General features: G+C 43.6%; 1 protein-coding gene across 1 annotated transcript; it reads left to right on the forward strand.

The window, feature by feature from the left end:
* Positions 1-4,493: 4,493 nt before the first annotated feature.
* Positions 4,494-40,815, forward strand: drc8 (dynein regulatory complex subunit 8). Its single transcript, XM_078229501.1, has 7 exons — positions 4,494-4,518; positions 11,535-11,619; positions 23,976-24,048; positions 28,133-28,212; positions 35,104-35,146; positions 35,344-35,410; positions 40,700-40,815. Exons 1-7 carry the CDS (start codon positions 4,494-4,496, stop codon positions 40,813-40,815), a joined length of 489 nt encoding a protein of 162 aa, XP_078085627.1.
* The last annotated feature ends 31,274 nt before the right edge of the window (positions 40,816-72,089 follow it).

Genomic DNA, 72,089 nt, shown 5'->3' on the forward strand with positions numbered 1-72,089 from the left:
GGTGGGATTGTGGTCGGTGCAGACTCGATGGGCCGAATGGCCTCTTTCTGTACTGTAGAGTTTCTATGTTCTACTTGTGACTAATAAATAAACATTTCCTTACAGATGCTGCCAGACCTGCTGAGATTATCCAGCATAATAGAGTAAGAGGTGTGAAATGTATCAGGCTTGTCTGATCAAATTGATGCCAGTTCCTTACATTTTGAGAGACCTGTGCTGGTACCGTAGCTTCCAATGAGCAAGTGTCATTGGGGTTCACTGTAACCTGGATGTATATTAAGTTTCCTACATTACAACTGAGACTGCACTTCCAAAAGTACTATATTGCTTGTAAAGGGGCTTTGAGATGCCCTGAGGTTGTGAAAGGTGCTATGTAAATTGTAAACTTTTTACATCGCACTGATCTGCAAAGGCTAGCTCCTTATCTTTGGGCTGCACAGGAAGCTGGTGTCTTTTCTTGCTCAATATAAGTGCAGCTTTAATCAGCAAGATTTGCAGAAGCTGTTTAGGAGCTGAATGCATGGATATTAATGAGCTGTTAATTGGGACGATTAGTACCATTCAGTTTCAGAACACTGATATGAGCATGTCAGCTTACTGATGAATTGTTGAACAGTTACAGCACAAAAAGGTGTTAAGTGCATGTTGCACATGACCCTTGATCTCCATTCCTTAGTGTACTGAAAATACTGGCACTTCAAATTTAAAAAGGGATCTGTTGACCTAGTGGAGCTGGAGTTTCTCACTGTGACCTGACTGTCTCACATGAATGGTTGGATTTCTTTTCAAGGAAGAAGCAGAGGGCATGTGGTATTAAGAGATTGTAAATCCATGGTGAAAAGATAATAGGATATCCAGGTGTTAAGGGACAGCTATTAATATAAACTGCCGACTAAGCAATTCATGAGAATTCAAAGACTGAGCACAGTTAAATTCCTCTGAACAATTAAAAAACCATATTGTTTAAGAAACAAAAGCTATAGGTTATGAGTGTTTTCTTCAGCATTTAATATATATAATTTTAAATTATTATTTTAAGTTTATTTATTACTGTCACAAAGTTAAAGTTCATTTATTAGTCACAAGTAGGCTTACATTAACAATGCAATGAAGTTATTGTGAAAATCCCCTCGTCGCCACACTCCGGCGCCTGTTCGGGTACACTGAGGAAGAATTTAGCATGGCCAATACACCTAACCAGCATGTCTTTCGGACTGTGGGAGGAAACCCATGCAGACACAGGGAGAACATGCAAACTCCACAAGTGGACTTACATTAACAATGTACATAGAACATAGTAACCCTACAATGCAGAAGGAGGCCGTTTGGCCCATCGAGTCTGCACCGACAACAGTCCCAACCCAGGCCCTATCCCCACAACTCTACACATTTACCACTCCAATCCCTCTAACCTACACATCCCAGGACACTATGGGCAATTTAGCATGGCCAATCCACCTAGCCTGCGCATCTTTGGACTGTGGAAGGAAACCGGAGCACCCAGAGGAAACCCACGCACGGGGAGAATGTGCAAACTCCACACAGACAGTGACCCAAGCCGGGAATTGAACCCGGGTCCCTGGAGCTGTGAGGCAGCAGTGCTAACCACTGTGCCACCCAAACTGCAATGAAGTTACTGTGAAAAACTCCTAGTCGCCACACTCCGGTGCCTGTTGGGGTACACTGAGGGAGAATTTAGCATAGCCAATGCACCTAACCAGCATGTCTTTTGGACTGTGGGAGGAAACCCACGCAGATATGGGGAGAACGTGCAAACTCCACATAGACAGTGACTCAAGCCAGGAATTGAACCTGAGCCCCTGGCACTGTAAGGCAGCAGTGCTAACCACTGTGCCGCTATCTGTGCCATTTGTATTTTCTAGATGTGGTGCCCTCAGATCCTGGACAGACTTTCCTAAAGTAAGTGTGAGGAGCTTAGGTATTTCATTGCCACAATGATTGACACCATCTGATCAGCCAGCCACCTCTGCCTCTCTCCCTCTGTTTCCCTAGTCCACCCTGTCAAAACGAGCTCTAAGAATTCTTCCTATGCTAGCCCTGAACTTGTATCTTTCTCTACTTGATCTCCCATCTTCCCTCATACATACAAATATATGAACATATGTATGTCTGAGATCACATACCAACCGATTCAAGAAGAGCTTTTTCCGTGCTGCCATCCGACTTTTGAATGGACTCACAACATATTAAGCTGATCTTTCTCTACACCCTAGCTGTGATCGTAACACTATATTCTGCACCTTCTCATTTCCTTCTCCCCTATGTACTCTATGAACGGTATGTTTTGTCTGTGTAGCGTGCAAAAAACAATACTTTTCACTGTATCCCAATACATGTGACAATAATAAATGAAATCAAATCAAAAGTATGAGGGAAGATTGGAAAGGAATTAGAGAAAGATACAGGTTCAGGGCTAAGGTAAGCCCGCTCCGAGCCCATCTTGTCCAGGGACCTGCCTCCTGTTCTCTCAACCCTATTCCCAGTAAACAATCTGTATTCCACTTTAAATGTGTCTATGGTGCAAAAGGATGTTTCCTCTAGTCTGGGAGATGAAAACTAGGGAACAGAGTTCAAGAATAAGATGTCTCACCTTTAGGATGGAGAAGAGGAGAAATGTTTTCTCTCAGAGGGTTGCTCAAATGTAGAATTCTCTCCCTGAGCAGGCAGTGGAAGCTGGGTTAATGAATTTATTCAAGACTGAGTTAGATTTTTGGTAGACAAGGGAGTCAAGGGTTATGGGGGGCAGACAAGAAAGTGGAGTTCAGACCAGAACCAGAACAGCCATGATTTTATCGAATGACAGAGCAAACTTTGAAGGGTCGAAAGGCCTACTCCTGCTTCTAAGTCCTATGTTTCTATGTAGCTATCAATCACCCAACTTCTCTTCCTGGCTCCCATGTCAGCTGATAATGTTAATGGCTTTCTCTCCTCAGGCACTGTCCGTTTCTTCTTCAAATTGGCCATCACCACCCGTTTGCTCAAAAAATCAGCCCTTGACCCCACTGTCCTTGCAAACTATTGCTGTATCTCCAACCACCCTTTCCTCTCCATTGTCCTTGAATGCATTGTCGCCTTCCAAATTCATGCCTGTTTTTCCTGAAAAATTCTAATTAAATCCCTCCAATCAGGTTTCCATCCTGCCACAGTGAACACAGCTCTTATCAAAGTTACAAATAACTTCCTATGTGACTGTGACAAAGGTAAACTAGTCACTTAACACGGTTGATTGCATGGCCCTCCTCCAGAGTCTCTCTACTGAAGGCCAGCTAGGTGGAACAGCCTAGGACCTGCCGTGAAAATCAGGAGGAGAAAAATTGCCACTGGTTTTATTTTGTCCAACAGGGCAAAAATCGCATTCCGGATTTTCAGGTCCTGCCCACGTAGCGATGGGTGGAACCGGAAAATTCCACCTAGAAGCTGAAAGGACAGAGGAGGATTGATAAACTGTTTGTGTCAGAGGCTACATCCAAAGCAAACACCCCTCCTCCCAACCCCACTGCCATGAAGTGTGAAACAGGAGAATGGGACATGCCCACCACGCCCACAGTGGCTTGTTGGTCTCGGGGTATGATTCTTGCTTTGGATGCTACAAACAGAGAGTTTGCAAGAGATCCCGGGTTCAAATGCCAGATGAGCCCTCATTTGGAGTAGGAATGGACCTACCTTATATTAAATTGATCTTTCTCCATACCCTAGCTATGAGTATAACACATTCTGCACACTCTCCTTTCGTTCTCTATGTACGATATGCTTTCTCTGTATAGTGCGCAAGAAACAATACTTTTCACTGTATAATACATGTGACAATAATAAATCAAATTAAATCACAGTGGTTAGCACTGCAGCCTCACAGCACCAGGGACCCTGGTTCGATTCGATTCTGGCCTCGGGTGACTGTGTGGAGTTTGCACGTTCTCCCTGTGTCTGCGTGGGTTTCCTCTGGATGCTCCGGTTTCCTCCCACAGTCTGAAGATGTGCGGGTTAGGTGGATAGGCCATGCTAATTTGCCCCTTTGTGTCCAAAGATGTGCAGGTTAGGTGGAATGGCCATGCCAAATTGCCTCTTTGTATCCAAAGATGTGACGGTTAGGTAGATTGGCCATGCTAAATTGTCCCTTAGTGTCCAAAGATGTGCAGGTTAGGTGGATTGGCCATGCTAAATTGTCCCTTAGTGTCCAAAGATGTACAGGTTAGGTGGATTGGCCATGCTAAATTGCCCCTTAGTGTCCAAAGATGTGTGGGTTAGGTGGATTGGCCATGCTAAATTGCCCCTTAGTGTCAGGGGGAGTGGCGGGGTAAATACATGGGATTACGGGGATAGGGACTGGGTGGGATTGTCGTCAGTGCCGGCTGGAGGGGCTGAATGTCCTCTTTCTGCACTGTGGGGATTCTCTGATCCTCTCCTGCCATTGACCTTCCCTGTGGCCAGGCCTGCTTGACAACAGCGCTCCTTAGCAACCGCCCCAAAACAACATGGCGGACGACAAGGAGACGGCAGGTAAGGGAGGCAGCTTGGAGAGAGGAGCGGGACAATCATGGTGCAGCCCAGCGGAGAGCGGGGGACAAGTCCAGTCCCGAAGCTTGATTCTCCCACCAAATTCAAGCCGGGGAGCCCCTGTAGTGCCGAGGATGTGCGCAAAGAGCGGCCATTAACTCCCCCGGGCTGCAGGAATCCGCCTCTCAGCCGCACCAGAGAGACACAGCCATCCATCCGATTAAAAACAAGGCAGATCTCGGATATATTAAAACTAACGGGGCTGAGTCCACTTTTGTTTAAAGAGCTGGATCCTCTGACATTTTTCAAACCAACATCAGCGAGACAAGAACCATTTGAACAAATGAGGGTGGCAGGGCAAATAAACGGTGTAAAAACTTGATCATCTTCCCTGACTGGAATCAGAAAGGGTTAAAGTGTCCTTTAAAGTTCCGCAAAAGGCGACGAATTAGTTCATTTAAAATCCAGCTCGACTAACCACAATCTTGTGCATACTCGATTTCTTATTTCATTACCGATTCACAGCATTTTTCACTTTTTTTTCCTTGGTGGAAACTGATGGTTTCAGCAGTAGCCTTAAACACCCCATTACTGCTATTTTGTGCTTAATTTTTGTCACCAATTTAAATGTTTTGTGTCAGTATTAAGAAAGGAGCAACCTTAAATATTGAATCAAAAACAGAAAATTTCGGAAAATCTCAGCAGGTCTGACAGCATCTGCGGAGAGAAAATAGACATGATGTGGAGATGCCGGCGTTGGACTGGGGTAAACACAGTAAGAAGTTTAACAACACCAGGTTAAAGTCCAACAGGTTTATTTGGTAGCAAAAGCCACACAAGCTTTCGAAGCTCTTCGAAAGCTCTTTCAGAGCTTCGAAAGCTTGTGTGGCTTTTGCTACCAAATAAACCTGTTGGACTTTAACCTGGTGTTGTTAAACTTCTTACAGAGAAAATAGAGCCAGCGTTTCAAGTCTGGATGACTCTTCCCCAGATCTAAGAGCAAAGAAAACCAGATAATCTTTTCTGATTTTCTTAGCTCCGAGTCCTGATGAAGGGTCTGTGGTGAACCATAGATGGTTACCACTATGGGTACTTGTACATATGTTATTCTTGTTGCTGTTGGGGTTAGGGTTGGGGTGTTCCACCTGTTAGCATTGTTCTGTGGTACACTCCGTTTGGCCCTGCCTTCTTACAGGGGTATAAAGGTCACTGCTACTTCCTAGTAGCCCTTAGTCTGGGATAGTATTGTTAAGCATTGTGCTCTATTCTTGTTGTGAATAAAAGCCTTTATTCCCGGGTACGACCTTGTCTCCCGTGTGAATCAATCGCGCATCAGGGTCATCCAGACTTGAAACGCTGGCTCTATTCTCTCTCCACAGATGTAAGACCTGCTGAGATTTTCCAACATTTTCCATTTATGTTTCAGATTCCAGCATCCGCAGTATTTTGCTTTTATATTAGATATTGATCTCGCTTTTATGTTTTACCATTTTATTCCCTCTTACATACAAACATATGAATCAGGAGTAGGCCACTCAGCCCCTTGAGTCTGCTCCAGCATTCAATAAAATCATGGCTGATCTGATTGTAACCGCCACTCCACATTTCCTGCCTACCTCCCAATAGCCTTTCACCCCCTCGTTAATCAAGAATCCATCTAACTATGCCTTCTCTGCTGCCATCAGACTTTTGAATGGTGCTATCACACATTAAGCTGATCTTTCTCTTCACCCTGTCGTTAACTGCAACACTATATTCTGTACTCTATCCTTTTCTTCTCCCCTACATACTCTATGAACGGTGTGTTTTGTCTGTAACAGCTCGCAAGAAACAATACTTTTCATTGTATCCCAATACATGTGACAATGATAAATCAAATCAAATCAAATTAATTCAATTCAATTAAAAACATTCAAAGACTCTGCTTCCAATGCCTTTTGAGGAAGAGAGTTCCAAAGACTCATGACCCACTAAGAGAAAAAAATCCTTATCTCTTTCTTAAATGAGCGGATCAACCCACAGCATGTGGATTGCAGCGTTTCAAGAAGGCAGCTCACCACCACCTTCTCGAGGGCAACTACGTATGGGCAACAAATGCTGGCCAGCCAGCAACGCCTTTGTCCCATGAATGAATAAAAAAAAAAATTAAACTATGACCCCTAGTTCTAGATTCTCCCACGAGAGGAAACATTGGCCCTGATTTTACCGGCACGGCCGTCTGAGGCTTGTAGGATCACGTCCGAAGTCAACGCGAAATGCCGTTTTGTGAGCCTTGCCCGCCCCGATTTCGGGGGGGCCGTGCCGGTAAAATCAGGGCCATCATCTCCACATCCACTCTGTCACCTCAGAATCTTAAAGGTTTCAACCAAGTCACCGTTGTCTTCTAAACTCCAGTGGATACAAGTCCAACCTGTTCAACCTTTCCTTGTAAGATAACCTGCCATTCTTGATATTGGTCTCGTAAACCTCTGAACTGCTTCTAACGCATTTACATTTTTCCTTAAATAAGGACACCAATACTGTACACAATACTCCAGATGTGGTCTCACCAGTGCCCTATACAACTGAACACAGCCTCCCTACTTTTGAAATCAATTCCTCTCACAATAAACAATTATATTCTATTAGCTTTCCTAATTATTTGCTGTACCTGCATACTACCCTTTTGTGATTTTTCCTGCCAAAATGGACAATTTTACATTTGCCTACATTATACTCCATTTGCCAGATTACTTCAATGAATTGGTTAAACATAATTGCCCTTTCACAAAAATGTCTTGACTCTGCCTGATTGCCTTAAACATTTCCAAGTGCCTTGCTATAACATCTTCAATAAGTGCTTCCAACATTTTCCGTATGATATGTCCTGTAGTTTCCTGTTTTCTGCCTTCCTTTTTTGAATAAAGGAGTTCCATTTACTATTTTCTAATCCAATGGAATCTTTCCTGAATCTGGGGGATTTTGGAAAATTAAAACCAACGCGTCAACTATCTCAATGCTCCAACAATTTGCTCAATACCACTTCTCAGGTGATTGTAATTTTTCCTCATACTCTTATTTTTCCTCATTAATCTTTATTGTCATTCTTTGCTGTTCTTTATATTCTATCGAATCTTCTGACCTGCCATTCCATCTTTGTACACTGTCTTTAACTTCCTTCAGTTAACCAGGGATGGTGGGTCCTCCCCTAGAATGTTTTCTTTTTCATTGGGATATGTCAAATCTGAAATATCCCTTTAGAAGCCAGCCGCTGCATCTCTATGAACCCATCTCTTAACATCATTTGTCAATTAACTTTAGCTAGCTCTGTTTCCATGCTCTCACAATTGCCCTTATTTCAGTTTAAAATACCAGTCTTTGATCCACTCCTTTCTCCCTCAAACTGAATGTAAAATCCAATCACATTCTGATCACTGTTCCCCAGGGATGCCTTCACTATGAGGTTATCAATTAATGCCATCTTGTTTCAAAGTACCAGACCCAGTATCACCTGCTCTCTGGTTGACTCCAGACTGTTCCAAGAACTATCCTGAAAACAGCCTATGAATGCCTCATCTCCCTACCTTTGCCCATATGATTTTTCCAGTCTATCTGTAAACTAAAATTCCCCATGATTCTTGTTGTACCTTTCTGCCAATCTCCCATTATCTCTTCCTTTATACTCTGTTCTACCATGTAGTAACAATTAGAGGGCCTATACACCATTCCCAGAATGACTTTTTACCTTTATCATTTCTCATCTCAATCCAAACATTCTGGTTTCCTGAACTTAGGTCATCCCTCTCTAATGCATTAACACCATCATTAATTAACAGAAAGAACCCCTCCAGCCTTTCTTAACTTCCTGTTCTCCCTACATCACTTGTAGTTGTTCTTGTTTCTCTTCCCATGCCGAGTGTGCAAGACATTCCCATAGCGAGGTTTTTTCTAGCCTGTCACCAGACGCTTATAGCTTAAAGGCTGTCACTCTGCATCAAACATGGCTGACCAGGAGTCTGTCCCACTCTTACCACCTGCCATTGCTGTGTTGGAAGGATTTTGCAGTTTGATTCTTTGGTTGTGTTATAAATGCACCTTCCTTGACCATTAAGTCCTGGGGTGGGACGCAAACCCAGAGCTCCTGGCTCAGCGGCAGGCACGCTATGCACAGTGCCAAAAGACCTAATCACTGGTAGTATGTAGATTATTTTCAATGATTTTCTTGAACAATAATCGAAAGCCATAAACTTAAGAGAAGGGCTGTGCTATTCCCAAAGCATTGAAAAGGTATTTACTTATGTGGGGATTTATAACCTCGCATCAAAACCATTGCGCCATTATTTTATTCAATGATGTTCAATGTAAAGTGTAGAATTACTTAAAATGCCAGAACAGTATTGGCACCTAATAATGTTAACAAAATCAAATAATATAAAACAAAATCAAAAAGGAATAGCATTCCCACCTCAACATTATTCTGACATTGGATGGACTGAGTAGTCAGAAGCTGTGTATTTTACACACTTCTAACTTGAACTAATTTTGCAGCTCATGTGTGATCATGAGAGATTGGTAAGTTCAGTTTTGTGACTGCCAAATATGTTGTTGTGGAGGTGGGCAGCGCTAGCTACGAAATAAATACTTATTAATACCTAAGTTAATGATTTACATATGCATTTTATCTTCATGACTCCTAGTTTTCCAATCCCATCTATCTCAAATAACCTATTCAACTGAATAGAATCATTATTTTAAAAATATGTCCTGAGCTCTCTGTGTCTTTAATTTGTCTATTGAGAAACATGTCAACTCCTCAGGATCATCCTAATTAATTTTGATCTCTAATTCAGGGTATAATCTTAGTCATCCTTCTTGATACCCTCAGCCATATTTGAGGACTAAAACTAGACATGAATCTCTAAATAGGCAAACATAGGCACTTTCCCCAGGGTAGTGTCTGAGACCCAACTATCTTTAACTGCTTCTTCAATTACTTTCTATCATAAGTTCAGAAGTCAGAATGTTCACTGATGATTGTTCACTTCCAATTATAACTCCTCGGCTAATGAAGCAATTTGTACCTGCATACAGCTAGAGCTGGACAACAGGTTTGGGTAGGAAAGTGGCAAATAATATTTGTGCCACAGAATTGCTCGGCATCTGCAACAATAAAGAATCTAACCACATTTCTTCAACATGCAAAGGCAGCACGGTGGCACAGTGGTTAGCACTGCTGCTTTATAGCTCTTGGGACCCGGATTCGATTCCCGACTTGGGTCACTGTCTGTGTGGAGTTTGCATGTTCTCCCCGTGTCTGCGTGGGTTTCCTCCGGGTGCCGGGGTTTCCTCCCACATTCTGAAAGACGCGCTGGTTAGGTGCATTGACCCGAACAGGCGCCGGACTGTGGCGACGAGGGGAATTTCACAGTAACTTCATTACAGTGTTAATGTAAACCTTACTTGTGATGAATAAATAAACTTTAAACTAAAAAGAGGCAGTGCCTTCGCTAAATCCCCCACCATCAGCATACTGAGAATCGCCACTGATCAGAAATTTAATTGGACTCGTTAAGTCACTGCTCTGCCTGAGAGTGTGGTGGAGGTAGATTCAGTAAGGCTTTCAAAAGAGAATTGGGTAAGTATCTGAAGAGAAAAACAATATTTGCAGGGCTATGGAGAAAAGGTGGGGAATAGTTTCATTCACAACATGATGTTGGATGAATCAAGCCAGACAAGTAGCACAAAAGCAATGTTGGTCAAGGCATTAAGGGTGGTGGCAAAGAGAAAGAACTGTTTTTCCCACATGCATGTGAAATCTACCAACACCTGTTCTTGTAGTCACGTTATTTATAACATAGTCATAGAATGGTTACAGCATAGAAGTAGTTCATTCAGCCTGTCATGTGCATACTACCTCTCTGTAAAAGCAACTCAACTTGTCCTATTCATAGAGTAATAGAATCATAGAATCCCTACAGTGCAGAAGAAGGCCATCTGGCCAATTGAGTCTGCACTGACCCTCGGGAAGAGCATCTTACCCAGGCTGACCTCTGTCCTATCCCCAAAGCCTGTGCACTTACCATGGATAATCCACCTAACCTGCACATCTTTGGACTGTGGGAGGAAACTGGAGCACCTGGAGGAAACCCACGCAGACACGGAAAGAATGAGCAAACTCCACACAGTCATCCAAGGCAGGAATCAAACCTGGGGTTAGTACTGCTATAGAGCACCAGCGATCTGGGTTTGATTTCTGCTGTGACTGTGTGGAGTTTGCTCATTCTTTCCGTGTCTGCGTGGGTTTCCTCCAGGTGCTCCAGTTTCCTCCCACAGTCCAAAGATGTGCAGGTTAGGTGGATTATCCATGGTAAGTGCACAGGCTACAGGGATAGGACAGAGGTCAGCCTGGGTAAGATGCTCTTTCAGAGGGTCAGTGCAGACTCAATGGGCCCGATGGCCTCCTTCTGCACTGTAGGGATTCTATGATTCTATCACTCTCTGAATAGGACTAGTTGAGTTGCTTTTACAGAGAGATAGTATGCACATGACAGGCTGAATGAACTACTTCTATGCTGTAACCATTCTATGACTATGTTATAAATAACGTGGCTACAAGAACAGGTGTTGGTAGATTTCACATGCATGTGGGAAAAACAGTTCTTTCTCTTTGCCACCACCCTTAATGCCTTGACCAACATTGCTTTTGTGCTACTTGTCTGGCTTGATTCATCCAACACCAAGTTGTGAATGAGCTTTCATTGGCTTAATAAAAACAAGACAAAAGCTATCTTGTGCCAAAATCTCTATTCTCACCCAATACCGTATCCAACTGCTCATTCAGGTTGAAACCAATGGTATGAAAACGAGGTGTCCTTTTGACCATGAGCTGAACTGATGGCCAGGAGCATCTATTTGCACCTTGGCAATATTACCCACTTTGAATGTTTGCTTATGTTAAATACAAGTTATTATTGTTATGACACTGCATTGTTGTAAATCAGCCAGAAATACTGAAATTGTCACATTTTTATTTACTACAGAGGCTTTAATAGCAGAGCTTCAGAAGAATATTAAAGATGCTTTTGCCGTTTTTGATCATGAGTCAAACAACACCGTGGATGTCAGGTCAGTGAGCCAATGACCTAGAACTACATTTATTCAACAACACTTGGTTTTGAGGACAAAGCAGTAACTTGCATAGCTATAGAACATAATCATGGTTTGGACCATAACTTTGTTGTGGAGTTTGAGTACTGTGTGTGGGTTTTTAATAATTTTCCTGTGCAGAATTGAGTCCATGAGCTAAGTGTTTGGTGGTGCAGTCCAGTTAGACATGTCCTCACCACATATCATAGAATCCACAGTGCAGAAGGAGGCCATTTGCCCTATCGAGTCTGCACCGACCATAATCCCACCCAGGCTCTATCCCCATAACCCCATGCATTTACCCTGCTAATCCCCCTGACACTAAGAGGCAATTTAGCATGGCCAATCCACCTAACCGGCACATTTTTGGACTGTGGGAGGAAACTGAAGTACCCGGAGGAAACCCACGCAGACATGGAGAGAATGTACAAACTCCACACAGACAGTGACCCAGGCTGGGAATTGAACCCGGGTCCCTGGCGCTTTGAGGCAGCAGTGCTAACCACTGTGCCACCGTGCTGCCCTTATGTATAACAACATATATGGTTTAAGTAGGTGTAGCTATTTAATTAAGAGTTTTTGGCTCAGGAGGCTGGCACAGTAACAGTATACAAAATATATTTGCATTTTTTCAAACACACAATGTCCTATTGTTTATTGCCTGATTGGAGTATTTGCTGTTGCTTGTATCTTTTCAAATAAGTTTTGGTTTAATGATGAGAGTACATTGGTAATCTGTGTATACTTCTTTTTATGAATTTGTTTTCATGGAAGGTGTTCTTTCAAATGACTAGGTAGTTTACAACATGCATGCACCAGCTGTGCAGCACAAGTGTCATTGTTTGTGCTATGGTTGCACGGATTATTTGGTAGCAACTACTGGGAGGAAGTTGCTATGGTTATAGATAATCCTGGCTGCCAGTTGTGCTGTCCTACTGACCCTCTCCCCTGTCCATCACCTCCCCTGACAATATTTGCTGTGTAAGAAGTGGGTGGGTGTTCCACCCATCACAAGGTAGGCTGGAAATCCCAGGTCCTTGCTGTTTTTTGGTGGCTTTCATTGCTCTCCCACTGGAGGTCTTGTTGAGAAAAGAGATGTTAAATGGGAAAGGGTCCCACTTGTGAAGGGAAACATACACAGAGTTAACTGGAGAACATAGTTGGGGAAGAATGAGAAAGACCGTGCTAAGTCGCGATTTGCATCTTTCCACCTGTGAGAGCTACAGCCTCAGAAATTGATGAGGTCAATGAGATCATCTGCTGCACTTCTCATGGTTGAAGAAGCTAATTCCTGAAAGGCCACGTCTGCCAACAGTACCCCACATGCAATTGCTGCTTACGAGGTGATCTCTGCTGTCTTGTTTGCAGGGCTGCTATCTGCTTTGGAGCTTTTGAAACCACATGTCATTGGGGCGGTGAAATACTGCCCACAGCCGGTGTTATCATTTGCACTGGTCGTCAGTTAGAATATCCCACTTGTTATGATTGATATTTAGGACTTTTGTGTCTCTTTGGACAGCAAGCTCGCATTGGAGCTTTGGGCACCTTGCTGATCTCTTGACAAGGGGGTACCTCCCCACGTAGCACACCTTTGGGGTTGCAGCCATCATTCATTCTGTGCAAATGCCCAAACCAGCAAAGCCTTCTTTGCTTGATTAGTGCTTGGCATACTTGCCCTTGAAAGGACTGCTTCATTGGTGACTTTGGATGGGATCTTCTGGCTGGGCTCACCGTAAGGCCGGAAAATTCCACCCGAGATCAACGGACCTTTGCGTGGTCCATTTCCTGCCTGCTATGATTCCCGTGGTAGGTCGGATGGGAAAATTCTGCCCATTGTCTTTCCACTTGATGCCAAAGATGCTTCATCGACACCAGAGGTGGAAGTTATTGAGCCCTTTTTCTAGGCAGGGAATGTTTGCTGCTATACTGCAATATGCTGAGGATACAGGCCTTATAGATAGCATCTTGATCAAGTTAGTTTGTTGTTTTTCCATGCCTGCTTTGATAGTTGACCAAAGTTGATGGCCTTTCAAATACATGTGCTGACCTCTTTGTTAAAGACAGGTTATCTGCTACCGTAGATCCACGGTAGCAGAATTTGCTGACTGCCTCCGGTACTCTGTTGTTGAGTCTGATCGTAGGTGGAAACAATACTCTATTCCATAACTACAATTTTCTTGACACTGATGATGAGGGAGAACAAGCCACAGGCATGGGATAGACACTCCATCAGCATTTGGAGCTGATCTGCTGGTGCGTGAATCGTGTGACATCGTCAGCATATGGAAGTTCTCTGACCAAGACTTGTTGCTGTTTTGTATTGGCTTTTAGTTTTTTTTAAGTTGAGGAGTTTCCCACCTTATTGTGTGTGCTGCTTCCTCGTGGGCAGGGAAAGCCAACGACAGTGAAAACTATACCAAACAGAGTAGGGGCTAAGACACAGACCTGCTTCAACCCATTCTCAAAACCGTCAGAAGTAGAGGCATTGAACTGAATGGTACGTTATTGTGGAAGGACAGTATGAGACTTTGAAGCTTGGGAGGGTATCTGATTTTCTCCAATATCGGTAGAACCCCATCCTGGCACGGAATTTTATGAGAATGATTCTAAGTATCCAGCTGGCGTGAAAATGGGAGAGTTCCTGATCCATTTTTTGGGCGGGTTTTCATACTCAATCTTATGTACATGGTCATTGAAAAAATGGTTTCTAGCTGCTGCAGGAAGTGGGCTGGGCTTAATTTGCCAGCCAGCCTGTAGAGGGAGCTACTGCGCATGTGCAGACCTCTGATGCTGCACATGCGCAATTGCAACAGCAGGGGCCTGACAAACAGAGAGAGCTGTCAGGTCCCTGCTGCTGCAGGCGGCCACAACAAACTCTACCTCCCCACACCATCGTAAGGGCCCAAGCCGATTGCATGCCCCACAACGTATGGACATCTAGCCCTCGCTGCCCTCCCGCCGCCCAGACCGATCACGCCCACCTCCCCTGAATCCGATTGCATCTTCAGAGCGCACAGTGCCCCCCACCCGATCCGATCGCATCTGCAGAGTATGCAGCGCAGCCCCCCCCCCCACACCCTGCCCAATCAGGCTGCCCCCTTCAGGACCCGCCCCTTCAAGTCCCACCCCTTCAAGTCCCGCCCCATAGGCCCCCCTAGGCCCCGCCTCCTGGCACTGCCTACTGGGCATTGTCTAGGTGTTAGGCTGGCAGTGTCAAGGTGCAGGGTGGCACTGCCAGCCTGGCACTGCCCAACGGGCACCCTCCTTGCCTTCAGCCTCCCTGGGGGGCCTCAAGGGCTTCTGTCCTACCAGTGAGGCCAACACGACTGTTACCTGTTCATGGGGAGCAGTTATTTTCCTCGCCAGAGAGAATCTCTCCTGGCGAGGCCATAAAGGCAAGTGAGCCCGGATGTCGAGTGCCAGGCTCACCAAACAGATGAAAATAAGCATTTAAATAAATTTGAATAAATTATTCAACCTCTCGCCAATTTCCAGCGAGAGGCTGACCTCACTGGAAATCCGGCTCTCGTAAGATCACAAGAGTCGAGGAATTGGGTGTGATCCTGGTTTCTCAGCTCTCGCACAACTTTGCTGACTTGCTCCGCCCATCAGTGGGCAGGGCGAGCTGGTAAAACCCGGCCATGGTGTCTAATGCATTCATTAGATCCAAGAAAGCAAGATAGAGCGGTGTTCGCTGCTCTCTGCACTTGAAACTGACATAGGGAGAAGATCATATCAATCATGGATCTGGCTGCTCTGAAGCCACATTTTATCTCAGGTATATCCTGTCAGCTTCTTGATGGTGCCTCTTCAGAATGAGTGGGAAGGGCCTTTCCAGCGACCTTGAGGAATGAGATGCACTGGTAGTTATTGCCTCAGTTCCCTTTCTTCTTCTATAATGTGATGATCCTGTGGGACAGAACCTACTCCCCAGCAGAAGAGGAGGAGGTTGTGGAGTGTGGTAACTAGTGGGGCTTTCTGTTTTGGTTTTAAAATGTAACAAAGTCTGATTGACATGTCAGGCTTTCTGTAATCATGTGACAATACCATGGGGCTGCCTCTGGAGGCAGACATCTTCAGAGTAGTTCAATAAAGTCCCTTACTGAGAACACATTAAAGAAGTACATATGTTCTTATACATGGAACATGGTGCCAGAAATGGCGAACAAAATAGATTCATGAACCCTGGAAATGATGCAGAGAAGATGTTTGTACCTTTTGTTTGATATGAAAAAATAAATCATTATAGAATCCCTACCGTGCAGTAGCAGGTCATTCGGTCCATCGAGTCTGCACCGACAACAATCCCACCCAGACCCAATCCCCGTAACGCCACGTATTTACCCTGCTAATCCCCCTGACATTAAGGGGCAATTTAGCATCACCAATCAACCTAACCCGCACATTTTTGGAGTGTGGGAGGAAACCAGAGCACCCGGAGGAAGCCCACGCAGACATGGGGAGAATGTGCAAACTCTGCACATTCAGTGACCCAAGGCTGGAATTGAACCCAGGTCCCTGGTGCCGTGAGGCAGCAGTGCTAACCACTGTGCCACTGTGCCGCCTGTTTTGAAATGTAACCAGTCTGATTGACACATCTCGCTTTCCATAGTCATGTGACTATGCCATGAGGCTGCTTCCAGAGGCAGAAATTTTAAGAGCAATTCAATGAAGCCTCTCACTGAGAACACACTGAAGACGTATGACAGTCCTTATGCATATTTGAGTAGCTAAGCTGGTATTCTGTCCTTTCTTCACTACTAGGGAGTCAATGGCCTTTTCAAGCTCAAGTAATGCGGGTTCTGCATCAAACTCTTATATGGCAGGTAGCTGTCATGTAGTGTAAGTGGAAGACAAGGAAAGGGAGAGAGAAATACCTTGTTGAGAAGGTAGATGGGAAAGAGACACTTGTGGCAGGTAGTGAAAAAGATATTCTTAAGTGTTGGCTCCATATGAGGTTAGAGGAAATTTGCTTTTGGGGACTAATATTATAAAACTGCCTCTCCTCCGACACCTTGAACAATATCGCAGGACATCAACTAGTGTTTGGAAAATAGAGTACAGTGGGTCCATATCCTCAGGAATTTATAAAAATGGAATCTAATATATAAAATATATATAAAATTCCTAAAGGGCCTGACAGGGAAGATGTTGACAGTTTCTCATGACAGGAGAGTGCAAAACTAGAGGTCATTGTCTCAGGTTAAGGGGTTAGCCAGTTAGGACTAAGTTGAGAAGAAATTTCTTCACTCAGGGTTGTGAATTGTTGGAATTCAACCATTGTAAGGCTGTGGGCTGCTCAGTCATTGAGTAAATTCAAGAATGGATTGATAGATTTTTGGATACTTATGGAACTAAGGAACATGGCGATAGGGAGGGAAAGTGGAATTGAGGTGGAAGATCAGACAAGATTTTATTGAGTGGCCATGCAGCCTGAAGGAGCCTACTCCACCTGCTTTTTACATTCTTATGTAATCTCTTAGGCAGCTAATAGAAGCAAAGGGCTCGGATAAAACTGGCTGCTCAAACAGGAGTGACAGAGTGCTTTCAGCCAATCATCTTATCTGACTTTTCGCAAGTTCAAAGTTTGGAACAATCAGCCAGGCGGAGTAGAAAGACAAAATATTGGAGATATTTCAAATACAGTTGATTGCTAAAATGGAAAATTAGGAGCTTTGTTGAGCGCAATGATCATTTCTTATCTTTGACTTTTCTTGTTTATTTTGCATATCAATCTATTATGTAAAATCAGATGGTAACACTATGATTGTGGCTATTTTGTTTTCATTGGTCTCCACTGAGCACTATAATTTGTTAAATTCTTGCCAATTGAGAGTCAGTCTAGGAGCAAACTTTAAATGCTGCGTTATTACTTCTAATGTTGTGTGGTGCAATGTCTCAAATGAGCTCAGCTTCATTGCATTTGTAAAATAAATAATAATATTACAGGGTATACCTAGATGGGTGAGGAGTCCGCCTGGGAGTGGAGGTGGAGTAAGTGCAGCGCGGGGGGGGGGGGCGGATAGAGAGAGTACTTGAATTAGCAATATTGAGGGTTAAATTGAAGAGAACTGCAAGGTTATTGGCCTAGATCTTGTAATCCCAATAGTGACGAACACTGAGAAATTCACCACTGTAATATCTGTTCATCTGTATAGTTTTGGGTTTGGTCCATTCAGCACATTGTAAATTGACCGGATATTCACACTGATTTATTTAAAGTTGTTCCCAGCTGACCAAAAACCTGCTCAGGTGTGCAGTGGTTTAAATTAGCAGGTGTGCCAAAACCTGGATTCTGCTTACTGCGCCTCGCATTTTGCTTACTACACCTTCCCCTGCTTTAACACTTCCAGCTCTGCTCACCCACTCATGTGCCCATTACCCTGGCACTTCTCTCATCCCCACTGCTGTCACTCCCCACAACGTCCACCACCACCCCTCCCCCTCCCCCTCCCCCTCCCAATAACTCCTCAGTCCCATCTATTTCATAGATGAACAGGGGTAACAGGTGGAGGGCTAGGAGTGCTGAGGGTGTGAGTGGGCAAGGGGATGGGAGAAGAGCTAGGAGTGTCCTGGGGAGAGGGTTGCTGATACAATGGGGATGTGGGAAATGGGAGCAAAGCTGAGGGGTGATGGTGGTGATGAGGGGAGCTAGCATGGTGGCACAGTGGTTAGCACTGCTGTCTCACAGCGCCAGAGACCCAGGTTTGATTCCCAGCTTGGGTCACTGTCTGGAGTTTGCACATTCTGCCCGTGTCTGCATGGGTTTCCTCCGGATGCCCCAGTTTCCTTAATCTGAAAGACGTGCTAGTTAGGTGCACCGGCCATGCTAAATTTTCCCTCAGTGTACCCAAACAGGTGCCGCAGTGTGCGACTCGGGGATTTTCACAGTAACTTCATTGCAGTGTTAATGTAAGCCTACTTGTGACAATAATAAAAATAAATAAATCAAAAGTACATTTAAAATCATTACAATTAATTACTTGTTATTGAGCTGAAGCCAGACATGAAGGGGCGTGCCTTCAACTTGTGATGTCAAAGGGGGTGTGGATTCACTGGTACTTGCATTGCCAATGGATGCAGATTGCAGTCAGGAGAGTATGTTCCCATTGCAGCTTACAAGAAAAGGTAAGAACGTGGTTTTAGACACAGTCAGCACTGGAAAACTCTGCTTCGTAGCTGACCATCAGATCTGAGCCAATAACTCAATTTTTTATACAGCAGCCATTATGGCTACTTTAAAATCCGGAGGTTACAGATGTAACTCCCTTCTCTCTATGTGCGTTTATTGCTATTTATTTACCGGTAAAAATGTTGACTGGTTTCTGTGAAGTATTAATATCAGGAGCACTTGATAGTGATACAATTACTGACGTAACTAGGATACGGTGTCACATGATTAAGTAGCTGAGATCTGGATGGAAACAAGTACAATCTTTTGTAGAGTTACTGAGATGTACATGGATTTACAAATTAACAAGAAAGTCTAAAGTAGCTTTCTTCGGGAAACAGGCAAATCCTAAAAGAAAAGCAAAATATGTGGATGCTGGAAATCTGAAGTAAAAACAGAAAATGCTGGACAAGCAGGTTTTTAAAAAAGTTTAAAGTTTATTTATTAGTGTCACAAGTCAGCTTACACCGCAATGAGGTTACAGTGAAAATCCCCTAGCCGCCACACTCCGGCGCCTGTTCGGGGTACACTGAGGGAGAATTTAGCACAGCTGGTGCAGAAACATAACCAGCATGTCTTTCGGACTGTGGGAGGAAACTGGAGCATCTGGAGAAAACCCACGCAGACACGGGGAGAACGTGCAGACTCTGCACAGACAGTGACCCAAGCTGGGAATCGAACCCGGGTCCCTGGCGCTGTGAGGCAGCAGTGCCAACCACTGTGCCAAAGTCTCGCAGCATCTGTGAAGAGAGAAACAACGTTAACATTTTGCATCCATATGACTTCTTTAGAAGCCCATCTAGACCCTGAACACAAGATTAAACACTTTCTGTTGTTTAGCCATGAGAATCTGGGCCATTAGAGCAGTCTCACTTTATCTAAGACCCATGGTTCAGTGTTGTGCCACCTTTTATGCATTGCGGCTTACTTTTTGAGACATGTCTTACTTTAAAGGGAGTTCATTATCTGGAGTGGGGTCCTGTAACTGCTGCTACAATCACTGAACACGTGAAAATAGATAATTGAAAAGGCATCTCTTTGATAATTCACATAAATTCATCCATTGACTCTGTCTACACTTCCCGCTGCCTCGGAAAAGCAGCCAGCATAATCAAAGACCCCATGCACCCCGGACATTCTCTCTTCCACCTTCTTCTATCAGGAAAAAGATGCACAAGTCTGAATACACGTGCCAACTGACCCAAGAACAGCTTCTTCCCTGCTGCCATCAGACGTTTGAATGGTTCTATCACAAATCAAGCTGATCTTTCTCTTTACTCTATCAGTAACTGCAACACCGTATTCTGCATCTGCTCCTTTCCTTCTTCCCTACGTGCTCTATGAATGTCTAACAGCTCACAAGAAACAGTAAGATCCCAATACATGTGACAATAATAAATCAATTCAATTAAATTCAAAAAAAATTCCTGGCATGTCAAAGCTTCAAAGTTCAATTCCTAGTCCTGTTCTTAATTACAGAATTTCCTCTTTAGCCGATAGAAAGCAAAGGGGGAAAATTTTGACTTGGACCCACAGTAAAGGCATTAAGGGTTATGGTGAGCGGGCAGATAAGTGGAACTGAGTCCATGAAAAGATCAGCCATGATCTTATTGAATGGTGGAGCAGGCTCGAGGGGCCAGATGGCCTACTCCTACTCCTAGTTCTTATGTTAAATAACAACTGAAAATATCTTGGGCCTTATTTTGAGTGGCTTCTAATGATTCTTTAAGGACTTCTAGCCGGGCCATACAAGGCCTGGTACAACTGGGCAGAACATATCCAGCACCTACATTGCCAATAGTTTCTGAATTTTATACCGGAGTCAATTCATTTTGGGAACCCAGGAGGAAAGAACAGTTTGGACCAGTATTTTCACTAGTGTTCCATTTTAAGGTATACAAGACCAGTTTGGACCAGTATCCTTATTTCCCTACTTTTACTGTTATTTTCTTTTGGGAATTTACATATTTAAGTAGACAACGCCTGTTTCGGGCATGCACTCTGTGTGCTGGAAATCTCTCTCGTCAGCCCCACCCCAAACCAACATGATATCTTGGAGGTTAGTGCATCTCCAGTCCAGATCAAGTGGTACAAATCACAACATGAAACTCAGAGGCCCATTTTATAGGCACAATATGGGCAGCCACAAGTTGAATTTCTTTACCAAATGAATTTTGTTCGATTTCCTCTGCAGCGGAAGGTTTCCCCAATAAGTAAAACCAGGAAGGGTAATTGTTTATAAAACAAAAAACTTTTTTGAAAGATGGTCATTTTGTATAATGAGTACAGAATTGGCCATTGAACAGCAAACACTTTCTCATGTAAACTTGCTCTATTGATGTCATTGTAGTTTATAAATGTAATCTCACAACAGCATCCTTGGAGTGTAATGACACTTGGTGGTCAGATTGATAACTGCTGTCAGCACATGAACAAATCCACACAGACCAATTTAAATGGTACACGTCTTCTATTTTAAAAATCTTGTATTTTGTCTTGTTGTATTATATTTAACTTGCGGGTTGGTCCATGCATGCACTTGGTCAGGTGGTTGGGGGTGGTGAGGGGAATGGGGGGTTGATTTGATAGCAATTTTGACCTGTTTTCACTGACCATTATACTTCAAATTTCTCCTATCTGGTAATTCTCCACCCAGGAATTGTTCTTGTTTTGCTTGTTCCTGGATCTGCATTACTCTTCACCCTTGCAGGTTCACTCCATCACCTTAGCCTCTTTAATCTGTGCCTCCTATGAAAATCCATTTTAAGTAACCTGAGCCTCACATGTCCCTTCAATATTGGCTCAAATCACCAATTCACAGAATTGTTGCAGTGCAGAAGGAGGCCATTTGGCCCATCATTTCTGCACTGACTCTCCGAATGAGCAATTCGCTTAGTGTCACCCCTCTGTCTTTTCGCCATAAGCTTGCATATTCTTTCTTTTAAGGTTACTAGCTATAAATGTGTTGGGTTCCCAAATCACTGACAGCAAGGACCTTCATCAAAGAGTAGTTTGTTCACTAGTTTAGCAGCTACTTCAACGCATGCTCTGCCTGTGCTCCAAGGGATAGCTCCCGCCATGTGACCTGTTTTGTAGATGTATCATCACGTTCTCACATGACCATTCAGTCTACATCTACCCCACTTAGTTGGGACACCCGGTGGCATGAGGTGTAAATGTGTTCACAATGGAAACTATGTGCAGACCATTGTGTAACTGTAATGACACAAGAAGTCCAACTAGAAAGGAACATAGTTTATTACAGAATGCAAAATAAAACCACTACAGTGGTGTACACATACTAGTGCCTTATAAAAGGCTCAGGTAATGAGTTCCAGCTGGGCAGGCCACAGGGTGGCACGTGGCACAGTTGTTGGCACTGCTCACAGCGCCATGGACCCAGGATCCATTCCCAGCTTGAGTCACTGTCTGCGCAGAGTGTGCACGTTCTCCACGTGTCTGCGTGAGTTTCCTTCAAGTGCTCCGGTTTCCTCCCACAGTTTGAAAGATGTGCTGGTTTAGGTTCATTGGCCATTCTAAATTCTCCCTCAGTGTACCTGAATGTGGCGACTAGGGATTTTCACAGTAACTTCATTGCAGTATTAATGTAAGCCTACTTGTGACACTAATAAATAAACTTAAAACTCACTGCCTGTTACCAGGGGAACTCGTACTCAATGAGCCCCACAGGGTGATCAATCAGCAATTCCTCATGGAAGTTATCACTCCATCCCCACAATAATTGCAGCACGGTGCCTTTAAATCAGCCCTGCACTTTAAAAGCCCCACCTCCATCCCATACCTGCTGCTGTTAATTGGCTGCCAAACCCTCCCTCCAAGAAACTAGCAGCCCACCACGATCAACTTGCAGGTTGTGATTACACTCTCTCCCTGCCACCCTGGGGAATGGTTGGGACCCAAAAATGATTCTGATATTGGGGTCTTTATCCTGGAGGCTAAAATCCTGCCCATGTTGACAGACTCAATCCTGCTTTTGTGGATCTGAAAACTGGCTGAATTATTTTGCCCCTGGCAAGAACCTGGTCCTTACTGTCATGTAGTTGGAATGAGCTAATCACCGTCAGATTCACAACATTATTTCAAGATATTTAATAATATGGAAAGTGCATATCATTTACATTGTGGGTCAGTCTTTGCGCTGACAGCAGTTATCAAATTGGCCACCAAGTGTCAGTGCATTCCACATTGTTGCTGTTGCATAATGACGTTTATACCCAGGAAACTGCTACCTCCCAGTTAGCTTTGTTGCCTTAGCCCAATCTTAGGTATCACTGCCTGCCTCTTCCCCTTAGGTCCTTTTCCAGATCCAATTTCAGATTCTCCCTACCTCTCTTCTAACACAATCCATACTCCCTCTTGACCTGAACCTGCTACTACTCCCTGCCTATGTAAGCCTCCTTCGCTGTAAACTGTCCCAGCCCAAACTCCAACCCCCTGTCCCTCCCACCCATACCTGAGCTTCCACCTTCTCTCATTCATGCATGTTGGTTTGGATTCTATCACAGCTCTGGAAATCATCCAACCCACAACAGGCTTTCATCACAGACATTGACCACTTTTCCATTTTGGGGTGTCTGTTTCCACACATACATCCTCCCCCCCACCTCATTCTTGTACGCTTTCCACCTCTGATCCAATAAAATGTGAGCAGTAAATGTAAGAGAAAGGAGACAAGAAGAAGGAAAGATCTACAGAAAGAGCAGCAGAGCAAAATCACAAAGAAAGGAGTCAGAGAAAAATACAGAGGTATGGATATAACAAAATGTGTGGTAGTCATACCGAAAGAGTGTAGGATAGAAGACAGGTAGGGCAGGTGGACACAAAGAACGAGAGTGAAGCACAAGTGGAGAGGTGGTGAAGGAAAGAAATACATTTTTCACCTTTGTCTGTGAGCAATGCCATAGGATATCAGTTGTCCCTATATTTAGACTGTGACTTAATCTTAAAAGTCCAGGTGATTTACAAAATGCTTGACCATGACTATCCTAACTTTTGATGTAAATTTTGACCACCCATTTAAAATATTACTATTTTAATGCTATTTCTTTCTTAATGCATTATATAAATTTGATTATATATCCTATGTATTTTATGAAATCCATCTGTAAATGCCATGGCTAATCTGTTTATCTTCTGTCTACAGGGAAATTGGCACAATTATTAGATCTCTGGGCTGTTGCCCAAGTGAAGGAGAACTTCATGAAATGTTAGCAGAGGTATGCTAAGTTTAACTTGTACCATTTCCAAAAGATAGAACACTATCATGTATAGGTTTGAGAAGTCAAAGATACCTCAAAGCCAATTTACCTGCAGTGCTGTCCTGTGTGTATCTGCTCATGCGGCATAATGTCATGGAATAAAGGGAGTGAGGGGACCCATAACCTTGAGATTTCACCCCTTTGGACCTGACCCACATTTCTGGGTATTAAACGGGCAGGGGTAATAATGACATAGAAGTGAATGCCTTCCATTCCGGACTGCACTGTTGGAAAGTAGTTTCAGGGGCTGCAACACTGACCTGATCCAATCTGCATGGGTCTTGCATTTTGACTTTTTTGCTTAGAATAATTTTAAGACAGATTAGGTCATTTTTATCAGTAATATATATACATAGTGAGTTTGCGATGCAATAATATATGGGGCGATCTTACCAAAAAAATTTGAAGTCCAGGACAGGTGTGAAAAAGGGAGAGTTTCAGCTCTGTTTTTGGGTGAGTTCAAATCTGCTATAAAGTCATAGAGTCATAGATGTTTACAGCATGGAAACAGGCCCTTCGGCCCAACTTGTCCATGCCGCCCTTTTTTATTTTAAGCCCCTAAGCTAATCCCAATTGCCCGCATTTGGCCCATATCCCTCTATACCCATCTTACCCATGTAACTGTCTAAATGCTTTTTAAAAGACAAAATTGTACCCGCCTCTACTACTACCTCTGGCAGCTTGTTCCAGACACTCGCCACCCTCTGTGTGAAACAATTTCCCCTCTGGACATTTTTGTATCTCTCCCCTCTCACCTTAAAGCTATGCCCTCTAGTTTTAGACTCCCCTACCTTTGGGAAAAGATATTGACCATTGACCTTGTCTATGCCCCTCATTATTTTATAGACCTCTATAAGGTCACCCCTCAGCCTCCTACGCTCCAGAGAAAAAAAGTCCCAGTCTATTCAGCCTCTCCTTATAACTCAATCCACCAAATCCCGGTAGCATCCTAGTAAATCTTTTCTGCACTCTTTCTAGTTTAATAATATCCTTTCTATAATAGGGTGACCAGAACTGTGCACAGTATTCCAAGTGTGGCCTTACCAATGTCTTATACAACTTCAACATTCTGTATTCAATGTTCTGACCGATGAAACCAAGCATGCTGAACACCTTCTTCACCACTCTGTCCACCTGTAACTCCACTTTCAAGGAGCTATGAATCTGTACCCCTAGATCTCTTTGTTCTGTAACTCTCCCCAACGCCCTACCATTAACTGAGTAAATCCTGCCCTGGTTCAATCTACCAAAATGCATCACCTCGCATTTATCTAAATTAAACTCCATCTGCCATTCGTCAGCCCACTGGCCCAATTGATCAAGATCCTGTTGCAATCGGAGATAACTTTCTTCACTGTCCACTATGCCACCAATCTTGGTATCATCTGCAAACTTACTAACCATGCTATCTTAGGCACTCCTATGCATGAAAAATCAGCAGAAGTGGTTTCTCGTCTGTAGAGGGAGGGGGCAGGGCTTAAGTCATCTGAATGCTGGCTGAGAGCAGCAGAGGGAACTATTGCGCATGCACGGGTCTCTAGCAGCAGAGACCTGTCTGCTTCCAGCTTGGCTCCATGGCTTAAACACAGCACCCCTGAGCTATTGCAGGGGCCTGTGGCCCCTCTCCCTCCCTCTCCACCCTCGCGATCAGCAGTCCAACAACCCCGCGATTGGCTGCCTGAACCCCCCCCCACGCCCAGCTCCAATCGTGCCCCCCCCTCCCCCCTCCCCCCTCCCCGCCACTGATCCCTAGTGCAGAGTGACAACGGCCTCCCCGCCCTCTTCCCACTGATACCTAATGCAGATTGCACAGCGGGTCCTTGCCCTCCCCACCAACGACTGGCTTCTCCCCATTTGGTCCCACCCCCAGTCAGCCCACTCCTTCCAGCCCTATCCCCTTGGCACTGACTAGTGGGCACTGCCAGGTGCCAGGCTTTTACCAGTGAGGCCATCATGATTGGGGATCAGCTGTGATTCTCTCCGGCGAGGTCACACAGACAAGTGAGTCTGGACGAATTAGTCCCAGGCTCATTAAATCAATGTAAATTCAGTTTCAAACACATTTATATATATTATTTAGCCTCGCGCTGGAAATGGGTGCAAGGCTGATCGCGTCGGATATCTGGTGCTGGTAAGATCGCAAGAGGCGAGAAATCGGGCATGAACCTGACTTCTCAGCTCTCTTGCGATCTTACTGACTTGTCCTGCCCATCGGCTGGTGGATGCAATGATAAGATTGCCCCCATAGACTTTTTGCGAATTTTTGAGTGTAGATTTGCTGTCATTAGGTATCTGATCCAGCAAAGTGCCCACTGTTGGGGATCGGTGGCCATTGCGAGCAGGGAACTATCTTATGCTCAGTGCAAAATATGGGCCAATATATTGTACACGGGGCCCCAACCCAGATTAGTTAATTAGACACCATCAGACAGAAGAAGAAGACAGAGCTGGCCAAAGAAGACCTGGTGACGTGCTTTGAAGGAGGATCTCCAAGAGCAGGACACCACCTGGTTTGGAGTGAACGAGATAGTGATGGACCAGAGCTGTTGGTAGAGTCTTGTCCCCACATGAGACTGGGGAACTAAGTCGAAGAAATTAAGTAAGCCTCCCAGCCCAGATGGTGGTGCTCCAGCCAATTATACCGTCCTTACTCCCAGTCCAGTTTAGATTAGCTAACAGGAAGTTACATAATCTGTGTGGTTCAACTACCTACTGGATAAACCAGAATAATGTATTGGAGTTTTTTCAAAATTTGAATTGGAGTTTATACTTTCTAATACTGAGGTCTTAATGTCCAGGTACTTTGGGTGTCCTCATGCCCCTTGGATCACTTTTCCAAATCAAATCAAGCCAGGGCAGATATGTAAACTTCGCACTCTACCCACTTAGATCCAACATGGGCATTGCTCTTTCCCATTAACTCATGGGGCTCAATCACATTAGGTCTCTCCATCAAGAACCAGTGATGTTAGTTACGGGTACATCAAGATAATTTCTATGGGAATAGCCTTCAAGAATGAGAAAGGGCACATTTTGATTGCGATATTTTTAACTTGCAATTTGTTCCTAAGTGCCTGTGCAAATTTTATGAATGTCTTTTAATGACCCAACTACATGCCTTTATAGATGGAAGGGAAATCTATTGTAGTGTTTTTTGTTGTAAATCAGGAAGCCTTGCACCATAAAATGTTCCTCCTGATGTATTACTCTAAGAAATTTTCACTGTCCAATTTGGGCTTTTGTGAAAATTACTTAATTCTGTTAAACTCTTTGAAACAGAGAATGTTTACAATTGACTTGAATAGCAATAGGGATATGTGAATGAGGCATCTGTTGCACATTGTAAATTTGTCACTAAAATAATGTGCAACGTAACGTAATACCCATTTTATACTTGCGAATATTTACTGTACTGATTCAGAAATATATACATCATATACACACCATTTGCTAATGGGGTGAAATTGCCCGGTTAATGAATTTAAAGAATGCAAACCGGACATTTTTTTGTGAAGAGCAAATATGCAATCATGTACATAATGACAAGAAAGGTTCTTCAGGTGGTTACTTAAGCTGCATATGGGATTGTTGATTCAGAAAACAAAATGACTACTTCTGGACAATCTTATCTGGTTTGTGCTGTAAATATGAAATAATTCTTATAGAGGCTAAGCATTATAATTTGATCCAGCAAGAGAAGATGCTACAAACTAAGGAACAGCGCTTTTTGGGCTTTGGTGATAAGCTGTCACATATTTTGCTTATTTAGTATCAATTAAAATGACATTTACTGAAGAATATTATGTTTTAACGATTTGGATCATTTGACATTTGGCTTATATACTGTGGGTTATTTTGAAAAGAATTATGTTATCTCTCAATCTTTTCAGCTTTGATTTATAACACACATTTCAATATTGTCAGTGAAAGCTGTATTGTAATTATAACTCACTAGTTTCCAGAGGCGGACTGATGAAAATTAGATATTGGTGTACCTTGAGTTGGTTTTATTGTAATTCTGTTTTGCAATTTCTATTTAAAGGTGGAGGAAGAAGAACCCACAGGGTATATACAATTTGATAAGTTCCTTCCCATGATGACTAGAGTGTTATTAGAAAGGAAGTGAGTTCCAGATAAATTATTTTATTCTTTCACTGCTGATTTCAAGGCTGATTTAATTGAAGTGCCATATAACTAATTAATAATATAAAAAAATGACTGATTTAAAAAAATTCCAGTCTGCTCCAAAATGCTTGCTAACAGCTGAACACTTTGCCACATTTTATGTAATAGGTCTGTGTACCAACCACAATCTATCATTCCTTTAACCTCCATATTTGCTTGAATAAGGTTCAAAGGTGTTCAACTGTCTGTGTGACGTGGGCTTTTAATAGTTTATGAAAGTGAGGATTCAGGGTTGAGAATTGCCCATTCAACCTCATCTGCATTGTTTCTGGCATTAAAATTCTGGATGATAAATCTCTGTAAGAAGTCTCACAACACCAGGTTAAAGTCCAACAGGTTTATTTGGTAGCAAATACCGTAAGCTTTCGGAGCACTGCTCCTTCGTCAGATGGAGTGGAAATGTGACGAAGGAGCAGTGCTCCGAAAGCTTATGGTATTTGCTACCAAATAAACCTGTTGGACTTTAACCTGGTGTTGTGAGACTTCTTACTGTGTTCACCCCAGTCCAACGCCGGCATCTCCACATCATGATAAATCTCACACAGATTGCTGATATATTTTAGTTGAAGGTGCCTGTGGAGACCTTCTGAATAGCTTCCCCGTACCTCTCTTTGCAATGTTCTGCTAAGTCTCCGCCTACTCCAGGTGCAGGATCCACCAGTATCCTCTGAAACCATCCTCTGGAAATCCTGGGGCAGCCTTAGCAGTATGAGGACCTAACTCAGCGGGTTTCTGCCCCATTTCTTCCCTATGTCTGGAAATCACGTACTGACTTAACACAACAAAGAGGAGCATGCTCCTTATGGATGTTATTTGCACCCTCCAAAGTTTAATTTGTACTCAGTGGCCCCACCATCTTTCCCCCTCCCTTTTAGATTCTTAAATTTTAATCCATAATGTCACAGATCTGGGCGGCACGGTAGCACAGTGGTTAGCACTGCTGCTTCACAGCTCCAGGGTCCTGGGTTCGATTCCCGGCTCGGGTCACTGTCTGTGTGGAGTTTGCACATTCTCCTCGTGTCTGCGTGGGTTTCCTCCGGGTGCTCCGGTTTCCTCCCACAGTCCAAAGATGTGCGGGTTAGGTTGATTGGCCAGGTTAAAAATTGCCCCTTAGAGTCCTGAGATGCGTAGGTTAGAGGGATTAGTGGGTAAATATGTGGGGGTAGGGCCTGGGTGGGATTGTGGTCGGTGCAGACTCGATGGGCCGAATGGCCTCCTTCTGCACTGTAGGGTTTCTATGATCATATAGTAACCAATGCAAAAGTTCTGAGTTACTCATTTGGCCCATAACCAAAGGGGAATAGGACAATTGTAACTAAAAAACATAACCTTTTTAACGAGGTTTTCTTTTTAACTTGTTGGAAATTGTATATTAATCTATCAGAAAATTGAATAGTGAAGCGGCAGACATTGTGATGAATAGTGCCACCATGTGCCCGAAATATTCATCAGCATCCCAGAAACATTCCCAACACAGACTTCTAAATTCAGGACTCATTATAGTATTTTTACTGGAACAAAATGGAGTTCAACCAGTGATTTAATTTTGTTGTGAGTTATTAATAAGATTGATTTGTTTCTACTGTTCTGTGGCCATGTTACAATCGAAACAATGATATTCTCGTATGACCCAGTTACAGTGGGATTTTAAAAAATTCTTTGTTCATAGGTTGTGGGCATCACTGGCTAAGCCACCATTTAATGCCCATCTCCAGTTGTCCTTGAACAGGGTAGTAGTGAACTACTTGTTGAATGCCCAAGTGTTGCAGGTACATCTGCAATGCTGTTAGGATGGGTGTTCCAGGATTTTGATCCAGCAACAGTGCAGGAACAGTGATATAGTTCCAAATCAGGATGGCATGTGGCTTGCGAGGGGTTGAGGTTGGGGAAGACCTTTCAGATTGTGGTGTTCCCATGTATCTGCTGCCCTTATCCTTCTAGGTGGTAGAATTTGCTGGTTTGGAAGGTGGTGACAAAGGAGCCTTGATGAGTTTGGCTCTTTTTATGTCTCAGACTTGAGGCTCTATCTTTTTATGAAATTCCTCTTCTGGGAGCGCCTAACCTCTGTGTGCTAGTCAACCCATTTCATTTTGTCAACAGGCAGGACTCCAGCTGGAAGTTGGAGGGGCAGTCATTAAGGTAGTGCCATTGGGTGGGAACTGCTTCACATTCTAGTGTAACAGGATAATGTAATATGTCACAGATTTGGACATTTTCATCAGCTTATGATGCAGTCTAGCTTATTTATACTTGAGAGCATATCTGGAGGTGGGGACATCATGTAGGCTGTACTCTTTTGGAGTAAATGAACTGAATGAACCACATAAAAGTTATAGCTTTCACTTATTTCCAAATTACTTGACATCAGCATGCAGTATAGCATCCAGAAAGTGACAATACCGAGAGCAGCTATTGAGACTGTTGTAATTTCAGGTTTTTATAGCATTGCTTTATCTACCAATGATTGAGCAGCAGTTTCTCCAAATGAACCTTATCCCTGCGAACCGAAACATCTTTGTACTGTATTCATGCAGGCTTTGTATACCCAAGACGTTAACAATTACTCCGCTTGTAATCAGTTGCTTATTGGATTTAACTGAGATTCACACTGTATAACCAATCTCTCTTCAAAATGTTGGGGTTTAGCACTTGAGCAAGAGGTTTCCAGACTAAATTGATTAATTTAAATACTAATTAATTATTTCCTGTCTAGTTAGTAAATAAGAGAAAAGAGGAATGTTTGAGTACCTAAATACCTTCTCTATTTAGGTTGGTGTTCCTCAGGTCTGTGTTGATCATGCGGTTCTACATATTAAATTAGTTATTTCACATCAAATAAAAAATGACAATTGAATCAAACCACATTGTGATCTAAATATGATCTAAAACTCATTGTATTTCCTTAACAGTCTATGATTCCAGAAATTCAAGTTCGCTGCCTTTCCTTGTACAATGCAGTTACATTATCTGCACCATTTTTATTCTTTTGTTCATATCCCCTTCCACTACTTGGCAAATTATATTGAATCGTCCAGCCTGCAATACATGTTCTTGCACTTGGTCTGTCGTGTGAAGTGAGAAAGATTAGAATGAAAAGAGGATTCCATGTAAAATTAACTACACAAAGGCACTGTATTGCACTGTTCCCCTTTAAGAGTTATCAGTTCACCTGCACTCTATATCCAATTATGAGTGAATTGGGAGAAATTAATAATGTTGGGTGGGTGGGTGGGAGGGGGATGTGGCTTCAGATGAAATAATATCCACTGTTATGGGTGATTTGTGGCCTGAGTGGTTTATGGGTGTTACCTGAATCCTTGGTTATGTTTCAGCCATTCACCCATTTTCTCACGTCAGTAGTTCATTACAGGCTGTGAGGTATTGGCAAAGTTGCTGTTGTAGTATAATGTGGTCATGTGATTAATCAGGATTAATTAAAAAAAAACTATGGCCTGAAGTTTTAGAGTTGCAGAGGCTCACCAGGGAAAACAACCCTGCCGATTGCAGCAGTCCCCTTGTCATATTACGTTCTAACGAGTATTGATTGGCATCAGGCAGAACCTCCATCCTTCATGGGTGGATGCACCAACTTTTAATGATTCTGATTACCAGAATAGTTACCCAGGAAAGGTTAGAGAGCTTAAAACCACTTCTAACTCTTGGGTAATCATACCACTGGCCCCCACTCATCCACTCAGTGGAGAATCCAACTACCCTTCCCTCCTTCCTACCTCCCCTTCCTCCAACTACCTTGGTATCCCCCAATTATCGATTAAACCCTTGAATGACCATCCTGTCTCACTCTCCTGACCCATTTACCTTACACACTTACTTTCCCCCTTGCTTCGTAAACTGGTTGGGCCCTTTAAACTTATTTGTTTTATGGCAGCTAGTACCTTTTAAAAAAAAAGGAGTGTGGCCTTACTTTTCCTGACACTACTGTCCTGAACAGAAAATCCCAGGAGCTGGTCCACTGCACATTCCCTCGAGCTCCAGTCAGAAGGTCAAGTGAGAAATGTGCCGCTCCCAAATAAGTAAGTAAAAAGGAGCAGAGTGGCGATTGTGATTGCCACTCCTCGGAAGTTCTGGTCCTATCCAATTATGGATGGATTGACAGAGATTAATGGGTCTGTAATTTACTCTGGGGATTCAGATTTCATTTTAAACCACAACAGTGAAGCTCAGGATGTAGCTAAAATGTTCAAAGTGGCTAATGTCACGATATCGGCGTGTAGATTACGTTTTCACTTCTATGTAGTATTTGGTGCAGTATTTATCCTGACCTAATTTTAATGACATTTTCAAGCAATGGTTTGAGGATTAGGTTTTCACTCTCCAACAAACTCGTGCCGACCATTTCTGTCCAGTCGTCAAATGCACTCGGAACATATGAGGAACAAGGGATGAGAAAAAACCCATTTGAAAATTGATGGTGCTGAGGATCATAAGATAGGATGACTGATAGGATATTGTAATTCAAAAAAGATTGAGGGTTTTAGTGTACAGAATGGACAGCTCTTACATCCGAAGGGTAGCCATTGATAGTGTTAAAAATTGCAGTCAGTGTAATTTGTTTTATTACCTTTGGGCTACATTTTCCACTATATAAAAAAGGTATTGTCAGACAATTCTAGTACACCTGCAGGCATATGTCTGTGTGATGTAAGAGATTTGCAGAACTAATTTCAAGGCACACTTTCCTTTTTGAGAAACTGGAAAATTAAACAAAAGAAAATGTATCTTTTCCTCTTGCACTTTCCCCACTAATTTAAAACAGATCCAGATTCTTGAAAGACTATTTTATTGCACTTATGAAAGAATTGCCTTCAACCAAACCATACAACTCCACTAATCATGACATTCTTGACTGCAGAGTGAGTTTTAGGCAAACCGTCATTATTGTAAAATTCTAAACTTCCTCTTTTACCTCTGCTGCCCAAGATTGAAAAGTCTAAAAAGGGCAAAAATCATCCATATAAGCTATCAAAACTGATAACTCATCAGGCCAGTGATCACGGCTCATGTCTGGAGATTCAACACCTGCGGGGGGGGCGGGGTACTTTCTGGCCCCACCCATGGCGGGCATCATGGTGGGTGGGAGCGCAACTTATTGTTAGATCGTAAGAATCAGTTTAGCGTCTTGGTAAAGCAATCAGGTGTCATCCACTCCAGCCATCAACGGCGGGTCACATTTCCCATTGCAGCATTTCAGGAATGTGATTTTAATACATTTGCATCTCATTACAAGGCCTATTCCCCAAAATCACCCCCCCACGCTGGATCAAGAGGGCATGTTGATGTCCAGTTAGACCAATGTGTTTCACAACAGTATATAACAATTTTCCGGACGGCGGGACTGACGTATGAGGAGAGATTGTGTCAGTTAGGATTATATTGACTGGAGTTCAGAAGAATGAGGAGGATCTCATAGAAACCTATAAAATTCTAACAAGACCAGGCAGGGTAGCTGCAAGAAGGATGTTCCCGATGGCAGGGGAGTCCAGAACCAGGTGTCACAGTCTAAGAATATGAGGTAAATCTTTTAAGACTAAGATGAGGAGAAATTTCTTATTAACAGTGTATCAATAATCTGCTCGGAAACGTTGATGTTGCTAATGTGATCAGAAGCAGTTTGGAAGGAATTGGAGTCATACATATAGTGACATTCACTGCCACATACTTGAATTCTCACTCCCAAGAGATGGTATAAGTATATGACAGGTTTCCCCGCAGTGTGGTCAGTGAGCCATGGAATACGCCATTGCCTTGGCAGGACAGGAAGATCCTACTGCCGACTAGTGGCGGGCTGCCTCCACTGCCAGAAAACCTGCCACGGGGAGTGGAAAATCCTAGCCCCTGTTGAATGCCTCACATTACATACTGCTCCTTTGTGAAGTTCAAGTTTATTTCTAAAAACCCATATGCTGTAAAACCTCAAACAAAAACAGAGAATGCTGGAAAATCTCAGCAGGTCTGACAGCATCTGTGGAGAGAGAATAGAGCCAACGTTTCGAATCTGGATAACCCTTTGTCAGAGCTAGAGATCTCACCATGTGCCATTTTAAACTGATCTCTATTGACCTATTCCCCTTGCTAGTCATCCCTGCGTTTTATTTTAACAATCTGACAACATTTAGTGATCTGCCCTATCAAATACCATGGCCAGGATTTTATGGCCCTACCACGGCATGTTTCCTCCCCTGATGGATGTGTGACGGCCCATTTGAATTACCATCTGCTTCAGCGGGATATCGCGCCACGGGGTGGGGTGCATGCTGTAAAATCCTGGTCTACGATCTTCTCCTCCAATACTTGAAGTGCATTTCCACTTAGCACATAGCCAAATGTCAATCCTGTCTCTGCCGTATCTCAATTCCTTTGAATTGGATCAGCCCATTCCTCTGCCCACTAATCGGACTTCTCAAAATCCTTTTGAATTTGTGCACATCGATATTCATCGTTGGCCATTGCCTCGATTCAGTATCATCTGTTTGGAACTTTAGGCACAATTCCATCTCCTACTTCATTCATAAAAGCAATTAACACCAAAACACAGTGTGCTGCATTATTGCCAGGACACCTTAAAGCTTTCATAGTGTCTTGAGCTAATATCCTGAATTAAAATGGTTCACCATTATAACAGTGACTATTCTTCAAAAAGTACTTCACTAGCTGCAAGACATTTGTGATGTCTTGAGGTTGTGAAAGGTGCTCTATAAATTGTAATGTAATGTTTACTTATTAGTCACAAGTAAGGCTAACATTAACACCGCAATGAAATTCAAGCTCCTTCTTTCTCAGCATGCTTTTTTATATTTTGTTTCATAGATACAGACCCCAGCCAGAAGATGTCATTTTGCGAGCATTTGAGGTATTGTTGGATTTTAAGTTCCTTGTCCTAAAGCCATTGCTCAGTTTTGAAATAGTATAATTTCCTGTTTTGGGAATTCTGATTTGAGAAAATCTCCAAAGGAAGACCTGAAACTTGTACCATGTGTTCTGCAGTTGAAGTATGGCTGTCTTTATTAAAGCATTTCTGATTTAAATCATGAATCGTTTCATTTCCAGGTGTTAGATCAAACTAAAAACGGATATCTTACCCAAGAGGAACTTACAAAGTATTTGACTGAGGAAGGTAATATTACCTGTTTGTGTGTTTTATGTATATGTAATATGCACTTTCTTTAAATGTAATACTTATTTCCATTAACACTTTCTGATTATATCTTTTCTATCATACTTAACCTTACTGCTGCTGAAACTCATGGCTTTAGAACCGAGAAAAGAAAACCTACTAAGTGGCATTAGATCATTTTGGGTGGGCCCTTATCATGCCAAGACTTGGCGGCCTTTTGGTGTCCATCAGAAAATTGGTGGGCATGTTATGATGGGATAAAATACAATGCATTATACTTTTTTTTTGCCCTGGCAACATTGAGAGAAAGGGGTTGGCTAAGGTGCCCTCCTACATTACTGCCAGATCCTACTAATTCCACCATTAAACCAAACTCCTATATTTTGCTCCCACTGTTGCAAAACCCTTCTGAGTCCCCCTTTAACAATATTGTTGGAGCTTCATCAGGCAGGTGAGTGGAGAGCATTCTGTTACACTCCTACTCTTGTGGCTTGTTAATGGTAGGTATGCTTGAGGGAGTGTCAGGGGTGAGTGAGTTGCCACAGAATTCCCAGCCGACCTGCTCTTATAGCCACAACATTTAAATGGCTGATCCAGTTCAATTTCAGGTTAATGCCCCCCCCTCCCCCCGCAAGTTGTTGATAGTAGGGGACTTAGTGATGGTAATGTCAAGTAGAGATGGTTGAATTCTCCCTTGTTGGAGATGGTTATTATCTGGTACTTGTGTGGCTCAAATGTAATTTGTCACTTATCAGCCCAAACCTGAATGTCCTTGCTGCATACGGACATGGACTGCTTCAGTATTGCAGCAGTCATAAATGGTGCTGAATATTGTGCAATCATTCCCACTTCTGACCTTATGAGGGAGGGAGATCATTTGTTTGGGGCTCCTTGATGCCACACTCAGCCAAAGGCTGCCTTAATGTCAAGGGCTGTCACTCTCTCCTCACTTCTTGAGTTCAGCTCTTTTGTCCACATTTGGACCAAGGCAATAATGAGGTCAGGATTTGAGTGGTCCTGGTGGAATCCAAACGGTTGCTGGAATTCTACTGCCCCGTCCGCCACGGAATTGGAGCTGGCGAGGGATGGACAATGGAAATGTCCATTGACCACAGGCGGGTTTTCCGGTCTCAAGTCGAGCGAGACGTAAAATCCTCCCTTTGTGTCAGCTGAACAAGTGTCACTTGATCGCACTGTCGATGACACCTCATTGTAAAACTTCACATGTCTGTACACTTGCAGTTGATTCTATTTTAAATGCCCTTTTCAAATGTCAAACTTGGCAGAGTGTAATAAAATAAAAGAATTCTCAGGAACAACACACACCAACATCCAAATATCTGCATTCTCTCAATTGATTCCTTTGCGAACTACACCTACCCAGCATTTATTTCACACCACAGATTTATAACCTGAACAGGAAACGTGCGTACACATTGGTAGAAAGTAATAAATGAAGGGTGGAATGGTGATACAGTGGTTAGCAGTCCTGCTTCACAGCGTCAGGGACCTAGGTACGATTCCGGCCTTGGGTGACTGTGCAAACTCCACAGAAATTCTCCCCATGTCTGCGTGGGTATCCTCCCACAGTCAAAGGTGTGCGGGTTAGATGGATTGGCCATGCTAAGTTGCCCCTTAGTGTGCCAAGATGTGTAGGTTAGGGGGAATTAACAGGGTAAACATGTGGGGTTATGGAGATAGGGCCTGGGTACGATAAAAAAGTGGGTTGGTGCAGACTTGATGGGCTGAATGCCCCCCCCCCCTTACGCACTGTAGAGATTCTATGAAAGAACTTTAATTTATAGAGAGCATTATTACATGCTTTGGGTGTCTTGAAATGTTTTTCAGCAAGTGCAGTCACTGTTATTGGGGGTGTCCAGAACTAGGGGTTGTAGTTTGAGGATACGGGCTAAACCTTTTAGAACTGAGCTGAGGAGAAATTTCTTCACCCAGAGGGTGATGAATGTATGGAATTCACTACCACAGAACGTAGTTGAGGCCAAAATGTCTGATTTCAAGAAGAAATTTGATATTCCTCATGGACCAACGGCATAGACAAGTTGGGCCGAAGGGCCTGTTTCCATGCTGTAAACCTCTATGACTCTATGACTCAAGGGGCTAAAGGAATCAAGGGATATGGGGGTAAGGGGGGGATCAGGATATTGAATTCGATGATCAGCCATGTTCAAAATGAATGGTGGAGCAGGCTTGAAGGGCTGAATGGCCTACTCCTGCCTCTAGTTTCTATAGGCCAACACAGCAGCTGATTTCCAAATAGCGGGGTTCCAGACCAATTAATCTGGTGGAGGGGACAAAGCATGGGAAAAGAGTTGGGAAATATAGGAAACAAACCAAGAGAGACAGTGTGAGTGGTTCTCTTTTTACAATAAAGAATTTAATGATTCATAATTATATCTCTTTTATAAAGAGAGATCTTGCCTATTTCTTCATTCCTTCTGGTGCTTGTCATTTAGAAGTACAAATAAGCTAATTTACCAAGCATGTGGGTATAATTTCATCAATTATCAGAGGAATTATCTGCATCTCAGCTCTGCACCCTTCTTCTAATCAGCGCTTGACTATCTTGAATTGACACGTTCCATTGAAGCTGAATGTGATCTGATACGAATCTGGCGTGCATTCTTCTCAGCTTCCCCCAACAAGAATATTTATTTTGTAGAGCATAATTACCTGAAGCTATTTGGCGAAGAGCGTGTTTACTTTTATGGCATTCGGAGAAGCAAGTCACACTTCAACATTTCAAACGTGACAGCAGTTTCTTTCGGTTTTGTTTTGACTGATGTTCAGTGCACAATTTGCATTTAAGATTTGCTTTCCCCTTAAAGATGTACAGGCACTCGTTTATACCACAGAAGAGGAGAATTGTTTTCTCTGAGGGTTATGGAAGCAGATTCTTTTAATATTTTGAAGGCAGAGCTAGGTGGATTCTTGATTAAGGGGGATGAAAGGATATTGGTAGGCAGGAATGTGGAGTTGAAGTTAAAAACAGATCAGCCAAGGTCTTATTGAATGGCAGAGCAGGCTCGAGGGGCCGAGTGGCCTCCACCTGCTCTTAAGTCCTATGTTGGTATGTATTTGATATATCTGTAGTCTTCAAACGTGTACCCTTTTTGATTATACAATTTCACTATTACCGAGTGGGGAGAATGGAGAGGAATACATTTCAGCCATTTTTTACTCGTAGTTTTGGCAGCACGCTGTGGGGTTGTTTCATCTTTTTTTCCCTATTCAAAAGCTTACTCCTTTTTTCACATCTTTGTAGTAAAAAAAAAATTTCTAATAAGTACTCAGCAGATCTGGTAGCATCTGTGGAGAAACAGAGGGTGAGATTTTGTGACCTCCAGTACTGCCACCACCTCCACCCCCTCCTTCCCCCCCTCCCCAAACCCCATGCATGTTCCCTTTTTGAAGGCTTCCCCAATCTTAGAATTTTAAAAAAAGATCACCTCATGGGCAGGGGACCCCCACCACCCCCTCCCTCCACCCTCACGGACACGGAAACCGCCTCCCTCCAGATCTCCCCAACAGAATCCCCCTCCCCAGCATTGCCTCTTGGTACTGCCCCTTGGCGTTGCCGGGGACAGTCTTAAGGGGCAGAGCCAGGGTGCTGCCCCACTGGCGTGACAGGAAATCCTGATGTGGGAGGGCAGGGCGAAACAGCAAGGAAGCCCGCTAATGATATTTTAAATGTATGGTAATAAGGTTTCCGACTTGCATGGTAACAGCTCCATTATGTCATTGATGGGGGTCAATGGGAATGGGAAATCCCGCAGGTGTAAAAGCTGTTCAGGGAGTCCTGTTGGACTCTCCGCCCCCACCAGCTTTCCCACTCGCTGAAAACAGGGCTGGAGAATCCCACTCCAGGACCTCTGCACAAACACTAAGCCTGACACTGCAGTGCAATACTGAGGAAGAACTGCAGTGCCGGAAGTACTGTCTTTCAGATTACAAAGTCAACCAAGACTCTGCCTGCCCCCTCAGGAGGGTGGAATAAATCCTAAACCACGTTTTCGATGACGAGGAGGGGCTCTGGAATCCTGTCCAATGGCTATGCCTTAATCAACACCATCAAAGAAATTGTCTTATTTTTATTAGTTTGCCTTTTGTAGATGCTTGCTGTGTGCAAGTTGGCTGCTGCATTACTGAAGTTTGCAGCAATGGGCACACTATTGACAGCAGCAGGCTCAGGACTTGCAGTTGGTCCTGACGTCAAAGGGCGGCACAGCGGTTAGCACTGCTGCCTCACTGTGCCGCCCTGGGTCCCTGGCGCTGTGGTTAGCACTGCTGCCTCACTGTGCCGCCCTGGGTTCCTGGCGCTGTGGTTAGCACTGCTGCATCACTGTGCCGCCCTGGGTTCCTGCACCTCGGTTAGCACTGCTGCCTCACTGTGCCGCCCTGGGTCCCTGGCGCTGTGGTTAGCATTGCTGCCTCACTGTGCCGCCCTGGGTCCCTGGCACTGCGGTTAGCATTGCTGCCTCACAGTGCCAGGGACCCAGGTTCGATTCCTGGCTCGGGTCTGTGCGGAGTCTGCACATTCTCCCCGTGTCTGCGTGAGTTTCCTCCAGGTGTTCCGGTTTCCTCCCACAGTCTGAAAGACATGCTGATTAGGTGCATTGGCCTTGTTAAATTCTCCCTCAGTCTACCTGAATAGGTGCAAGAGTGTGGCAACAAGGGGATTTTCACAGTAACTTCATTGTGGTGTTAATGTGAGCCTATTAGTGACACTAATAAATAAACCTTAAACGTCAGGGTCAAAAGCTAGCAGGAAAATCCAGCTCATTGTGTGACATGCTAATAGTGTGAAAAGTACCATGTCGATTTAGGTTCCCTTTGCTCAGTGCATCAGCATATCGACATCTTATGATGCTTTTGCACCAGTGTAAATTGAACTATTATTTGTGTTCAGTCCATTTATTATCAAAGAGTTCATCGTAACATTTTAATTTTTTTAAATGTTCTAATTACAGTGAGATATGTACATTAGAAACATTGAGAGCTGTCAAAGTAGTTGCTTTTGGGTGCAACTGTCACCGCTTCAGTACAGTGTCTTTCAAGACTGGTGTAAATATTTGTTAGTGTGACCGTGGTTTGCAGTAACAGTGGTGCGATGAAATTTAACTGTGGACTCGGCCTTCCTTCCCACTTCACGTTTGTTTTCACAAATTCGAGGTGGGTGATAATGGCCATGAAGCTGCTTCTCCGAGCTCAATGATTGACCTTGGGAAGAGTGAGAAGAGAACATGATTGTGTTTTTCTTTCGTTCCATAGGGGAGCCGTTTACCCAAGAGGAGATGGAAGAGATGCTGTCGGCTGCTGTGGATCCAGATAAAAATGTTATCCTGTATAAAGACTTTGTAACATTGATGACTGTGGAAGACACCTGAACACATTATGAAAAACAACCTTCAGGAAAATGCAAGCCAACTCAAAATGAGCAAGATTTAAGATAAATGGATGCAATCAATTTATTTTAAAATTCTCAATTTATTTAAAACTTCTCAATTTATAAAAAAATAAACCCAAGTGAAAAAATATGTCTGAAAGATTTGAAAAAGGTCTTTATTAGATAAATATTGTCCTTATTCATTATATACAAATTATTACATTTCTTTTCTGGATGTATAGATATTTATATATACCTGTTTGGCCAAAATTGTGGCCACAGCCTTCATGTTGAAACTTTACATCTCTCAGTATCTAGAGGGCTGATCACCTAGCCTTCACTCGGGAGCAGCCCTTTTCACCCAGCGCATAACCGTGCAGAATCAGACAAGAGGTCGAACACAGCAGTGCGGCACAAGAAGATTTTGCAGCTATAGGCAAAACATGCTGGCTTCTCTATTGCCAAGAAAATTGCTCAATTACATTCAATGCAAGCTTGAGAAATAGCATCTCATCCTACCACTAGGCATTTCAAAGCCCCTTGACTTTTAAGATTGCTTTAAACAACTTCAGACCTCAACATAGGCTTGAGGTACCAGCACCTAATCTTTCTGCTGAGCACTTTACAGCTTTCTGGAGTCAATATTGAGCTTTAGATTGTAACCTCTGACCCATTTTGTTCCCTGTTTCTTTGCTGGTTTGTAATTCCCCTCCGACACAACCCATTTCCCCTCCCTCAAAGCCTTTGCTTTTCGATGGCAAATATTCATACCTCCTCTAGACATACCTTTTGCTTCATGTTTACTGCCTCTCCCTCTCGCCTTGCATCGTTACATTTCATGTATTCCTCCTGCCCCCTCCACTCTATCCAGACTTTCTCTTTTGTTCTTTGTCCCACTGTCCCTTTTCGCTTGCTTCACACCTATAAATTTCTTCCAGTTCTGACGAAAAATCACAGACCCTAAAATGTCAGCCCAGTTTTCTCTAATCACAGATGCTGCCAGACCTTCTGCGTATTTCTGCTTATATTTTTGCTCCAATTCCCTGCTCTTTTCCCGTAGCTCTGCATTTTTTTTCAAGTATTTACACAATTCCCTTTTGAAAGTTACGATTGAATTTGCTTCCACCTCCCTGTCACGTGCAAGGAAAGAAGAAAAGGAGAGAAATATGATTGGGCGGATGATTAAATGACGGAAATGATAATGATGCAAAGCAAAACAGAAATGAGAGAAATAATAGATGTGAGGGGATGTGATTATTTATTTATTATTTATTCGTTCACAGGATGAGGGCGTTGCTGACAAGGCCAGCATTTATTGCCCATCCCTATTGCCCTTGAGAAAGTGGTGGTGAGCTGAATCTTTGAGCTGCTGCGGTCCACGTGGGTACACCCACAGTGCTGTTAGGAAGGAAGTTCCAGGATTTTGACCCAGCGACAGTGAAGGAACAGCGATATAGTTTCAAGTCAGAATGGCGTTTGGCTTGGGGGCTAACTTGCAGGTGGTGGTATACCCAAGCGCCTGCCGCCCTTGTCATTCTAGGTTTGGAAGGTGCTGTCAAAGGAGCCTTGGTGAGTTGCTACTGTGTAGTGTAGATGGTACACACTGCTGCCACTGTGCGTTGGTGGAGGGAGAGAATGTTTAAGGTGATGAATGTGGTGCCAATTAAGTGGGCTGCTTTGTCCTGGGTGGTGTCCAGATTCTTGTTGGGTTATAGAAGAAGCAGCATGGAATGCCTGGCAAAGCAGAGAAGGATCTTGGAAAATGGCAGAACAAAATTGTGGACTAAAAATTGACAAAAGAGTAGGTATTCGAAAGGCTGGCTGCACTTAAAGCTAATAAGCCACCAAGACCAGATGGGATGCATCAAGGACTGAAGGAAGTGAGGAAATTACAGAGGCACTGGCCATAATCATCCAACGCTCCTTAGGTACATGGGTGAATTGTAAGTGTTACACTCTTGTTCCAAATGGGTGTAAGGAGAAGCCCAGCAACTACAGGCCAGACAAGTTAACCTTGGTGCTGGGGAACTTTTAGAAATGATAATCTGGGACAAAGTTAACAGTCGCTCGAACAAGTGTGGATTAATGAAGTAAAGTCAGCACAAATTGTTGATGGCAAATTGTATTTACATAACTTGATTGACTTTTTGATGAGGTAGCAGAAAAGGTTGATGAGGGCAATGCACTTTGTGTACGTGAACTTGTGAACTTCCAAATGACATTTGATAAAGTGTCAGCAAAGCCGAAGCTCATAAATTAAAAGGAACAGTAATATATGAATATAAGAACGTGTGAATTAGGAGCAGGAATAGGCCACTCAGCCCCTTGAGCCTGCTCTGCCATTCGGTAAGATCATGGCTATTGATTGCAACTTCAGCCCATGTTCCTGCCCACCCCCAATAACCTTTCACCTCCTTGTTAATCAAGAATCTATCGAGCCGTGCCTAAAAATATTCAAAAACTCTGCTTCCACTGCCTTTTGTAGAAGAGAGTTCAAGAGACCCACAACGCCCTGAAGAAAAAAAAAATCCCCTCATCTCTCTAAAATGAGTAACCCCTTATTTTTAAACAGTGACCTCTAGTTCTCGATTCTCCAATATAAGAACATAAGAAATAGGAGCAGGAGTAGGCCATCTAGCCCCTCGAGCCTGCCCCGCCATTCAATAAGATCATGGCTGATCTGAAGTGGATCAGTTCCACTTACCCGTCTGATCCCTATAACCCCTAATTCCCTTACCGATCAGGAATCCATCTATCCGTGATTTAAACATATTCAACGAGGTAGTCTCCACCACTTCAATGGGCAGAGAATTCCAGAGATTCACCACCCTCTGAGAGAAGAAGTTCCTCCTCAACTCTGTCCTAAACTGACCCCCCTTTATTTTGAGGCTGTGCCCTCTAGTTCTAGTTTCCTTTCTAAGTGGAAAGAATCTCTCCACTTCTACCCTATCCAGCCCCTTCATTATCTTATAGGTCTCTATAAGATCCCCCCTCAGCCTTCTAAATTCCAACGAGTACAAACCCAATCTGCTCAGTCTCTCCTCATAATCAACACCCCTCATCTCTGGTATCAACCTGGTGAACCTTCTCTGCACTCCCTCCAAGGCCAATATATCCTTCCGCAAATAAGGGGACCAATACTGCACACAGTATTCCAGCTGTGGCCTCACCAATGCCCTGTACAGATGCAGCAAGACATATCTGCTTTTGTATTCTATCCCCCTTGCGATATAGGCCAACATCCCATTTGCCTTCTTGATCACCTGTTGCACCTGCAGACTGGGTTTTTGCGTCTCATGCACAAAGACCCCCAGGTCCCTCTGCACAGCAGCATGTTGTAATTTCTTTCCATTTAGATAATAATCCAATTTGCTATTATTTCTTCCAAAGTGAATAACCTCGCATTTGTTAACGTTATACTCCATCTGCCAGATCCTTGCCCACTCACTCAGCCTGTCCAAATCTCTCTGCAGATCTTCTACGCCCTCCACACGATTCACTTTTCCACTTATCTTTGTGTCGTCCACATCCATCCTGACAAAACCCCTCAGTATCTTAAATGTTTCAAGCGAGTTACCTCTTAGTCTTCTAAACTCCAGTGAATACAAGCCTAATCTGTTCAACCTTTCTTCATAAAACAAACTGTCCATTCCAGGTATTAGTCTAGTAAACCTCTGAACTGCTTCTAATGCATCTACATCATTCCTCAAATTTTAAAAAAAAACTTTTTACAATACTCCAGATGTGGTCTCACCAATGCCCCGCACAACTGAAGCATAACCTCCCCACTTTTGTAATCAATTCCCCTTTACAATAACCGATAACATTATGTTAGCTCTCCTAATTAGTTGCTGTTCCGTATAGTGGCCTCTTGTGATTCACGCACTGATTCCCACTAGCGTGACACCATGCTTTTGTCGGGGGGAGGGGGGGAGGGGGGGAGCGTAGGACATATGACAACCTTGGAAGCAACGAGATAAAGTAGTTTCGAAACATTTACATGTATTTAAATTGCTGGCCCTCACAGGAGGTGAACCTGATTACACCGCGGGCAGGGGGAGGAGGTGGGGGGGGGAGGCGACGGGGAAGACTGAGATCTCTCCACTGAATATCCTGCTCTGATCCTCTCATGACCATGGGATTCATGCCCATGGCGAACAGGCCTAGAAAATTGCAACCTCTGCCTCTATCTCTTTTGTCATCCAGGGAGTTCTGGAGTTGATTGCTCTCCCTTTCCACTCCCTAGGAATATAACTTGACTGTACCTTAACTAACTCTCCACTACAAACAACCCATTGTTAGATACTATTCATTTTGCCCGCCAACCTTTGATTCTATTGTTCTGGACCAAATCCATTCTCACTCCATTGAAACAAAGACAGAAAATGCTGGAAAATCTCAGCAGGTCTGACAGCATCTGTGGGGAGAGAATAGAGCCAACGTTTCGAGTCAGCTATGACGAGGGGTCATCTAGATTCAAAACATGGCTCTACTCTCTCCCCTCAGATGCTGTCAGACCTGCTGAGATTTTCCAGCATTTTTTTGTTTTTATTTCAGATTCCAGCATCTGCAGCAGTTTGCTTTTATCTCACCCCATTGAAATTTGCTTTTTCCTGTTAATTATTCTTACTCTAGATTATTCCTTGTCCTTTTCTTTAACCGACCTAAAAGCTTATGATACAAGGGATCACTGCACCCTGTTCCTCTATGGATGTTTGGCCTATTTAATTCCCATGAACCAGTTTCAATAGTGCCTCCTTTCTCATTGGACTGGGCACATCTTGCTGTAGAAAATATTCCTGAACATACTCTGGGACTGAAATTTTCCATTTTCGTTCATGGCTGGGATTTGCTGCTAAAAGTGAATGGAGTTTTGGCTCAAATGTTAAATCTTCTGTTCTCACCCACAACAGGTCCTGCCACAGACAAGACCATAAAATCCCGCCCAGGAACTGTTGTCCCTCTCTACCCTTTAAATTACTAGTGTATCAGTCTATATTTGAATAATTAAAGTCTTCCTCTATTACTGCTCTATCATTCTTGCTGCCTCTTTGCAATTCCCCATTTAGAATCCTACAGTGCAGAAGGAGACCATTCTGCACCGACCATGATCCCACCCAGGCCCTATCCCTATAACCCCATGCATTTATTCTGGCTAGCCCCTCTGACACTAAGGGGCAATTTAGCATGGCCAATCCACCTAACCCGCATATCTTTGGACTCTGGGAGGAAACCGGAGCACCTGGAGGAAACCCACACAGACACGGGGAGAACATGGAAACTCCGCTCAGACTGTGACCCAAGCCGGAATTCGAACCCAGGACCCTAGTGCTGTGAGTCAGCAGTGCTAACCACTGTGTCACTGTGCCGCCCTTTGATCCTCTACATCCTTCCCATTAGTTGGTGGCCTATAGATGATACCGCAAAATGTATGTGCACTTCCCCACAGTTGCTTCCTGACCTGCTGAGTATTTTCTGTTCTTTTATTTTGTAAAATTTAAGTCTGCTATCCTTGCTTGAAAAGACATGGATGGCAGGTTGTCAAAATCTCTTTTGATGCGGATTTAGTTAAGACAAAAAAATACTTTGATGTCGGGGGCAGAAAGCTTAAAATATTACTGGATGCATCCGTTTCTCAGATGAGACTACAATTTCTGATTACTGTCAGTGTCAATAGTGTACTATTATGACGGTGAAGTCTGCGCTGCAAGCCAGTTACCCATTTTCTACTGACGTTTGAATTCTTAACGTTTTGTTTTCTTGGCTATCTCATAAAGTAATGACTTTGCTTTGACAAAATCTTGAGCAATAGGAGCAATAGACACACAGTTCTGACTGTTAGCTCTTTAAATTTTATTGAGTGATCATTCTCTGTGAGTTCACATGTCTTATGTATTCTGCGTCAAATATTTCACCCCAAAAGGAGCACTTTGACTGCAGACTGCTCACCAAGCAAAAATGAGAAGGGTCCACTAACTCCCTCACAGGAATTGTTACGTTCCAAAACAGAAAGAAGGTACCTTTCTAAAATGTCCTCGTGGACAAATTCTAATATCCTGGAATAGGAACCTGGGTCCAGAATTTATGATGAGAATAACCGAGAGGCCATCAATGCTCACTGTTACAGCAGAGGAAATCTGTCTATTTCTGGAGTACTTGAATGCACAGCTAATCGCAGAAATCCAGAAGAGGCTGTCAGAGATACCCTGCTCCTCCACAGGGTACATCTGTTGCGGTCATCACCAAACGGCTCAGCATTGAAACAACTGCCGCAGAGTGAACGTGCTGTACTTGTCCACTGACTCCATATTTTAAATGTCTGACAAATGTTAGGGCTGGTACATTCATGTGACATTTTAACAGCTTAATAATTTCCCATGAACATCCTCTCTGGCCCTGAGAAATTAATTTTTATAAGTGTCGTATCTCATTCCTTAGAAGAAAATGAATGTTGGAGATTTTAAAAAAACTTTTTTAAAAAACCTTTTCTGCCTGCGTCTTTTATCTCTCTCCCGATTTTCAAGTTTGCTGATGACACCACTGTAGTGGGTCGGATAAATATCGGACAGGACACCTGCAGTGACTTTCTTGCTCCTCTTCGAAATTGTGGAATCTTTAACATCCACCCAAGCAGACAGATGGGGCTTCAGCTTAATAGCTCAATGGAAAGACAGCAACCCCAACTGCACTGTCTCAGTGCTGCACTGGAATCTCAGCCTTGATTTGGGAGCTCAAGTCTTGAACCCAGAACCTTGTGATTCAGAGATGAGACTGCTACCGACTGGGCCACAGCTAGGATTGCCAACTGTGATTAAATGTATTCCTGAAGGTCTCACTATATGACTTGCTCCCACGCTCCAGCCATTAGTCAGCCAACACATCCAGCCTTCTGATGCACTGCCTTCCGACACAACTGGGAAGCAAAAAAGACTCATTACCCAATTGGGTGATGTTTGTCTGTCAGTCAAACAGCTGTCCCTCCCCCATTTTCAATATTTCTATATCTGGGTGAAGAGAAATGTTCAAAGAAAATTTAAAAAGAAACAATGAAATGTCCTGATGACTTTTCTCCAGAAACGCACACAGCAATGTTCTGGAGATTGATTGCCAATTCTTGGACACTCCAAGCCAATCCTGGAGGATTGCCCAGCCACAACTGATAAAGCTTTTGATTTGATTTAATATTGTCACATGTATTGGTATACAGTGAAAAAATGTGTTTCTTGTGCACTATACAGACAAAGCATACTGTTCATACAATACATAGGGGAGAAGGAAAGGAGAGAGTGCAGAATGTAGTGTTACAGTCATTGCTAGGGTGTAGAGAAAGATCAACTTAATAGAAGGTCGGTCCATTCAAAAGTCTGATGGCAGGAGGGAAGAAGCTGTTCTTGAGTTGGTTGGTACATGACCTCAGACTTTTGTATCCTTTTCCCGACAGAAGAAAATGGAAGAGAGAATGTCTGGGGTGCATAGGGTCCTTGATTATGCTGGCTGCTTTCCCGAGGCAGTGGGAAGTGTAGACAGAGTGTGACTTTGATAGAGAGGAACCGCTTTCTCGGAAATGCTCCAACATCCAAAATCAGCAAAGAAAATCCGCATCAGTTCCCACTGCCCCCCACCCCCACCACCACCACCCCACCTCCCCCACCACCCCCCACAATCCTTTGCTGCACAGCTACAATTCTATTGGTCTCTCTGACAAACTCTGGCTACCCATTACTGCAGAGTTCATCTTGCTATTGCAGAGCTATTCCTGCTCATTTCAAATTGGGTCTTTATAGTTGTCTGACAGAGGAGACTTGCATGCCATTAGACCTCTCTACATTCACCTCCAGTATCCAGAAGTGAAACAAAGGCACTGCAGCATCCAGCCCTCACCTTAGTTCAATACTTGCTGTTTTATGCTGGAAGACTGGAAATAGTTGATAGGATTTTCACCAGTTCTAAGTGATTTATGTCCTGTCACAGCACGTTACTGCATTATATCCATTTCAATTCTGTTCTTCAATATTGTAATGGTTTTCTCATGTCACAGATAGCAGTGTTGAAAAGAGCTAGCAATCCACAAAGAAGCTTTTGACTCTGACAATAGGTTGAAACTACCATTCGAAAGATTTCCTGCAATGTTTGGCTCACCGCTCTCGGGTTTAAGTGCTTACTTTCAGCATGGTAGAAAATACCATCAAAACATGTTGGCGAATTAGAAAATGTGTGAACAATATTGTGCAGTCCGCATATCTTTCCAGGATTAATAACCAAGTCCGCAGCTACAGTTGATACTGGAAGTGCAGAACATATTTTCGAACAAAGTCTTCAAGTAGATGACTTTTTATTTTCTTGTTAGGCCACATCAAGTGTCTTAACATTGGAGCATAGGAGATAGGAGTAGGCCATTGAGCCTGTTCCGCTGCCATTCAATGATTGTGACTGATCCTCTATCTCAATGTCATACTCCCGCTCTCTCCTCATACCCCATGACTCATAGAGTCATACAGTACAGAAGAGGCCCTTCGGCCCATTGAGTCTGCATCGACAAAACTCTACTAAATCTTTATCATTCTGACTTTCTAGGGTAGATGCAGGAAGGATGTTTCCCCTGGCTGGGGTGGGGTGGGGGGTGAAGGGGGGGGGGGGGGATGGGGATGGTCTAAAACTAGGGGAAACTATCTCAGAATAAAAGGCAAGCCATATAGGACCAAGATGTAAAGTAATTTCTTCACTCAGAGGATGATGAATCTTTGGAATTCTCTACCCCAGAGGAGTGTTGAGGTTCCATCACTTAGTATAAACAAAACAGATATGGATAGATTTCTAGATGTTCAAGGTATCAAGGAATTTGTAGTTAGTGCAGGAAAATAATGTTGAGGGAATTTCACAGTAACTTCATTGCAGTGTTAATGTCAGCCTTACTTGTGACTAATAAATAAACTTTAAAAAAGTAGATGATCAGCCATGATTTAGTTATGATGATACTGTGCCTTTTAGAAATGTATTTATATCAAGTTTCTTGGGGGGGGGGGGAGTATGTTTAAAATTCATCTGTTTTATTTGGCACCAATTTGTCTGCACCAGGCAGCTCACATGCTAAGAATGCAAGCTAATGATTAATTTTAGCGAGGGGTGTGTGTGTTTTCATCTGAGTTAATGCATTTTTGTTTATTTTGATTTTTCCCCTGAGGTTTCAAACTAGGGTCTTGACAGAGACAATCATATGTTAATGGGTGGAGCTAAGTTTACAGGGAAAAACCAGTCATTTTCTGCCTGATCCCATAAGTTGTAAGAGTCTCTGTCTCTCTCTCTCACTCCAGAGGTGTTCTGGGGGTTCTAGGACTGTATACAAGCACTTAAGCCTGAGCGTTTGCTAACTGAGTTTGAAGAGGAGTATAAGTCTATAAGAGGAATATTGCTTGAATTGGAACTAATAGAGATAGACTAGCAGTTAAGAATTGTATCTTGTTATGTTTAGGTATTTCAGTTGGCAAAAGTTAAGCTAATTCTTTTGTTATAGTTCAACTGTATTGTTAAATAAAGTTTGTTTTGATAAAAGCTTCCTAGTGTGTCAATAGAATCACACCTGGAGTGAAACACCTGGAGTGAAACACCTTACCCTCACATTAATGCAAAAATAAAAATAAAATGTTGGGGTCTAGTTGGGCTTTTGGGTTTCTGCTCTGATACCCAAACATAGTTAAGAACAAAGAGAACAAAGAACAGTACAGCACAGGAACAGGCCCTTCGGCCCTCCAAGCCCGTGCTGCTCCCTGGTCCAAACTAGACCATTCTTTTGTATCCCTCCATTCCCACTCCGTTCATATGGCTATCTAGATAAGTCTTAAACGTTCCCAGTGTGTCCGCCTCCACCACCTTGCCCGGCAGCGCATTCCAGGCCCCCACCACCCTCTGTGTAAAAATGACGGAGCAGGCTTAAGGGGCTGAATGGACTACTCCTGCTCCTCTGTTCCATTCCTGCTTTTTTCTGTCTGTTCCTTTTTTTTCCCGTAAGCTATAAATCATTTATTTGCGATTTGTGACAGCTGACAAATTGTGTGCAAGCAAAATGGAGAAATAATAACCCACTGTCAATAAGATAATAGCTGTGAAGCTTCAACATTGCATCAGAATGCATTATATAATCTCACAGGGTCAAGATTTGCCCACTATTTATAGGAAACTCAATAGTCGTGCTAACCCCCTGGAATTTTATGATCCAGATTCCAAATGTTGGCAAAGCATCGTAATGGCATTGTTATCATTGCTTGTCATTCTTTTTTAAGTAATGATAATGATACATGTTGATTCTCTGACAAATACGAATCCTATTTCCAGAGACCCACAAGTGCTGACAATTTCAAATTGGACTATAAACATATATAGCTGCGTGATATCATGATATAACAATTTAGTTTTTAATATGATTTCTGATTGGATAATCTTAGGGACCAGATGAGAAACACCAAGGTATATTGTGTAGCTAACCTAGACCCCAACTATTTTTGAATTGGGCATTAGTGTGAGCAGAAGGTGTTTCGTTCCAGGTGTGATTCTATTAACCCACTAGGAAGCTTTTATTAAAATGAGTCATAGAGTCATAGAGGTTTACAGCATGGAAACAGGCCCTTCGACCCAACTTGCCCATGCCGCCCTTTTTTTTAAACCCCTAAGCTAGTTCTAATTGCCTGCATTTGGCCCATAATCCCTCTATACCTGTCCTACCCATGTAACTGTCTAGATGCTTTTTAAAAGACAAAATTGTACCCGCCTCTATTACTACCTCTGGCAGCTTGTTCCAGACACTCACCACCCTCTGTGTGAAAAAACTGTCCCTCTGGACATTTTTGTATCTCTCCCCTCTCACCCTAAATCTATGCCCTCTAGTTTTAGACTCCCTACCTTTGGAAAAAGATATTGACCATTTAGCTGATCTATGCCCCTCATTATTTTATAGACCTCTATAAGATCACCCCTCAGCCTTCTACGCTCCAGAGAAAAAAGTCCCAGTCTATCCAGCCTCTCCTTATATCTCAAACCATCAAGTCCCGATAGTATCCAAGTAAATCTTTTCTGCACTCTTTCTAGTTTAATAATATCCTTTCTATAATAGGGTGACCAGAACTGTACACAGTAGTCCAAGTGTGGCCTTACCAATGTCTTGTATAACTTCAACAAGACGTCCCAACTCCTGTACTCAATGTTCTGACCAATGAAATCAAGCATGTTGAATGCCTTCTTTACTACTCTGTCCACCTGTGACTCCACTTTCAAGGAGCTATGAACCTGTACCTAGATCTCTTTGTTCTGTAACTCTCCCCAACGCCCTACCATTAACTGAGTAGCGCCCTACCAATAACTGAGTAAATAAATGTTATTTAGCAATACAGTTAAATTATAACAAAAATAATTAGCATAACTTTTACCAGTTGAACATGACAATGTATAATTCTTAACAGCTAGCTATTTTCAGCTGTCTTCCGAATCTCAAACAGCAGCCTCCAAAGGCCTTCACACAGCCAAACTCTAGTGAGAGAGAAAGGGAGAAAACACCTCTTGCCTTTTGCAGACCTCTGGAGAGAGATACCTATTTTCTAGCAGGTTCCCGGACTTCAATTTCTGAAAAGAAACAGAGAGAAGGAAAAGAGCTACTGCTCGTTCCAAATTCAAACGGCAACTACCTGCTTTTTTCTCTCTCTGTAAACCTAGCTCATCACGGCAGAAGATGGAATTTGAATTCAATAAAAAATATCTGGAATTAAGAATCTACTGATTACCATGAAACTACTGTCAATTGTTGGAAAAACCCATCTGGTTCACTGATGTCCCTTTAGGGGAGGAAATCTGCTATCCTTACCTGGTCTACATGTGACTCCAGAGCCGCAGCAATGTGGTTGACTCTCAAATGACCTCTGAACAAGGGCAACGAGGGATGGGCAATAAATGCTGGGCAACCAGTGTCGCCCATGTCCCACGAATGAATAAAAATAATTCCAAAGACTCATGACTCTTTATGATTCTGTAACTAAATGGGTGACATTTATTTTTAAACAGTGACCTCTAGTTCTAGATTCTCCCACAAGAGGAAACATCCTCTCCACTTCCACCCTGTTAAGACCCTTTAAGATCTTATAGGTTTCAATCAAGTCACCTCTTACTCTTCTAAACTCTAGTGGATACAAACCCACCCTGTCCAACCTTTTCTCATAAGACAACCCACCCGTTCCAGGTATTAGTTTGGTAAACCGTCTCTCAACTGCTTCTAACGCATTTATATCCTTCCTTAAATTATGTGACCAATTCTGTACACAGTACTCCAAATGTGGTTTCACTAAAGCTCCCTACTTTTGTATTCAATTTCCCTCACAATACATGATAACATGCTGTTAGCTTTCCTAATTACTTGCTGTATCTGGATACTAGCCTTTTGTGATTCTTGCATTAGGACACTCAGATCCCTCTGCTCTTCATGGCTCGGCAATCTCTCGCCATTTAGATAATATGCTTCTTTTTTATTCTTCCTGCCAAAATGGACAATTTCACATTTTCTCATATAATACACTATTTGTCAGATCTTTGCCCACTCACGTAATCAACTATATCTTTTTTTGTAGCGTTCTTATGACCTCTTCTACAACTTACCTTTTATTTTTGTCATCAGCAAATTTGGCAATTATCCCTTCAATCCCTTCGTCCAAGTCATTTATATAAATTATAATCACTTAAGGTCCCAGCATTGATCCCTGTGTTACATCACTTGTTAAATCTTGTCAACCTGAAAAATACCTATTTATGCCTATTCTCTGTTTCCTGTTAGCTAACCAATCTTCAATCCATTCCAATATATTACTCCCTACATCCTGATCTTTTTTTCCCACAATAACCTTTGATGTATCACTTTATCAAATGCCTCCTAGAAATCTAAGTATAGTACATCCACGCTATATCCACAGCATACGTTACTTCCTCAAAGAACTCCAATTAGTTGGTTAAGCATGATTTCCCTTTCACAAAACCATGTTGCCTCTAGCTGATTACCTTGAGCTTATTCAAGTGCTCTGCTATAACTTCTTTAATAATAGCTTCCAACATTTTCCCTGTGATAGATGTTAAGCCAACTGACCTGTAGTTCCCACTTTCTTTCTCTCTCACTTTTCTTCCACTGTAATGGTACCTTGCTCGAATCTAGGGAGTTTTGGGAAATTGGAATCAATGAATCAACTATCTCACCAGACGCTTCTTTTAAGACCCTAGGATGAAGTCCATCAGGATTTAGGCTCTTGTCAGCCTGCAGCTCCATCAATTTACTCAGTACCACTTCTCTGGAGACTATAATTTTTCTGAGTTCCTCCCTCCCATTTCCTGATTTACAGCTGCTTCTGAGATGTTACTCGTGTCCTCTATAGTGAAGACTGATGCAAAACACATGTTCAATTCAGCTCCCATTTCCTTGTTTTCAATGATCAATTCCCCAGACTCATTTTCTATAGGACAAACTCTCCTGCTGCCATGTCTCCGTGATGGTTATCAAATCATACTTATTTGGTTCTATGTGTGCTCGCAGTACATCTGTTTTGTTTTGAATGCTACATGCATACTTTGGAATTTTAGTTTTTTCCTTTTATTTTTTTTCTATCCCTTCCTTGATTTGATTTTCATTTCCCATTTAAAAAAACCCTTCTCTTTTGCCTTGTCTTTACTCTTTGATTTACCACTTCGTCTCAGATTTGGTCCCTCACTACTTAGTTTAAAACCCTCTCTACTTCCTTAGTTATGCAACTCACAAAAGCACCAGCCCCAGCAGAGTTTGGGTGTAGACTGTCTCAAGGGTACAGATCCCATTTTCTCCAGCACCGGTACCAGTGCCCCACAAACCAGAACCCACTTCTCCCACACCAGTCTTTCAGCCACACATTCATCTCTCTCATCTGATTTGGCATGTGGCTCTGGTAATAATCCAGACACCTTTGATGTCTTAATTTGGTACCTAAATTCTCATACTCTCTGTGCAGAACCTCTTTATTTGTCCTCCCTATGTCGTTGGTACATGCATGTACTGTGACGACTGGATCGTCTCCCTCTCACCTCAAGTTCCTCTCCAGCCCTGGGCAGATGTCCTGATGTGGAGATGCCGGCGTTGGACTGGGGTAAACACAGTAAGAAGTTTAACAACACCAGGTTAAAGTCCAACAGGTTTATTTGGTAGCAAAAGTCACACAAGCTTTCGGAGCTGCAAGCCCCTTCTTCAGGTGAGTGGGAATTCTGTTCACAAACAGAGCATATAAAGACACAAACTCAATTTACATGAATAATGGTTGGAATGCGAATACTTACAACTAATCAAGTCTTTAAGAAACAAAACAATGTGAGTGGAGAGAGCATCAAGACAGGCTAAAAAGATGTGTATTGTCTCCAGACAAGACAGCCAGTGAAACTCTGTGGGGGTTACAGATAGTGTGACATGAACCCAATATCCCGGTTGAGGCCGTCCTCGTGTGTGCGGAACTTGGCTATCAGTTTCTGTTCAGCGACTCTGCGCCGTCGTGTGTCGCGAAGGCCGCCTTGGAGAACGCTTACCCGAATATCAGAGGCCGAATGCCCGTGACCGCTGAAGTGCTCCCCAACAGGAAGAGAACAGTCTTGCCTGGTGATTGTCGAGCGGTGTTCATTCATCCGTTGTCGCAGCATCTGCATAGTTTCCCCAATGTACCATGCCTCGGGACATCCTTTCTTGCAGCGTATCAGGTAGACAACGTTGGCCGAGTTGCAAGAGTATGTACCGTGTACCTGGTGGATGGTGTTCTCACGTGAGATGATGGCATCTGTGTCGATGATCCGGCACGTCTTGCAGAGGTTTCTGTGGCAGGGTTGTGTGGTGTCATGGTCACTGTTCTCCTGAAGGCTGGGTAGTTTGCTGCGGACAATGGTCTGTTTGAGGTTGCGTGGTTGTTTGAAGGCAAGAAGTGGGGGTGTGGGGATGGCCTTGGCGAGATGTTCGTCTTCATCAATGACATGTTGAAGGCTCCGGAGGAGATGCCGTAGCTTCTCTGCTCCGGGGAAGTACTGGACAACGAAGGGTACTCTGTCCACTGTGTCCCGTGTTTGTCTTCTGAGGAGGTCGGTGCGGTTTTTCGCTGTGGCGCATTGGAACTGTTGATCAATGAGTCGAGCACCATATCCTGTTCTTATGAGGGCATCTTTCAGCTTCTGGAGGTGTCTGTTGCGATCCTCCTCATCCGAGCAGATCCTGTGTATACGGAGGGCTTGTCCGTAGGGGATGGCTTCTTTAACGTGTTTAGGGTGGAAGCTGGAGAAGTGGAGCATCGTGAGGTTATCCGTGGGCTTGCGGTACAGTGAGGTGCTGAGGTGACCGTCCTTCATGGAGATGCGTGTGTCCAAGAATGCAATGTCCTGAACCAAGGCAGGAAACACAGCAACCTGGACTCAAGTTCTTTGCTGCAGAGAACGGTGTCAATCCCTCTGACTATACTATCCCCTACTATCACTACATTCCTTTTTGCTCCCCCAGGGGAATGGCTTCCTGTGCTTCAGTGCCATGGTCAGTTAGCTCATCCACTCTTCAGCCCCGACTCTCATCCGAACAAGCTGAATAAAACCCTCAAACCTGTTGGACAATTGTAAAGGTTAATTTTTCTGTGCACCTGTCTTCTGAGTCCCTTTACCTGTCTCACTCGCAGTCACACTCTCCTATCCCTGACCACTGCCCAAGTCAGAAGACCATGTCCTAAGAGGTGTGATTTCCTCCTGATACTAAGATTCCAGGTAGCTTTCCCCTTGTTGTGCCACAGTGTTTGTATTCAGGGTCCAGCTGATAAACTCTGAGCCCTGGCTGCTGGAACTTCAAACACGTACTCCAGGTGTATTTCTGCTAGATCAAACCGGCACCCAGGAGTTCCCACATGCTGCAGCTGTGACACATCACCAGCCTGGCCATCCTTTACATGTTCTAATTAACTGTTTAATTATTTAATTCATTATAAATTTTACTTTTGTTTTTATATATTTGATTAACCTTAGGAATGTGATTGACTCTGAGAATGATGAAAAGCTTGGTCAAAGAGGTAGGTTTTAATGAGCACCTTAAAAGTGGAGGGAGATGCAGAAAGGAAACTTATTTAAATGTTCAGTGATTCATTGGTCATTATAACAGCAACAATAATTTCTGGTTTAAATTAATCCTGGACCATGGGCTCTTGTTTCCGACATTACAAATGTTTTTTTAAAAATGTGGGATATGGGTGTCACTGGCAAACATTTGTTCCCATCCCTAATTACCCTTGAATTAGGTGGCTTGACAGGACATTTCAGAAGGCTATTAAAAGTCAACCAAATTGCTGTGGGTCTGGAGTCACATGTAGGCCAGACCAGGTAAGGACGGTAGATTTCCTTCCCTAAAGGACATTAGTGAAAACCAGATGGGTTTTTACTACAATGGTTTCATGGTCATCATTAGACTTTTAATTCTAGATTTTTTTTATTGAGTTCAAATTCTACCATCTGCTATGGTGGGATTTGAACCCAGAGCATTAATTTGTGTCACTAGGTTACTAGTGTGGTGACAATACCACTGTGCCATCTCACAACACATCTCACAACAGCCAAAACATTAAAAAAAAACTTCATTGGCTGTAAAGAACTTTGCAATGTCTTCAAGTTGTGAATATCACTATATCAAAGTTAACCTTTCTTTCTGTGAAAAAGGTTTATTTTATTGTACTGAATGCAAAAACAGTTGCACATTGTGATCATTTAACAGTAAAATAATCATGGCTAACAGGAACAGGAAGGCTGAGTTTTATGCTCAAGATGTTCCTGGCTATCTCCCATCTGGGGTTTACAGACTGTTGCATTTGTATTGCTTAATCTCGCTCCTCATATTTTCCTGTGGATGTCGACTGCTCCAATATGGACAGTGTACCCCAACTACCACATGACATAAAAAATGGCTTCCATCATGGGCATACAAGCAAATGGAAACTACGACCATAGTTATAGAACAGAGCAGTACAACTCACTTAGATACAGTGGGAACAGTCATAGCAGCAGAATTGAAATAAAACGATGCCAGTATGAATCATGAAGTAAACTCATCGCTATTCCAATTCCCCACCCCCTTTCCTTTCCACGCCCTGGCAATTCCGTAGGAGCAAAACAAAGCCAAGTTCATATATTTGAAGACAGGATCAAGCTCCTTATCGCAAAAACTTTCTTCCTAACTAGTCTCTGGGAAAATAATCCTTCATTTACGAAAACTGTCAAACATGCTCCAGAGAGTTCCCTGGTTAGATACTTGTTATCTCTTAGGGAACAAAATATTAAATGAACCCACTTGTAATTGCACCTCTCAGAAACCATCTGTTCACCTAAAACAGTTACGTCTCCAATCCATGGTTAATAGTGTGAAAAGAATTGATTGACTGCTTCTAACAGCCTTCAGTTCCAACGTTCAACTACTCTGTTTGGTTGATACTGACAATCCAATGGATTGAAGACACATTGACTCCCAGTCAAACAACACCTGGATTTTAAAATTCTTATCCTTGTTCACAAATCTCTCCATGGTCTCGACCCTCCCTATCTCTGTAATCTCTTCCAGCCCCACAAATCCTGACCATCCTTGATTTTAATCGCTCCACCATTGGTGGCTCTAAGCCCCAGAATTCTTTCCTTACACTTCTCTGCCCCTCTATCTCCTTTTCTTCCTTTAAGACACTCCTCAATACCTAAAAGGAAAATACTGTGGATGCTAAAATCTGAAGCAGAAACAGAGAATGCTGCAAAATCTCAGCAGGTCTGACAGCATCTGTGGAGAGAGAATAGAGCCAAAGTTTTGAGGCTGGATGATCTTTCGTCAGAGCTGAAGACAAAGAAAATAGGATACTGTAAGCAGGGGAGGTTACTCCTTAGAACCTACTCTTTTGACCAGGCTTTTGGCCACCTGGCCTAACATTGGCTTTTGTCGCCCAGTGTCTAATTTTCCTTTCCCACTCACCTGAGGAAGGAGCAGCACTCCGAAAACTTGTGATTCCAAATAAACCTGTTGGACTTTAGCCTGGTGTTGTGAGACTTCTTATTGTGCCCACCCCAGTCCAACGTCGGCATCTCCACATCATAATTTTCCTTTGTAACCCATCTATGAGGCACCTTGGGATTTTTTTTACATTAAAGACCCGATATAAATATAAGTTCTTTTTGTTTATTTATCTTGTAAAACGTTGACAAGGTTAAAAGGTTTGTAGGTCAGCTGACAATTGGCATGTATTCATGTATTCCCCCTTGTAGCCTAAAATCAAGAGATGTGAATGGCGAGGGAATGACTGGAAAACAAGAAGCATGTACTCGGTTGGTGCTCAGAGACATTGTTTAGGTGCTGAGCTGTGCCTTGTGAAAATGAAGACAGTACAATTCATGAACCCTGAAATGATTGGTCCATTAGGTGGCAGTGTGCTCAAGAACATGTTGCTGAATGCTGCCAATGTTCAGCGAAAGGCATCGAGAATAGTGATTGGGTGCTTGGTGCACTCATGTGTGAAAGGTGCCCACCCTGAGGAAAATCAGATCCCCTTATTCCAAGAGGGAAGGAATTCATTCAACTGAATTATATATTTTAATTGGTCCTGACTACCTGAGTGCAATGCCATGGAAGATTGCAAAGTATTATAGGAACATAGAAACAGGAATGTGTCAATCAACCTGCCGAACCTATTCCGCCATTCAGTCAGATCTCTTCACTTTGCTGACCTACCTTGGTACATAATTCCTAATACCCTTGCCTAACTTGATTCTCAATCTCTGATTTTGACATTTTTAATTGACCTCCTGCCTCAAGAGCTTTTTTTGGGGGGGGAGGGTGGGGGTCAGAACAGTTGCAGATTTCCACAACCCTTTGTGTGTTGGATGTGTTTCCATATATTAACCCTGAATTTCTGAGCTTTAGTTGTGTTGGTCTCCCCCCTCTGCCAACTCTTTTTCACCATCTACCCTACCGATGCCTTTAATCATCTTAAAAAGCTTAATTATAACAACCCTATTTGCCAACGGCAAAAGGAGGTCTTGTTACACAGTGGGTAGCGACCCAGCCTCTGAGCCAGACGTCCCAGGTTCAATTCTCACCCCTACCTTATCTCTTTAAGACAGAGATAGGTAGGTTCTTGATTAATAAGGGGATCAGGGGTTATGGGGAAAAGGCAGGAGAATGGGGGTGAGAAAAATATCAGCCATGATAGAATGGTGGAGCAGACTCAATGGGCCGAGTGGCCTAATTCTGCTCCTATGACTTATGGTCTAATAGGACTTGATGGCCAAGGAAGGTGAATTCATAATATGGCCAAACAGGTCGAGTATCACCTAGTAAAATCCTTCCAACACATACCAGTGATAAGAGCGGGAGAGATTCCTGGTCAGCCATGTGATGGGAAGGAACTGTAGCCTCTACCACCACTATCCATAGCTCCACCACTATCCATAACTCACAGGTATGTGTGTTCCCTGAGGGAGTTAGGCTGGTTGACTGGATTGGATCAGGTTGGTGGCCAATTCCTGTTCTGGCTGGGACGAGTTCAGGACCCACCTCCTACCCTGGGTGGAGATTGCAGTGCCCTGGGTCAGAGCTGCCTTTGGACAGAGAGCTCAAGAAGGAGGTTCATCGATGGCTTGAGCTGCATTCCCTATGCTCTGATAGAAGGTTTCCCTGCTATCTGCAATCTCACAGTGGGTTCAAGTGCACACACATCCCTTTTATCATCCGACGGTGCACCGATTCTGATGAGCGCTGAGAATATGTGAAAGAGACAAAGGGACCAACCAGCCCCAGTCCTTTATAAAGAATTCCGACTCTTTTGGCTAATGATGACATTATGATTTATGGAGCGCATTGTCTCCCAGGGATTTGTTCGCAAGCATGACTGCAGTCATGTGACCCAAAATGAGCTTAACTGTTTCCTGCCTTCCAATTGGAACATGAATTTAAAAAACAAATATTTTTTACGGGGATGCTCAGTCGAAGGAGATTGCAACAGTAAGGCAAAGAGAAATTATTGCCAGCCTCCTGTCAAGCAAAAAAAGAATATTCTCAAAGATGTTTTGATCCACAAATTCCCTGTTTTTATAACAGGAAGATGTTTCCTTTTACCATTAAAAGATGCCTCTCAATTGTGCAGCACCCACTTCTTTCTATTTAGAATTTAACATGTCCATTCCTCCTATAGACGCTTTGCTACATTCCTTCCTTCCTTTTGTTCATCTGAATAAATTACACTTCCTTCCATTTCTCCAGATATAGCTTGACCTCACACTTGATAAATTTCAGGACTGCAGCTCGAGGGTGGGGTGGGCGGTTGGGGGTGGGCGATTGCGGGGGGCGGTGGGGGCGCGGGTGCTGGTAACAAGCTGGTTAAAACCTACAGGGAGGAATGAAGATGATCTGCTGTGCTGAAGGGGATAGCTGGATCAGACTGCTGAAAATGAGAGAGGTCTCTTGCAGAGGGGATCTTGACTGAGGTAAAGAGTATCTGAGGACTAAGATCTCAATCCCAAGATTAAGGCCATGGAACAGCGGTGACATCTTATCTGCTTCAAAGGTTTAGACGACCTACAGCAGGCACCTCAAAGCACTGGAGATGTATTGCCAGTGGTGCCTTCAAGTGATCCTCCAAATCCAGTGGCAGGAAAGGCGGTCCAACAGCAGTGTCCTCTCCAAGCCAACTTGCCCAGCATTTGGCACTGCTGCTTCACAGCGCCAGGGACCCGGGTTTGATTCCCGGCTTGGGTCACTGTCTGTGAGGAGTCTGCACGTTCTCCCTGTGTCTGCGTGGGTTTCCTCCCACATTCTGAAAGACGTGCTGGTTAAGTGCATTGACCCGAACAGGCGCTGGAGTGTGGCGGAATTTCACAGTAACTTCATTGCAGTGTTAATGTTAGCTTTACTTGTGACTAAAAAATAAACTTTAAACACTTATCACTCAAAACCAGCTCTGCTGGATGAGACATGTCATCCAGCTACCTGACACCAGACTCCCAAAGTAACTGCTCTACTCGGAACTTGGTCGCAGGCAGTAGACTCCCAGGAGAACAACGGAAACTCTTCAGTGACGTCTAACAAAGCACCACTCGTTGACTAATGGAAGGCCCTGGCTTATGATCAACCAAAATGGAGAAGGTTCATTTGGGAAGGTAGCAAACACATCAAGAAATGTTGTCGGTGACATGCAGAGGTGAAGACAGCTTAGGGAGTGTAGGAACCTCAAAACAGCCCATTACCCAACCCTTCGAGCACCACTTGTCCCACATGTGGCAGAGTCTGCAGATGACGCATTGGATTTAGGGGTCATTGCAGAACCCATTGAACAGGAGTGGGAGTAAGTCATCCTCGACCCCCGAGAAACCTTTTAAGAAGGAGAAGAAATATGTTGCTCAAGAAGATAGCGATAATCAGAAACAATACTTCTAAATATGCCAGGGCAGAAGCACAAGTGGGCACAGGTTCAGGAATGTGAATGCAAATGTTAGCACAGATGTCAGTAAGTATTTCTTCATGCATCATCAGCAGCTGGAATGGTTAGCCAGTACTGGACTCACTTACAAAACTTTGGGAGGCAGTAATGGAAAAATTCTGAGATTAGTATTTTGGAAGGATGAGATTAAATGGGATAAAGCTCCACAATTCAAAGGTTGGTCAATTAATCCAAGAACCTTGGCTATTTTATATTAAAATGTGATTAATTGTTTTGCTCATGTTGCGAATTATATTAGGCTATGAGAAAGGAACAGTGTCTACTCTTGAATATTGCTAAAAAGAGAGACATGGCCAGAATTTTACTGCCACACCCGTCCCGGAATAGGTTTGGGGGGGCGGGGGGGGGGGGGGGGGGTGTGGCAGGGGGGGGGGCGGGTGGTGGTGTGGCTCGCAGAACAGAATTCTCCGTTGGCCTCGGGCGGGATTTTATGAACCTCGCCCAAGCTTCTTATTTTGCATTCATTTAGGACAAATGCCAAATTTCAAACTATCACAACAATTTATACTCAAGAAGGAAAGGTTGCTGATCGGTTCGTAAGTTGATTCTGATTAGCCCGACACACTGCCATGGAGAAAGCAACAGGGAACTTCCCTTTACGTCCATTGTTGGGTGTTGGACAGATTTCAAATGCAGAGTAATGATTACTGATTCTATATGACCAGTAAAGCTTATAATGGTGGGTTGAATTTGGCTGTCCATTCAATGGTCTCCTGAGATGCCAAGCGGAGAACAGATCTGAGGGACAGGTTGAAGTCATGTGTCCGACGGTTTAAGATTCATGGCCACAATTGCATTTCGGGTCACTCCTCATCTTCCATTTGTGGAGCAGGTGACTATGGGTGGCACAGTGGTTAGCACTGCTGCTTCACAGCGCCAAGGACCCGGGCTCAATTCCTGGCTTGGGTCACTGTCTGTGTGGAGTTTGCACGTTCTCCCCGTGTCTGCGGTGGGTTTCCTCCGGTTTCCTCCCACATTTGGAAAGACGTGCTGGTTAGGTGCATTGACCTGAACAGGCATCGGATTGTGGCGACAAGGGAAATTTCACAGTAACTTCATTGCAGTGTTAATGTAAGCCTTCCTTGTGACTAATAAATAAATGAACTTTATGTCGTCCATGCCCAGTGCAGATTCAGTTGAACACTGCTCACTATTTTCAAGCGAGGTTGAAACCAGAGACCTCTGCCAGGTCAGTCGATGTGGTGGTGTTTTTTTAATGCTGCATGCGTCTCAGTGATTTCATCCATCTGAATGATGGGTTGATAGCAGCTGTTTGAATATTAGCTGCTAGCTTCCAGAATGGCCCTTGTGATTTTAAGCATTTTTGTGGTGGATTTTTCAAGTTATAGTAAATAGGAATCGCAGAGTAAAACTGCTTTGCAATGTTGTGATCTTGTGGGTTCTGTAGTAAAATGCAGCAAGGTCACTTCCAGTATTTAAAGTTACTTCAGGTTCTTTGCGCTGGTTTGACAGCTTTGTGCTGGAATATTCCAATATAAAACTGACGTTAATTTGTAGCCTAATTCCGCGCACTGTGAATTCCTGTTCTAAGCCTGGCCACTTGGGGAAACCAGAGACAGTAGGAGTTTGATCCAGTATACACATTCCCTAATTGCTGACTACTACTGTCAGGTGGCCAGGAGGTGATGCTGGAGACAGGGAATTAAAAGAGAAGCAACTTCAAAACTTCAATCAAAATTAATGGTTCCAGGCAAAGGTAAGGAAACTTTTATCAGGTTTACGGTTGCCGGAATTAAGAGCCACTTCAAGAAACGCTTAATCCAAGATATGGTTTGCGATTTCCATTGGTGTAATTTTCTAAGCTTTTGTAGATGGCCAATGTGGATGAGGTGATGGATCAATTGGGAATTCCGCCTCCTCCCCCCACAAACCCCATCCTATGGTTTAACAGGATGACTATTCTTTCTGGTTGTATCACAGCTTGGTATGGCTCCTGCTGTACCCAAGACCGCAAGGAACTACAAAAGGTCGTGAATGTAGCCCAATCCATCATGCAAACCAGCCTCCCCATCCATTTCCTGCTGCCTCGGCAAAGCAGCCAGCATAATGAAGGACCCCACGCACCCTGGACATTCTCTCTTCCACCTTCTTCCATCGGGAAAAAGATACAAAAGTCTGAGGTCACGTACCAACCGACTCGAGAACAGCTTCTTCCCTGCTGCTGTCAGACTTTTGAATGGACTTACCTCGCATTAAGTTGATCTTTCTCTGCACCCTAGTTATGACTGTAACACTACATTCTGCACCCTCTCCTTTCCTTCTCTATGAACGGGATGATTTGTCTGTATAACGCGCAAGAAACAATACTTTTCACTGTATGGACAATAATAAATCAAATCAAATGTTGTTGTGTTGGCCAAGTAGTCAACAATGGCACAACCATGTCCAAGGATAAGGGCGGGGGGGGGGTAAATACAACATCATTCAAGCAGCGAATGCAATCACTTCAAAATCACATTGTTTAAAATCAGAGTGACCATTGCCTGAGTTCATTCCTCCTCTTTACATAAGTGGTTTATAATTGCTCTCGAATGAGTCTAATTGAATCTCTTGCAGAGATTTAGAAAAGGGATTTGAGGGGGAAGGGGTTAATGTCCTCAAGGATTCTCCTGTTTGACCCAAGTGTCGGAGAAGACGGTCGGCACGGTGGCACAACGGTTAGCACCTTTGCCTCACAGCGGCAGAGAACCGGGTTCGATTCCAGCCTCGGGTCACTGTCTGTGTGGAGTTTGCACATTCTCCCCATGTCTGCGTGGGTTTCCTCCGGGTGCTCTGGTTTCCTCCCACAGTCCAAAGATGTGTGGGTTAGGTTGATTGGCCATGCTAAATTGACCTTAGTGTCAGGGGGATTAGTGGGGTAAATATGTGGGTTACGGGAATAGGGCTGGGTGAGATTGTGGTCGGTACAGACTAGATGGACCAAGTGCCCTCCTTCTGTACTGTAGGGATTCTATGAACATAAATTCCACTTTATCACATTTCCATTGTGGTCCTGGATTTCTTCTCGAACTGTGCAGGGTGAACTATGTGCTGCTCACTGTTGCTGTCACATCACACACTGCCCTCTCGCCAGCTTTTCCCTCTGCTGAAGGTGCTGACTCTGCCAGGGAGTAGCACCATGGCTGTCAGTCACCATCTGATCCTGTGATTGAATGGATATTAGTTGTATGTGTGCCTTATTCGCCAGTGTGAGTAGGCAATGCGACCACAGAGGCTTCACAGTGAAGCTCGATCCTGTGCTTGCCTCAGTACACATTTTCCCAATGGTTGGAAACCAGGAGCAAGAAATTTGACTAAATTTCTCTTCCCGAACTCTGGATTGATGAGGTCCATTGTACCTTAGAAGCATGGAAGGATACAGTATAGAAGGAGGACATTTGGCCCATTATGCCTTTGCTGGCTCTTGAAAGAGTCATCTAATTTGTCTTTGTACCTGACTCTTTCCCCAATTTTCTCCAATTCTCTTTTTGAAAGTTATTATTGATTCTGCATCCAGCGCCTTTCAGGCAATGCATTCCAAAACTTAACAATTTGCTGCGTCAGAATATTTTTCTCAACTTCTCTCCCATTCTTTTGTCAATTGCTTTAAATCTGGGCCCTTTGGTAACCAGCGGTATGGTAGTATGGTGGTGATGTAATGGGGCTATTAGACTGGAGGCCTCGGTGAATGCTCTGGAGGTATGAGTTCAAATCCCGCTGTGGAAATGTAAATATGTTGAATAAAATGCTGACCGCATTAATAATGAACAGAAAACTGCAGAATCATTGTTTAAAAACACATCTGGTTCATTCATTAATGCCATGTGGGGAAGGAAAGCTGCTGTCCTTACCCAGCTTGGCCTATATGTGGCTTGAAACCCAGCAATGAGGTTGCCTCTTAACTGCCCACTGAAATGGCCACTCAGATCAAGGGCAATTAGGGATGGGTAATACATGCTGACTCTGTCAGCAATGCCCACGTCCCATGAATGCATTTTTAAAAAGGCCCTCCTAACATTGGAAGCAATCTTTTGTATACTCTATCCAAAGCCCTCAAAATGTTGACCTCTTCTTTGTAATTTCCCCTTAAGCTCTAAGGAGGACAATCCTCACTTCTCTAAATCTCTGTGGAACCACAGTTCTTTGTTCCAATTGCAGCCTTCCTATTTCTGCCCCAGCTGGAATGTTATCGGCTAAGGGGAGAATGTTGGCCAGAACATTGGGAGAGAACCCGCTCTTGTTCAATATATATGTCCTGGGATCGATAATATCCTGAAATCGGAATGCTGAGGTTGGTGCAACAAAATGACCTCACAAAATATCAAGACACTTCATTTCCGCTGTTTAATGCTGAGCATTAGTTAATGGATTTATGTTAAATTAACACAATAATTATCTCATTTATTTTGCACTGGCTAAAAACTAAATTACAATTATGCAGACTATGATTTAACATAAATGCTTTAACCAGCGAGCTTAAAGTAGCCACAGAGAAAATTAAATCCCCTGGTGTTTAAATTAAATAAAACTTACCATCTTCTGTGTAATTCTAATACTGTATGGTCTGAACATTCTTTGTGCTTAAATTTTCCCTTAAGGTGATAATTTCATACCAGTCGATATAATGGTCTCCTTTACATGATGCGTTAGGGACCAGTTTGAAACTCCACTTTAATAATACCATGGACAAACTAAAATAGACAAATCTGAATAATTTCAAAAATTCTTTCAGTAGTGCCCAACGTACAAGGGAAAAGCATTCATCATCTTTGCATCTACCTCCCTCATAGCCAGCTAGTTCCAGGTCATTACCACTCGCTGCATAAAAATGTTCTTCCTCACATTCCGCCCCCCCCCCCCTCCCCCCATCTCTTGCCCAAAATCTTCAATCTGTTTCCCTTAGTCCTTGGCCAAAAGGAGTAGCTTTCCTTTGTCTGCGTTATTGGAACCTGACATAATTTTGTACATCTCAATCAAATCTCCCCGAAACCTCCTTTGCTCCAAGGAGAACAACCCCAGCTTCTCCAAACTAACCTTCTCGTTAAAACTCCTCATCCCTGGAGCAAATCTGATAACTCTCCATTGCACGCTCTCAAAGGACTCCCAGGACCTTCCTGACCAGAACTGGGAGCAATCATCGTCTGTCCCTCGATTTGAGGACGGCGTCAACTCAGGATTTCTGCCAGGGGTTTTCATGTGACTGGACAGGCCAATTCTCACCCACAGATCCTTGGACATGTCGATCAGAATGTCCCACGAGATAGTGGGATCTGGAGAGCAGTTGGCGCTTCCTTTTCTTTCCTCCTCTGCCATCGCTCTGCCTCATCAGGAAGGCATTTGGACTCAAAGCAGTTTGATGGACAGGTTGTCACCATTTTGAACGATGGGTAGAAGCTCCTCCCAGTCATTGATTTCAATGCTGCTGCACTTCAAGGAGAGCTTCAGAGTGTCTTTGTACCATTTTCTTTACCCTCCCTGGAACACTGGCCATTTGACAGATGAGGAAACAGGATCTGGCGAGGGAGACGCTCTTCAGCCATTTAGACACAGGACGGGATTCTCCGGCCTCCCAGCCGCATGTTTCTTGGTGGCGGAAGGCAATGCACCGTTTGCGGGCAGCAGGTTTCTCAGGTCCCGCCGCAGCCAATGGGAGTTCCTATTGAAGCCACCTCCATGCCGCCGGGAAACCTGCGGGTGAGGGTACGCTGCTGGCGGGAACAGAGAATCCCACTGGTGTGAGCAGCCGGACAATCCCGCCCACAGAGTCCAATCCACCATTGTTGATCCTGCAGGAATTTTACCTGAGTGAGTGTGGAGCTACCTTCAAGAAGGACAGGGCATTTGTCTGACAGCCGTCCCATTGAAGCTGGAGGATGTGGTGGAGGCATTGCTGGTGGAATTTATCTGGCCCCCTGACATGTCTCTGATATGATGTGGAGATGCCGGCGTTGGACTGGGATAAACACAGTAAGAAGTTTAACAACACCAGGTTAAAGTCCAACAGGTTTATTTGGTAGCAAAAGCCACACAAGCTTTCGGAGCCTTAAGCCCCTTCTTCAGGTGAGTGGGAATTCTGTTCACAAACAGGGCATATAAAGACACAGACTCAATTTACATGAATAATGGTTGAAATGCGCATTCCAATAATAATGGTTGAAATGCGCATTCCAACCATTATTCATGTAAATTGAGTTTGTGTCTTTATATGCCCTGTTTGTGAACAGAATTCCCACTCACCTGAAGAAGGGGCTTAAGGCTCCGAAAGCTTGTGTGGCTTTTGCTGCCAAATAAACCTGTTGGACTTTCACCTGGTGTTGTTAAACTTCTTACTATGTCTCTGATACACAGTCCAGGGTTCAGTGCAGTACTGGAGTGTGTGGTGACGACAACTGCTCTGTACACTTTTGTTGATTTACGGATGTCTTTGTGGTCAAACACTGACCGCTGTCCTTTGTAGAAGGCTGAGCTTTAGTACTCGAGATGCAGCCTAACCAGTCTATGACCCTGTTCAGAGTTGGGAACCCTATATTCCGTTCCTAACCAGTGTGTTGGATCCTCGCTACCTTATGTTCCTAGCTTGCGTTGCCAATTTTCTGTGTAAGCCTTAATTCCGTACACAATAAGCAGTGTGACTGCGTTGGCGTATTTTTATTACTTGCATATTCAGTTTTCCCAATTGGTATCAGTTTAAGGGGGAATATTTAAAGCAATGTCAAAAAGGACCTTGGGTACATAACGCACGAAACCAAACACTTGTACACTCAGATAGGGAAACGAGAACTTTTGAGATCATCCCTGACACATCGGAAATGTACCACCAACAATATAATCGCTGATACGATGGGATTCTTTTATAATTAAATCCTTAATTTGCCGTGACAACATTTCACTGTACCAGAGGTTTCAGCAGCAGCTGAATCAGCTGCATTCGAACTGTAATAGACACATTAAATTATAAGCAGGCAGAGCGAAGAGGGCTAAAATAAACAGTTACCAGAGCAAAGATAACATGCTACCCGAGGCAGCTGAGGACAAAAGAAATTCAGAAATGAATGGTGTTGTCTGAGAGATTTGAGGCAATGACAAGCAGCAGGAAGAATGAGGGCAAAACAGCTCCAGGAAAAATAATGCAGCATCCCATTCAGTGGCTGTACAGAGTTGCCAGTGTGGATTCCTCGTACTAATTTAAGAAGTGGCCTAGCCCCACTGATGGCTGGCCCCAGCCTGGTTGTAAGTGATAGCACTCACACTGCAGAGCTGAATTTGTGTGGGGATTAGAAGCAGGGTAATAATATCATAGCCCTGTCTCCGATCCACACTTACGTCGAATGACACCATGTGCCCAGTGTGCTGAAGCTTCACACGCTTGCCCTTGAAGGAAGTCAAAGAGGAGATAACAGGAACTCTGACATTTCCAATTCCTTTAGGTTATGCAAATGTTGATGGAGGACTTCAGGTTCAAATAGGACAAGAAGGGTCAGTCAGGATAAAATCAGCTATAAGATGTTTTGTAGCTCCCATAATTCGAGATTAAAGTGAGCATTCAAAGATACAGGGCATAATCAAAGGCAACCAGTCTGAATTTGTTGACGTTATGTTTGAAGAATCATAGAATCGTAGAATCCCTACAGTGCAGAAGGACATTATTCAGCTCATCAGGCCTGCACCAACAACAATCCCACCCAGACCCTATCCCAGTCACCCCACGTATTTACCCTGTTTATCCCCCTGACACTAAGGGGCGATTAAGCATGGCCAGTCAACCTAACCCGTACATTGCTGAACTGTGGGAGAAACTATAAACAATTGATGACGGGGGGGCGGTGGGTCGGCAAGCCTGGGTAAAATGCTCAACTCAATGGGCCGAATGGCCTTGTTTTCACTGTAGGCATTCTATGGTTCTATGAGCATGAGTTTCCAAAGATACACCATGCAATTTTAATGTGGCATCATGAGTCCTTTTTTTCCCAATCAATAGGTTTCCTGCCCATAAGCCAGCCCAACAAACAGGTTTGGCTCATTGTTGAACAGGTAATGGCCGGGAGGTGGTTGCAGTCCAGGAGAAGGTAGGGAGCCTGTAGCTAGGTTAGTGATAACATGGGGTTTCTGGGGCCCAAACCTTGGTTCTGGGGTCGGTGGGTGGGGCCGGGGGGTGGGGCTCACAGGGCCAGGGACCTGGGTTCGATTCCCGGCTTGGATCACTGTCTGTGTGGAGTCTGCACGTTCTCCCCGTGTCTGCGTGGGTTTCCTCTGGGTGCTCCGGTTTCCTCCCACATTCCGAAAGACGTGCTGGTTAGGTGCATCGGCTGTGCTAAATTCACCCTCAGTGTACCCCGAACAGGCGCCGGAGTGTGGCAACTAGGAGATTTTCACAGTAACTTCATCGCAGTTACAGCACTCTGATTGTGGGATTTCTAATTGGGGATGTTGGGTGATGGTGGGAATGGGGATGGAGCTGATGGAGTCAATGGTAAACAGGAAAGAAGGTAAACTTGGTGGGATTGGAGGAAGCAATTGCACTCCTCCTGGCCCACAAGCTGTGCTGCAAAGCCATTTACCTTTCCATAAAGGAATTCTCATCTCCCTTTGGCTGTCAGGTTTCCGAGGCCGGTGAAACCCAGCCAGCTGGGACTAAATCTGGAAGTTAGGCTAAATCTGAACCACGCAGCTTCATTATAATATCGATGAACAACCTGCTCCCTGAGAGTGTGAGTATTTTATGTCCTGCTGTGTCCTCAAACAGAAAGCGGGCAGGTCAAGGTTTAGAGATGAGATATTTTAATTATTTTTATTTCTCACCCAACCCAGCCCACTGGTATTTGGGGATTAAAATTCCCCTGTCTCGATTTAATTCATTTACCTCCTTGTTATTGGATATAATAAGAAGATTAAGAGGTGACCTTATAGACGTGTTCAAAATTCTGAACAATTTTGACAGGGTAAAGAAGGATATTCATTTCCACTAGTTGGTGTGCCAGTGACTAATGGTCACATTTCAAGATGGTCAGCAAGAGAGTTAGGAGTGAGATGAGGAGAAAGTTCTTTACTCAGAGAGTTGTTGGGATTTGGAATGCGCTGCCGGGGAGAGTGGTGGAGGCAGATTCCATAGGAGGTTTCTAAAGAGAGCTGGACACATATTTGAAAGTGATGAATTTAGAGGGCTACGGAAATGGGGCTGGAGAATGGGACTAGCTGGGTAACTCTTTCGGGAGGCGGTGCAGACACAATGGGCTGAATGGCCGCCTTCTGTGCTGTAATATTCTACAATTGTATAATTTGGTTCCTGAATGTGAAACTGTGAAAGATTCACACAGTTACATAAGTCTGGAGACAATTGTTGGTGTTATTGGCATACACACTCAGCAGGGATCATTTTGACTTTGGGTAACAATATAAAACTGGCACTATTGGATCAGTCGCCCATTGTACGAATGTTTTGCTTTTCAATCCAATGCGAGACTTTGGGATTAAAGTTGGGCTGGTCACACAAACCAGATACTGTAGAGAGCGCCGCACAAAGTAGGATGCATTCCAGGGAGGTCTCATTGCAAGCTCTGCTGCCTCCAACTTCCTCCAGACTCCTACCATTGATCAGTCTCTGCGCCCATCCTTGCCATGCACTGTGTTCGATGGAGGGCAAAAAGTCCCTGTTGGATGATTCTTGAATGTTGCTCAAACAGAATCCCCCCCTCCCCCACTGCCCCCCCGCCCCCCCCGCCCCCAAATACACACACACAGCTCCCTCCCGACA

Source organism: Mustelus asterias, chromosome 15 (assembly GCF_964213995.1).
Source record: "Mustelus asterias chromosome 15, sMusAst1.hap1.1, whole genome shotgun sequence".
NCBI classification, from domain to species: Eukaryota; Metazoa; Chordata; class Chondrichthyes; order Carcharhiniformes; family Triakidae; genus Mustelus; species Mustelus asterias.

Bases quoted from the DNA above. Each gene is read 5' to 3' on its own strand.
- drc8 (XM_078229501.1), top strand. From the start codon at position 4,494: ATGGCGGACGACAAGGAGACGGCAG. The intron at 11,620-23,975 runs GTCAGTGAGCCA...TTCTGTCTACAG, and splicing joins AACAACACCGTGGATGTCAG to GGAAATTGGCACAATTATTA. The intron at 35,411-40,699 runs GTAATATTACCT...TTCGTTCCATAG, and splicing joins AAAGTATTTGACTGAGGAAG to GGGAGCCGTTTACCCAAGAG.